Source organism: Papaver somniferum, chromosome 2 (assembly GCF_003573695.1).
Source record: "Papaver somniferum cultivar HN1 chromosome 2, ASM357369v1, whole genome shotgun sequence".
NCBI classification, from domain to species: domain Eukaryota; kingdom Viridiplantae; phylum Streptophyta; class Magnoliopsida; order Ranunculales; family Papaveraceae; genus Papaver; species Papaver somniferum.
The window spans coordinates 139,767,071-139,828,018 of NC_039359.1; the positions used below are offsets into that span (position 1 = coordinate 139,767,071).

General features: G+C 36.1%; 6 protein-coding genes across 7 annotated transcripts; 3 read left to right on the forward strand and 3 right to left on the reverse strand.

Annotated features, from left to right (window-relative positions):
- Window positions 1-83: 83 nt before the first annotated feature.
- On the forward strand, window positions 84-1,497 carry LOC113349274 (polyubiquitin-like). Its single transcript, XM_026593219.1, has one exon. The coding sequence runs from the start codon at window positions 84-86 to the stop codon at window positions 1,236-1,238; it is 1,155 nt and encodes a 384-aa protein (XP_026449004.1). The 3' UTR covers window positions 1,239-1,497.
- Window positions 1,498-1,698: 201 nt separating this feature from the next.
- On the reverse strand, window positions 1,699-3,170 carry LOC113354014 (putative 12-oxophytodienoate reductase 11). The gene is made up of 4 exons (XM_026597469.1): window positions 2,941-3,170; window positions 2,706-2,836; window positions 2,442-2,612; window positions 1,699-2,356 (listed from the first exon to the last, which is right to left on the reverse strand). Exons 1-4 carry the CDS (start codon window positions 3,168-3,170, stop codon window positions 1,761-1,763), a joined length of 1,128 nt encoding a protein of 375 aa, XP_026453254.1. The 3' UTR covers window positions 1,699-1,760.
- Window positions 3,171-13,909: 10,739 nt separating this feature from the next.
- Window positions 13,910-17,611, forward strand: LOC113349275 (glucan endo-1,3-beta-glucosidase 13-like). Of its 2 annotated transcripts, none has more exons than XM_026593220.1 (4): window positions 13,910-14,309; window positions 15,146-16,417; window positions 17,014-17,044; window positions 17,134-17,611. In XM_026593220.1, exons 1-4 carry the CDS (start codon window positions 14,261-14,263, stop codon window positions 17,252-17,254), a joined length of 1,473 nt encoding a protein of 490 aa, XP_026449005.1. In that variant the 5' UTR covers window positions 13,910-14,260; the 3' UTR covers window positions 17,255-17,611. The 2 variants fall into 2 exon arrangements, with proteins under 2 accessions (XP_026449005.1, XP_026449006.1); XM_026593221.1 differs by lacking the exon at window positions 13,910-14,309 and adding an exon at window positions 14,792-14,885.
- Window positions 17,612-19,213: 1,602 nt separating this feature from the next.
- Window positions 19,214-22,293, reverse strand: LOC113352074. The gene is made up of 7 exons (XM_026595944.1): window positions 22,169-22,293; window positions 21,833-21,886; window positions 21,447-21,524; window positions 21,243-21,339; window positions 20,551-20,820; window positions 19,872-20,464; window positions 19,214-19,765 (listed from the first exon to the last, which is right to left on the reverse strand). Exons 1-7 carry the CDS (start codon window positions 22,291-22,293, stop codon window positions 19,564-19,566), a joined length of 1,419 nt encoding a protein of 472 aa, XP_026451729.1. The 3' UTR covers window positions 19,214-19,563.
- A 27,487-nt stretch (window positions 22,294-49,780) lies between these two features.
- LOC113352075 (acyl-protein thioesterase 2-like) lies at window positions 49,781-51,509 on the reverse strand. Its single transcript, XM_026595945.1, has 9 exons — window positions 51,458-51,509; window positions 51,268-51,364; window positions 51,106-51,142; window positions 50,946-50,985; window positions 50,724-50,828; window positions 50,495-50,645; window positions 50,295-50,377; window positions 49,949-50,042; window positions 49,781-49,865 (listed from the first exon to the last, which is right to left on the reverse strand). Exons 1-9 carry the CDS (start codon window positions 51,507-51,509, stop codon window positions 49,781-49,783), a joined length of 744 nt encoding a protein of 247 aa, XP_026451730.1.
- Window positions 51,510-56,047: 4,538 nt separating this feature from the next.
- Window positions 56,048-58,812, forward strand: LOC113354015 (probable beta-D-xylosidase 5). The gene is made up of 3 exons (XM_026597470.1): window positions 56,048-56,945; window positions 57,028-57,890; window positions 57,974-58,812. The coding sequence occupies exons 1-3, from the start codon at window positions 56,083-56,085 to the stop codon at window positions 58,660-58,662; spliced, it is 2,415 nt and encodes an 804-aa protein (XP_026453255.1). The 5' UTR covers window positions 56,048-56,082; the 3' UTR covers window positions 58,663-58,812.
- The last annotated feature ends 2,136 nt before the right edge of the window (window positions 58,813-60,948 follow it).

Consider the following 60,948-nt stretch of genomic DNA (forward strand, 5'->3'; position numbering starts at 1 on the left):
ACTAATTCTCTGTATGGATTATGTTGTGTGGTTTTGGATTAAAAATTTCTTATGGATTACTTAGATTGAATGGTTATTGTTTAATGCAGATGCAGATATTCGTGAAAACTCTAACTGGGAAGACCATTACTCTTGAGGTCGAAAGTTCTGACACCATCGACAATGTTAAAGCCAAGATTCAGGATAAGGAAGGAATTCCTCCTGATCAACAGAGACTGATCTTTGCTGGTAAACAGCTCGAAGATGGAAGAACTCTTGCTGATTACAACATTCAGAAAGAATCTACTCTCCATCTCGTGCTACGTCTTCGTGGTGGTATGCAGATCTTTGTTAAGACTTTAACTGGGAAGACCATTACTCTTGAGGTCGAAAGTTCTGACACTATTGACAATGTAAAAGCAAAGATTCAGGACAAGGAGGGAATTCCCCCAGACCAACAGAGATTGATTTTTGCTGGTAAACAGCTCGAAGATGGTAGGACTTTAGCTGATTACAACATCCAGAAAGAGTCCACTCTCCATCTTGTCCTTCGACTCCGTGGTGGTATGCAGATATTTGTGAAGACCCTTACTGGTAAAACCATTACCCTTGAAGTAGAAAGCTCTGATACAATTGATAATGTGAAGGCGAAAATTCAGGATAAGGAAGGAATTCCTCCGGATCAGCAGAGATTGATTTTTGCGGGCAAGCAACTTGAAGATGGCCGTACGCTCGCTGATTACAATATCCAGAAGGAGTCTACACTTCACTTGGTGTTGCGTCTTAGGGGAGGAATGCAGATTTTTGTTAAGACATTGACAGGAAAGACGATCACTTTAGAGGTGGAGTGTTCTGACACAATCGATAATGTGAAGGCTAAGATTCAGGATAAGGAAGGGATTCCTCCAGACCAGCAGAGATTGATTTTTGCAGGGAAGCAATTGGAAGACGGAAGAACCTTGGCAGATTACAATATCCAGAAGGAATCAACACTTCACTTGGTTCTTCGTCTACGTGGTGGTATGCAGATTTTCGTTAAGACCCTTACTGGGAAGACAATCACATTGGAGGTTGAGAGTTCTGATACCATTGACAATGTGAAAGCAAAGATTCAAGATAAGGAAGGGATTCCACCTGATCAGCAGAGGTTGATTTTTGCTGGAAAGCAGTTGGAAGATGGAAGAACTCTTGCTGATTACAACATTCAGAAAGAATCCACTCTTCACCTTGTCCTGCGTCTTCGTGGTGGGGATTATTGAAATGTTGTTGGTGCTTGCAGGTGGTCGTCGAGTATGCCAAGGAAATGTGTTTTTTACTTTGTCGTCTCACTGTTCAGTCTTCTATTCTAGTTCTTTTATTTGTCGTCTTGAAACTATGAAATGTTAGCTGCTTTTTTTATCTTCTGTCAATACTAGAGTTTGGTTTAAAGTTTCGTCGAAAAAATTTGCGAGTTCTAGTATGTACTTTTCGTTGTGCTTTTCTTGAATGAACAGACAGTTGCTTGGATCGTTTTTTTTCTTTCTTGTTTTCCTTTTTGCTCAGAGCACTGTCACCCTGTCAGCCAGGCAAGGGTACATTTGTTGGGGCAGTCTTTCCTGCAGTTGCTCAAGAAAACAAGCATCTGGACTAGTCATGCCAGGGTGACCATAGATCCATTTTTCCTGGGCAGCAGGTTTGGCTTCCAATTCTCAATACTAAACCTCATTCAAAACATAAAAGTAATGATGATACAAATTAGAGAATTACATTTGGCTTCTGAAAATTAATTAGGAACAAAGTAGTTAAAGAACAGCTTGATCTAGGAACGGGTAATCAGTATAGCCAACAACTGGATCAGGTATTGCAAATGTAGCCCTGTTGTACTTGTTAAGAGGTGCATCAAGCTCAAACCGTCTAGGTAAATCAGGATTTGCTAAGAACAAGCGTCCAAAAGCAACAAGATCAGTATGGTTTTCTTTGATTGCCTTGTTACCTTCTTTCCTGTCATAAGCTCCAGCAACAATGAAAGATCTCTTAAAAGCCTGTCTCATGGGTAGAAGACTGTAAGGAGTTTTTGAATTATCTTCAATGGTAATCATCCTTGGCTCAACCACGTGAAGATATGCAATTTCATACTTGTTCAATGATTCAGCCATGTAAATGCCAAGGGAATTCGGGTTTGAATCTGCTGAGTCCATGTAATTAGCAAATGGAGAAAGTCTCATGCCAACTCTATCTGCTCCGATTTCTTTGACAACAGCTTCGACGACTTCTAGAGCGAAACGACAACGCTTTTCTATGCTCCCACCGTATTCATCTGTCCGGTCATTGACTTGGTCCTTCATGAATTGATCAATAAGGTATCCATGTGCACCATGAATCTCAACTCCATCAAAACCTACATATATTGAGCATGTTCCATTATCAGTTAGTGTACATTTTTCTCGTTCATACCCCATTTAAAAAGCAACAGGTTACATTACCAGCTTCAATTGCATTCGTTGCAGCAAGTCTATAATCATTGATAACTTGTGGGATTTCATCGACACTTCGTCTCCGAGGAGGCATACAATCCCCTGATTCCGCTCGAGCATTTCCAGCTTTTACTCCCTTGTCAGTAGAAGAAATTGGAGCTTGTCCATTTGGCTGATAATCTAGTCACGTAAAGAAATGAAAATGTTATCTTCATTGGAACCCTCCTTTTCTGTTTCACGAGTTAACAAGAAGTAATAAATACTATACAGTACCATTGGACGAAACCCTCCCCACATGCCATAGCTGGCAGAAAAATATTCCACCCTTTTCATGGACAGCATTCACAATTGGTTTCCATGCTTCCACTTGTTCCTTGGTCCAAATTCCAGGCGTTCTAGGATACCTGCACAAAATAGTGATAAATTTTTGAAAAGGCCACATCAAACTAAATCAGTAGAGCTTTCTATAGATGAAAACTAGTTAGATTGACGATTTTGTAGAAATTACCCGAGGGAAGTTTCGGATATTGCAGTGGCTTCTGAAATGAGAAATCCACCATCTGCGGTTCTCTGAGAGTAGTACAAGATGGCATGTGGTTGCGGAAGGTAATCGTAAGATCTTAACCTTCCTAACGGTGCCAATACAACTCTGTGAGAAAGCTGAAACTTTCCCATCTTGTATGGATTCATTAGAGGTATTCTCTCCATCGCATTATCTTGCCTTTCTTTTGCTTCCATTTTTCTCTTAACACCTTCTGGACTTGTGTTGCTTCTCTCATTCAGCTCCACTAGCAACTATTTATAGTCCAGTTATCTGGTCAATTTTCACCCTTTAGTCAATCATAACTAAACTTGCTGCCCAAACTTCCCAAATTTTCACCCTTTAGTCACTCATATGAATTATCTGGTCCAGTAGCTTCAACTAGGGACTTCAATGCTATCTCCAACTATTATGAAAAAAGAGGTGGACTTACTCCTCCTTATATATAGTCATCTTGCTGATTTCAATTCTATGATCTCCAGTCGTGGTCTCATCGATATTGAAGCTACTGGACCTCGTTACACATGGACAAATAAACAACTTAATCACCGAAACATTCAGGAACGCCAACTTAATCACCGAAACATTCAGGAACGCCTGGATAAGGCTTTGGTCAACGAAAAATGACGACTTCAGTTTCATGATACGAAGGTAATTCATATGAGTCATTTTAATTTTGATCATCGTGTGCTTATTATGGACTTGAATCCTGTTAGAAAATTTAGGAAGAGGCCATGGACATTGGAAGCCATGTGGTTAGAAGATGATCGTTTTAGACAATTAGTTAATCAGGTGTGGAGTCATTCTCATTCTCCTTGCCTTTACTCAAGTAATAATCTTAGTCAAAAATTTGACAATTTAGCTCAACAAGCCAATATTTACAAAATCGATATCCAAGAATCCATCATATCGTTATCCAACAAATAATGATGGATGTATCTACTTTAATTGATTTACGTACAACATGTGGTATTTGAATTATAAATATAAACAATATAATGCGGAAAAAGAAAGAACGCAGACACCAGAAATTTTGTTAACGATGAGGAAACCGCAAATGCAGAAAAACCCTGGGACCTAGTCCAGATTGAACACCAAACTATATTAAGACGTTACAGACACTAGCCTACTACCAATTAACTTCAGACTGGAATGTAGTTGAGACCGAATTAAACCCTCACATCAATTCAGTTACAGTCGCGTTCCTTACGCCTCTTGAGTCCCAGCAAGACTCACACAGATAATTCTCTTAGTTGATGTCCTTTACAACTTAAGAGTTTTTTCAACTCAATTGAAGAATTTAAACCAATCTTCCTCCCACAGATAACCTTATTGTATGTGTGATTTCCTTTTTGATCGTAGATCAAGGTGAGACTGGAAATTGATAGCAATAGACAAAGTCTAGCTAACCTCAAAATCCGGACTTATGCTTCCCGAAGAGCATCCTAGATTATTATTCACCTCACAAGTATTAAACTTATAGAATCAACAAAGCCTGATGATGTAGTACATCTCTTTGTGTATCAACTATGACAGTTGACTCATGAACATGGTGTCTCATATTCGGAAGGTACCAGTTTTAGGAAACTGGTTTATAGTGTGAACACAGTTTTTCTTATATACGGAGGTGCCAGTTTTAGGAAACTCCTTTACAGTGTGAACATAGTTTTTCTTATATACGGAAGGGTGCCAGTTTTAGGAAACTCCTTTACTGTGTGAACAGAGTTTTTCCTTTGCAAGTATTTTTCTTTGCTAGTTTGTTTATCTTTCCTTTTCTTTTTTGTTAGTCGGTTCTTGAGAACCTATTTAAAGGCTATGCCTTCTTGTTTTGATAACACATCTTATTATCAATATTATTATCAATTCAATTATCAATTTTACAACCTTTAGAATCTTGATCCTTGCATCAGATTTTAGCTAAGTTTCTGACGAAACTTAATTATCTTCAAAACCCAAGCAACTTGCTTGTTATATCCTGTTCTGTGCTACACTAGTTGGTATCAGATACAGTGTTTTTAGTTTTTACCTAGAAACAAATCCTTCACAGCTTCCGCACAACTTCAAACCCTACTTTTTATTTTCCAATGGCAGAAAAACCTCCTACCCTAACTGAAATTGCAGAACTCTTGAAACCTCTTCAAACTTCTATTGCAAATATTGAAACTAAGCTTGCAACCAATGAAACAAGCACCAAGGCTCTCACGGAAAAGCTTGAAACTATGGAAAAGAGGTTAGTTTTCCAAGGAGATTATGTGAACAAGTTATTGAAACACACTGGTTTAGAAAAAGAAGACATACCTGAGTTAGTCGATGAATGGAGAGAAGAAGACAAGAGAAACTGAGGATGTTACAAAGGAAGGAGAAAAGAACTCTGAATACAGAGTAGCTGATGAAACAAAAAAAGTAAAACCACATACTTTTTATCGGCATACTTATATTCCTGAAAACGTCTCACATCATCTTTCCCACAATGAGCCGTTAGAAGGTTTTCTTGACAAAAAACCTACTCCTGTAAATATCAACAGTGATGAGGAAGGACAAATCGAAGAAGGTGAAAGACAAAAGTGGATAAACGAAAGACGATTAACGTCTAGTATGATTCATTATGGAAGTATACCAGAATATAAACTTATAGCTGATATTCCTAGTTTTCACGGTGGTTTACACATCGAAGAATTACTAGATTGGTTTTATGAAGTGGAATCCTTTTTCAAGTTTATGGATGTTCCAGACTCTTCTAAAGTGAAGTTGGTAGCATATAAACTAAAAGGTGGAGCTGCAGCGTGGTGGGAAACACTCTCTGAAGATCGAGCTAAGTATCACAAACCTCCTATATGCACTTGGAATCGAATGAGACGTTTATTAAGAGCTAAGTTTTTACCAAAAGATTATAAACAACAGTTGTTTCTTAAACTTCAAAACTGTAGACAAGGAGCTAGACTTGTTGAAGTATATATAGTTGAGTTTTATGCTTTAGTTGCTCGTAACCAATTGAATGAAATTGAAGAGCAATTGGTGCACGTTTTATAGATGGTTTGAACAATTTAATTCAACAAGGAATGACACAATCAACTTTTACAATGGTTGAAGCGATACATCAAGCTCTTAAAGTTGAAAGGCTTGTACTCAGTACTTCTCAACAAGCTAATCCAAGACAAGCTCGTTATCAACATTTTTATAAAGATGCAAAACCATATAACTCTTATGGTTACCAGGGTGAAAAAGGAGCAACAACTGTTATTGATACATATTCCCAGGGATCAACTGTCTTTGTTGATCCACATGAGAGAAGTGCAAACCAACCTTTTCAGCAACAACAAACTACTTTTGTTCATTCAGAACCTGCTCCTACAATGCATATATCATCTGCTAAACCATTTCAGGCTCCTTCTCAACGAAATTTTGCTCGTAATACTAGAGGTAATAAATTTACACAAGAATTTACTCCTTTATCTAAACCCTCTAATCCTTATTCAAAGTTTCGAGGAGATAAGTGTAACAAGTGCAACCAAACTGGCCATACTTCTAGTGATTGTCGCAAATTCCATGCTTGCATTAATGAAACTCCAGAAGAAACACAAGAAGAAGAAGCATTAGGAGATGATGAGTTATTTTATCTCCAGGAACATGAAACTTATGATGCAGATTTCCTTGGAATGATTCGACCGGTTTTAATCACTGAACCATGTCCTACTCAGAGACATAATATTTTCAGATCTCATTGTTTCATTGAAGAGAAGCATTGAACCATGATCATTGACAGTGGAAGTACGGAAAACTATGTTTCTGCAAAGTTGGTTGAGAAACTTGGTTTACCTGTTACTCTTTATCCAAAGCCGTATTCAGTTGGATGGATAAACAACTCTTCCACTCAGCAAATTAATCATCAATGTTTGGTGAAGTTTTCTTTCCCTGGGTATTCAGATTATGCTTTGTGTGATGTTATTAACATGACTGCAGCAAGTTTATTATTGGGAAGACCATGGGAGTATGATGTTCGTTCTGTTCATAACTGCTATGAGAATACTTATACCTTTGTTCATGAAGGGTTTACTAAAGTTTTATGGCCTTTATAATCTTCTACTTCAGTCAAGGAACCAACAGATAAGAAGACACTAGTTGCTACCGTTGTTCATTCTTTACAACCAAATCATTCTTTGAGTTCTCATGAAGCTGATAAACCAATGGTGGAGATTCCAGACAAGGTACAACCTTTATTGTCTCCTTTTAGTGACTTATTTCCTACTGAATTACCCAATGTTTTGCCTCCATTAAGAGATCTACAACATTAGACTTTATACCTGGAACTTCTATTCCTAATCAACCTCATTATAGGCTAAGTCCTAAAGAACATGAGATTTTACAAGGTCAGGTTGATTATTTGTTACAAAAAGGTTTGATAAGACTTAGAAAAAGTCCTTGTGCTAGTCCATCCTTTTTAGTAGACAAAAAGGATGGTGGTCATCGTATGTGTATAGACTGTAGAGAATTAAACAGAGTTACTATACCATATAGGTTTCCCATACCAAGAATTGATGACATGATTGATATACTTTCTGGTTCTAAAGTGTTTACAAAGCTTGATTTGCGTAGTGGTATCATCTAATACGAATCCGTGAAAATGATGAGTGGAAGACAGCTTTCAAGACAAAAGAAGGCTTATATGAATGGTTGGTAATGCCTTTTTGTTTAAATGCTCCTAGCACTTTTATGCGTCTCATGAATCAAGTTTTGCAACCTTTTCTTGAAAAATTTGTCATTGTTTATTTTGATGACGTATTAATCTTTAGCAACAGTGAAGAAGAACATCTTACACATTTATCTCAAGTTTTTAAGGCACTTCAAGAGAATTTTTTGTATGTGAACTTAAAGAAGTGCACATTCTTTACAAACAAAGTCACTTTCTTGGGCTATGTTGTGTCAGATACTGGTATTTATGTGGATGATTCTAAAGTTAAGGAAATTGTGGATTGGCCTACTCCAACATCTATACGTGAAGTAAGAAGTTTTCATGGGTTAGCTTCGTTCTATAGAAGATTTGTGAGAAACTTTAGTATTATTGCAACTGGTTTGACAGATTGTTTGAAGTGTGATACTTTTGAATGGACTGAAGAAGCAGATAAGAGCTTTAATCTTCTTAAGGAAAAATTGTGTAGTGCACCTGTTCTTGCCATGCCAAATTTTTATAAACCTTTTGAGATTCATTGTGATGCTTCTGTTGTTGGAATTGGTGTTGTGTTATCTCAGGAAGGACATCCAGTTGCATACTATAGTGAAGAGAATTCAGATACAAGTAAAAAGTGGTCTTATGAGTTAGAGTTAATTTCTCTTGTTCAAGCTCTTAAGAATTGACATCCTTATCTTATTCACAGTGAGTTTGTTGTTAACACTGATAATCAAGCTCTCAAGTTTTTAAAAACTTCAACAAAGGTCAATAGGATGCATGATAGGTGGTTATCAACTATCAATCGATATACATTTTCCATTAAACATCAAAGTGGAAAACTTAATCAAGTTGTTGATGCTTTGAGTAGAAGGGCTCATCTTCTAGTTACTCTTAAACATGAGAGTTTAGCTTTTGATTTCTTGAAAGATCTGTATGATGAAGATAAAGATTTTAAGAATCTATGGGAAAAGTGTGGTTCTTCAACAGGCAGTGTTGATGATTATCTCATTCAAGATGGTTTTCTTTTTAAAGGAAATCGTTTATGTATACCACAATGTTCTTTACGTCTTCATTTGATCCAAGAATTACATGGAAGTGGCCTAGGAGGACATTTTGGATGTGATAAAACCATTGCTTTGGTTGAGGAACATTATTTTTGGCCTTCAATTAAGCGAGACATTCAAAAGTACGTACAAAAATGCATGGTTTGTCAGCAGTCTAAAGGTAATATTCAAAACACTGGATTATATACTCCACTTCCAATTCCTAATGAACCTTGGGTAGATATTAGCATGTACTTTGTGCTTGGTTTACCACGTACTGCCAGGAGGAATGATTCTAATATGGTGGTTGTTGATCGTTACTCAAAAATGGCTCACTTCATATCATGTAAGAAAACTACAGATGCTTCCAATGTTGCTTATTTATTTTTCAAAGAAGTAGTACGTCTGCATGGAATTCCCAAGACAATTACTTCTGATCGAGACACTAAGTTTTTGAGCTACTTTTGGAAGTCTTTATGGATGCGTTTGGGAACTAAACTTCAGTTTAGTACAATTGCTCACCCTCAAACAGATGGACAAACTGAAGTGGTCAATCGATCTTTAGGCAATCTGATTAGAGCCAAAGTTATTGGATAAAAAGAGAAGCAATGGGATAATCTCCTTCCAAACATGGAATTTGCTTATAATACTTCAGTCAATAGATCCACAGGTAAGACACCTTTTGAGATTGTTTACTCTAAATTTCTTAATCATATTTTGGATTTGGTAGTACTTCCCAAGTTGCGTAAATCAAAGGCTAAGGCACATAACTTTATTGAGAAAGCTTCACTCATACATCAAGAAGTAAAGTCAAAGCTTGCAGATTCTAACAACAAATACAAGGAAGATGCAAATCAGCATAGAAGACTTAAGACTTTTGATGAAGGAGAATTGGTTATGATTCATCTCAGAAAAGAAAGATTTCCTACCGGGACTTACAACAAGACCAAGATGAAGAAATATGGACCATTCAAAATTTTGAAGAAAATCAGTGATAATGCTTATGTTATTGATCTTCCATCAACTTGGAACATCTCTAATATATTCAATGTGCAAGAAATTTCACTTTTCATGGAGAGAATGAAGTTCTTTATATTCATTAACTCGAGGACGAGTTTCTTTCAAGAAGGGGGACTGATGTAGTACATTTCTTTGTGTATCAACTATGACAGTTGACTCATGAACAGGGTGCCTCATATTCGGAAGGTACCAATTTTAGGAAACTGGTTTACAGTGTGAACACAGTTTTTCTTATATACGGAAGGTGCCAGTTTTAGGAAACTCCTTTACAGTGTGAACAAAGTTTTTCTTATATACGGAAGGGTGCCAGTTTTGGGAAACTCCTTTACTGTATGAACATAGTTTTTCTTTTGCAAGTATTTTTCTTTCCTAGTTTGTTTAGCTTTCCTTTTCTTTGCTGTTAGTCGGTTCTTGAGAACTTATTTAAAGGCTATGCCTTCTTGTTTTGAAAACACATCTTATTATCAATATTATTATCAATTCAATTATCAATTTTACAACCTTTAGAATCTTGATCCTTGCATCAGATTTTAGCTAAGTTTCTGACGAAACTTAATTATCTTCAAAACCCAAGTAACTTGCTTGCTATATCCTGTTCTGTGCTACACTACCTGAGACGAAGATAACTTTGATGATTTCTATCTATCTTGATTGATGGAGCAAGCTCAACAATCAACCAAGATCAGGATACTCGAGCTATCAAAATAAAAGATAGTTTGACCTGGCTTCACGAATCCTTATGAAGTCTTTTTAGTCGCTAAAACCTAAAAGGGTTTTAGGAAGATGACAACTCTAGTTTACACCTAGGACACACAAGAAGTAGTGTCGGGATTCAAAGATCCCAGTTGTTTGAGGTTCCCCTTTTATAGACTTTCAAAGCATGTGTTGCTTTAGGTTTAAGCTAAGATAGCTTTGGAACCAAGCAAACAATATCCACTGTTAGATGAATCTTTGAATCTAATTAACATAACAAGATATACACTCTGGTTAGGATGAACCGTAACCGAACTGTGTACAAAGACAACGTTCATGAATGATTAGCCGAAACTAGCCAACTGGACTATAAGCTTAATCATTTTCATAAACATTTAAGACTTTTGAGTTTGAATCACAATCATAATTTATAATGTGATCAATCATGTCTATATAGTGTTCTTAGAGATTTATTCAAATGCTAATTATCTCACAGAAATAATTTTATGTGCATCTGAAAATATTCGACAGGGCAAGTATTGTACAGATAAGTGTACTCAGCCTTGTTCGCGAATATATTTGTCGTGGTACATGTACCCTTAAGACAAGTTAGAGTTGCGGAACATACATAACTTTTCGGTTTGGATACCGGGTATGGATACCACACCGGTTACAGAACCAGCAGTTCTTTTTTAGTAGACATACTGGTTTGCATACTGTTTCAGGTTCACAGACTATTTATGGTATGGATACCGGGTATGCATATCACTAAGTCGCTGCCAAACTATAGCTACACCGGTACGTGTATTGGGTACATGTACTACGGCTCCGGGACTATAACAGTTTTCCCAGTTTGTGAAACTGATATGCATACTATCTTGTATCCAGATTTTCATTAGTTCTATATTTCTCTCTAGATCAATTCAAAACATTCCCAAATAACATCAATGACACATATCATTGTTCCAGGCTATTTTCGAATGATAATCTTGAATCATAATTTTAGTTGCGAACAATAAATTGTTCTTAACCGAAATTCATCAAGTATGAACAAATGTTCATTAAGCTTAGTCATATATATTTCGAGAATTTCCTTAACTTGGTAAGTAGTTTTCGAAATTCTTGATATGCTTACGATAGTCTAATTAGTTATGCGACAACGTCTCATAGATAGAAAGGTGAATATAACTTGAGAAATAGGTGGTTCAGTCTTCACTTACCTTTTGTTGAGGAAGTTCTCCAAAAGCTTCAGTTGATCTTCGCCTTCAAACAGTATAACGCAATGATGACTTCCATGATGTCCGTTTCTCAACTACACTTCTACCCTAAACCGAGACTTAACTAATTGTAGACTAGAAATCAAGATATAGTTTGGACAACTAAATTTGCCAACAAGCTTGAGGTAGCAACACTTGTGAGTTTGACCGAGCAATGCTCTAACACATGATGCACATACAAAAGGTGTTTTGGCTATCAATGATGTCTTAGAGGTGTTTATGAGAGTAATTGCAATGCTAAACAAGTTTGTAAAATTTGTCTTTGCGCATCTGCTAATATTTACTGATACAGTTGGTGAAACGGTTCGTGAAACGTTAAGCTTTTCATGAATCCCGAGCGCTACGGTTCGTGAACTATTCAGCGACTTGTGAACTCAGATGTCAATGGTTCGAGAACTGAGTTTGCCAACCATTGTTCTTTCACCAATTTCATATCACCACAATTCGTGAACCGGGTTAGTGAACCTTCCTATACTGAACTTTACGGTTTGCGAACTGGTTTACCGACCTTCTTGTATTCCGAAAACTCAGATATATATGGTTTGCAAGATGGTTCTCCAACCTACCTGAGTCCAAATTACAGTAGTTCTGAATTTCTCTCTTTGATGTTGGAAACCTTCCCAATGCCATAGATATAAATATCATTGCTTGGGCAATTTTCAAACAATCCATATGACACAAAAATAGTTCTTTGAACAATAAATTGTTTCGAACTAAGATTCCTAAGGACCAATGAACATCCATTGCTTAAAACATATTTCAAGATATTTAATAAGGAAAGCTTGACTCAAAATTTATTCTCTGCGATATTAAATCTACTAGAAGTCATACGACATAGTCTCGTAAAGATAGATTTGTGATGCATGTGACTAAATAGAATGGTTCAGTCTTCACATACCTCTTGTGTTGATGAAATTCTCCAAATGTCTTAGGGGATCTTCAGTCTTCGAGGGTTATTCTGTGATATATGATACTCAACGACCAACTTCTATATGTAGTCCAAGACTTGACTTAGTAGACTTGAAATCAAGATATAGTTTTGTTCATCTAACATTGACAATAAGCTTGAGATAACACAACTTGTGAGCTCGACCGAGCAGTGCTGGCTCTAACAACATATCATAATATCTTGCATATGGAAGAGCTTTTCTAGAAGAAAAAAATCTAGGATCAATGACTTACGAGGAGAACCTACCCCGATATGTTAGGCTCTGATTTTTATTTTGCTGATTTTGCAACCTATAAAAGAAAAAAAAAAGAAAAAAAAGGATTCCTGCATAAACTGCAAAACCAACGCGTGGATACTGGGATACCACTTCATCACCAACTTTGAAAGGTCTAAAACATTTCAAATCAGTATATTTTTACCATGTATAGTTTCGCCAAATGCAAAATAGTATAGTAAAAGGATGAAGAAAATCTTGCAGAGAAAACGAGCTGAACTAACTCCAAATGCAAAAAACAAGGTAGAAGGATTCTTTTTCACTTTTCTGAAACTCCCACAGAACAACTGCAGTGGTGCGAGTATAACCAAAGATCAAAGACCAAAAAAAACGACCAAATTTGAGTTTAGTTTGGTGTGTGACGCTACGGGTAGAAGACTAAATTTGGTCGAGCGTGCACTATACGTTCGCCTGGTGTGGGGCGTAAACTATACGTTCGCCCCGATAAGATTCCAAAAAACAAAAAAAAAAAAAAATGGGGCGGAGGTATAAAGCCCGCCCCATATAAAGTGAACAAAAATAAAGAGTGGGACGTAGGTATAAACCCCGCCCCACCCAAAAGAAAAAAAAAGAAAGAAAAATATATGGGGCGGAGGTATAAAGCACGTCTGGTGTGAGGCGGAGACTTTATGCACGCCTGGTGTGGGGCGTTAACTATACACCCGTCTGGTGGTGGGGCGTTAACTATACGTTCGCTCGATTATATTTGGTTTTGGTCTTGGACCAAATATAGTCTGGAATTTGGTCTTTGGTCCAGATTTTAATCGATAGTATGTCCGTTGTGTCTCGTTTTTTGACCAAATATTTTGTTATACTCGCCCACTGTGGTTGCTCTCAAGCCCCTCAAACTTTTTTGTTTCTTCCTTGTTGTATTTTACCGTTGGTGATAGTGTACTGACCTCGACAATTACTATACACTCTACACATTGAATACTCTTTTGTATAGTACCAGACTTTGTACTCTACTCTCTAGAAAAAGATAAAATTTTGGAATTTGTTCATAAAAATGAATAAATAAAAGAGCTACATTGATCAAGATTTGAGACAGACATACATGCCTAGCAGAGTTGGAATCGAGACAAAATATTTTATTAAATTCTCAGTTTGATTAATAAACTCATTTCAAGTCCGTTTCCTGTCTGTCACCAACAGAAGCAAGCAGCTACTAGCATCCGTACAAACATTGTTACTTATTTTCTCACTCTCATCACTCCACTCTAGTCACTCTCACTCTCTCTCACTCTTGAGAGCTCCGAGAGAGAAACACTCAGAGATTCTTCTCTTCTCAGTCAAAAAAAAGAAAAAGAAAAGGGTTTTCAAAATTCAAGTTCAATCAGTAGTAGTGAAGCTGCTGGCGGAGTAATCATGGTCTCTCATTTCTTCATACTTGCTTTGTTCTTCTTCTCTGCAGCAGGTATTTTCTTCTTCCTTCCTGCATTTTACAGATTCTTCTCTCATTTGATCTTACTGTTCAAGTTTTTTGTCGGCAGATTTTGAGTTTTTCTGTTTTTAGATTTGTGGGTTCTTCTTAAAACTAACAAATCTTCCAAATTTCTATGATTTCTTGTTCATTCTGCTGAAATAAGAGATGGGTTTTTGTAATTAGATGGAGATGTTTAGTCTTTAGCTGAGTTCTTCAGTGAGATTGTTCTTCTACACTGTTGTTTCAACAGTAGCCTTTTTGGAATAGAAGAATAAAATAAAGTGATTGATTTGTGCCCACAAATTTTTTAACTTGTTTGGAAATCAAGTAAAGTAGTGATTCTCCAAAAAGTGAGAAGAAGATAAAATAATTACTTGGAATTATTTCAATAAAAATATCTGCTTTACTCTTTGTATGTATGGTGAGTTGGTGACCCTAAATCTTATGGCACAATATGTAGATAATGTGGGGTTTGGGACAATTTTTTATGAAATTTATTCACTAAATCTTTACATTTATGATCTAACCTGATCACTGTCCCTGCAAATGACATTGAACATGAAATTTGTGAGTCTACTTGATAGCTGAGTTCCATGGAAATTGTACATTCGTATGTAATTGTTTCGTTATTATCGAGTTTCGGGTTTTCAAGTGGTTTAAGAGATGTTTTCCTGTGACAGTTTTTGTTGTTCATTTCAGTAATTTGAGTTCAATCATCCTCTATCTTTTATTTACTTTGATTTACATTGTGGTGTTGTTATTTTTTAATCAAATTTCGCTAGACTTTGGCGTAGATATCGTAATGGTGTACCTCATTGTTTTTTCAGAACTCTGTAGAGCAAGCACAATTGGAATTTGCTATGGGAGAAATGCTGATGATCTTCCTACGCCAGATAAAGTAGCCGATCTGGTTAAAAATCAAAACATCAAGTATCTTAGAATTTATGATGCCAATATTCAGGTGCTCAGAGCTTTTGCAAACTCAGGAGTAGAACTCATGATTGGAATTCCCAATTCAGATTTGCTTCCATTCTCCCAGTTTCAGTCCAATGCAGATACCTGGCTAAAGAACCAAATCTTACCTTACTACCCAGCTACAAAAATCACTTACATAACTGTGGGTGCCGAAGTAACCGAAATGCCTGGCAATATATCAGCCTTGGTTGTACCTGCAATGAAAAATGTTCAGGCAGCTTTAAAGAAAGCTGGACTTCACAGAAAGATCAAAATATCAACTACCCATTCGCTAGGAGTCTTATCTCGATCGTTCCCTCCCTCAGCTGGAGCTTTTAATAGCAGCCATGCCTTCTTCCTGAAACCCTTGTTGGAATTTCTCGCAGAAAATCAATCCCCTTTCATGATCGACATTTATCCTTACTATGCTTATAGAGATTCGACTACTAATGTTTCTCTGGACTATGCATTGTTCGAGTCTTCCTCGGAAGTTATTGATCCAAATACTGGTTTGATCTACACAAACATGCTTGATGCACAGGTCGATGCTCTCTACTTTGCACTATCGGCTTTAAGTTTTCGGACCATAAAAATCATGATTACCGAGACAGGGTGGCCTTCAAAAGGAGCTGCTAAGGAAACAGCTGCTACTCCTGATAATGCTCAGACCTACAACACCAATTTGATTCGTCATGTCATCAATAACACAGGAACTCCTGCAAAACCTGGACAAGAAATGGATGTGTATATCTTTTCTTTGTTTAACGAGAACAGAAAACCAGGAATGGAATCCGAGAGAAATTGGGGATTATATTATCCTGATCAGACTAGTATTTATACTCTAGATTTGACTGGAAAAGGTCCGGTAGACACGGACGCTGGAGCAAATGCAACGAGTACAAATGGAACATGGTGTATAGCTTCGACAACAGCTTCAGAGTTAGACTTGCAGAGTGCTTTGGACTGGGCATGTAGTTCTGGAAATGTGGATTGTTCGGCTATTCAGCCTAGTCAACCTTGTTTTCAGCCAGACTCTACAATCTCTCATGCATCCTTTGCATTCAACAGTTATTATCAGCAGAATGGAGCTAGTGATATTGCTTGCGGCTTTGGAGGTGCAGGGGTAAAAACTACCAAAAACCCAAGTATGGCCATCTCATCTCATCTCATCTCAATATGTCTTATATAAATGATATCTTCTCTGCGTAAATATTATTTTATGTTTGCACCTACTATATTGCATGACAATGACAATACAAGTCTCCTGGATCCGATGATCCCACTAACTTTAGTATGTTAGAAACACCGTATGTACCTTGAGCCACCAAATTTTGAAGTTTTGTGTCATTTCAGCTAGACTAAACTGTTCTGTGAATGTTCCGCTACAGTTTACTTTTGGTTCACTACTTTAAACTCTAATACTTGTTACAATATTAGCTCCATCTTTGACTGCTTGGTTTTAACTAGCGACCAATGAAGATGTTCTTAGATTTCCTATTCTGCTGCAAGGCTGTGTTTCTTCACCACATGGATTGTACCATATTTTGGGTCCTGAATAGTTCAAATGGTTTTTGTTCAGTGAACAACCTAGATCTGATCATTAGCCATCGACAGGTTGTTAATGTAACATGCAATTTTTTTCAATCTCAATGCTCTATATCTTGCATTTGCATTTGCATTTGAGTTCTTTATGCTTTTGTGATTGTTTGGATGTTAATTCCTCTATATCTTGTCTCTCCAGGTTATGATAACTGCTTATATCTCACAGCTGGGTATGTTCCAATCCGATTTTGACATTCATGCTGCACTCCATTTTTATCCGTAGTCCTATCTCATTTCGGATGTTGTTTATTATACGCAGGAACATGAAAGTGGGTGCTAACAACGTCACAGCTATCAAGCCAACATCAGCATCAGCGGAGAGTGCTATTTCTCTGCTGTTTTCTGGGGCATCACTTGTCATTTCTCTGTTACTCTTTTGATAGTTGGTGTTACCTTAAAGGCTTAAAGTGATGATATATAAACAGACTCAATTTTCCAGCTTTTGCTACTGTTTAGCCTACCCGACTAGGAGACTTAAGACGTGCCCCCATAATCTTGTATGAGACTACTGAGCTAGTTCTAAAATAACTACTAACATTATCTTTGATTTCCTTTTCTTTTGTCACAAATCTGAAGGGTTAATGGGATTAAGGATTAGAGAGAAATCAGTTAATTTTCTTTCATTCTGAAATTTAGAGTTTATTTATATATTTTTTTGTTCTTGGGTTAGCAACTTATTATTTAGAAAATTGTTTAATCTATTTATCAATGATATATGTAAAATTGTTACAGACCTACTAGTAGGTTAGTTTATTCTGCAGAAAGTTTGAATTTTATTTTGGCTGGAAACTTTAAAATTTGGAATTCATCTGGTGACAATTGCAACTCGGCTTGAAAGATTACTTCTGGTAATGACCAGACACAAGAGAAGGAACAGAAGTACTAGTATAATGCAAAAGGAATAAAGCTGTTAGGATTTCCACACCAATCGATCCAACCCTTTCAAATGAAACCTGTTTTGAGGCACTCTTTTTTTTTTTTCGAGGCATACTCATCCATTATATTATCTAGGGTGGGTTTATAAGGGGTGTCTAAAGGTAGTGTAATTACCTATAAATCCCTAAATAATTTAATAAGTCATAGTTCCCTTATCCTCAAAAATCTAAAATTAAAAATCAAAATAAACTTTAAATTTAAACATCTAGGACTGTAATTCAATAAAGAAACTAATCAAACAAAGAAAACACGAATCGAAGTGAGCGATGTTGGAATGCAAAATCAAAATCTCAATTGCTATTTGATGTATTTTAGAATGTATGTGTAACAAACCCATCTTGTTTTTGATTGATTTTATTTTGTTTGATCGGTAGAATATGATTTCAAAGATGAAATTAGGGTTTTCAGAAGATCAGTTCGGCTGATCTTGCAGTATCAATTTTGAGCCGAACTTAGTGTATGATTTAGAGAAACACTATGTTCGGCTAATGCGACTTTACAATATTTTCAGCCGAACCTCAATTTTCCAGCCGAACCTCAATTTTTCAAGCCGAACCTAGTGGATGATTCAGTTTCTGAGTGAAGTTCGGCTGATAACTTTTGAGCCGAACTGTTCATCTGGTCAGCAGATCTGAGTTTTAAAAATTCAATTTTTTGGCAGATTCAACTTATAAAAGGAAATTAAACCTCGATAGAAGTTTACCTCTGATTTGAGTCACACATTTTGGTCACTTCTAATCACTAAAATCTCAAAAGTCAAAACCCAAGCTTTTTTTCTTCACTTCTTCTTCTTCCTCTCAAAAATCCCAACTCTCTCACATAAATTTGATTTTTCTACTAATTCACCACTAATAATTTAATGTTTAATCAATCCTTAAAATTCATAATTAATCAATTCTAATCATAATCATTTACACTAATTATATAAGGGCAGTTATGCCATTATCAAAAATGGTGGATGAGGGGTGATGTTGTTTTTTATTTAGTGACCCTATTTTAGCATTATCTAGTATGCCTCAAAAATATCTAGTATGCCTCAAGATAGGTTTCTTTCAAATGAAGGCCAACATTCAAGACCCAAGAATAAGTAAGCAAACCAAATGCGTGAAAAGTATAATGCAAAAGGAATCAAAGCTATACGGCCCATTCTTTAGGCAAAATGACAAGAGTGTAATGGGTGAACAAAGGGGATAAATGTCTCAGTGGCAGGGTTCTGCTTTCAATAAAGCAAGAACCTGAACCTTCAGGATAAAGTTCTACTTGTTTCCGAGTTAGGACACAAGCTTCACATGCATAATAGTGGAAAGGTGACCCAAAATAAAACCCGCAGAAACACCATGCATAATTATGATTTTGTGTTCAACTACAAGATGGAGAATAATTAGGTCAGGTGGATTATTTTTTATGCAATTTCAAATGAAAAATAAGCAACAAATGATCTTACAGGCACAGCAGAAAGACATTCATCAAGTAAAGTTGGTAGAAATTGTGCAGTACTTCATCATAACACTAAAATTCATTTATCAACATAATCATCTCACAAGGATTTGAGAAACTGCTTGTTGAAGCCTTGAGCGGTACAATGAGTTTATCAGACATGTAGCAAGTGAAAGTAAATCTCTTCCTGCTATCCCGCCAGCACAGAACCAAGCAAACCACTCCAGACGAAACAGCAATACTGACATCCTCAACCTTCAGCTCTTGCGTAGTCTTCCATAACTGCTTGACACGATCAACTAACTTCCAGGATGACTCAATACCAGGGAATGAGGCGTTCATACCTCGAGGGTTCTAGTTTTAAACAGGGGAGGTGTAAAACCCAAATTTCCAGTTCAGCTGCAGCAACGACAAAGCATTTCCCAATCTGTTCCTCACACATGCCACACAAAAGATTATTCCCTAAACCATCCGGTGTTTGCTCAGTTTCATTAGTGTGTTGCACAATCACAGTTGTCCTGCAACAATAAGGCAGGTTCTTAGTATAAAACAAGAAGCGGCTGCAAAAAGAATAAAAGAGAATAATAATAATAATAATAAAAAGAATCTCAAACCATTACTTACAATGGAGGGTGGATGACCATCACTGATGGAATAGGAAGATCCTGGCCGAACAATTGTGCCATAAGAGAAATATTAGCTAATGAAGCAATCCGGAAGCCACAGTAGTTGCACTTATAAAATCGCTGGGAGTATATTGTGGTTCTTACTGAAATGTCGACCGGTGCAGTTCTACTAATGGATAAACTATTAGAAGGTGTCCCGCTTTCCCAATGTAGCCCAGCAGCCATTCCAACTGACCTCCTAAGATTTGAAACTGATATTCTATTCCATGGAGGTGTCCTGCCAGTATTAGGTAGTGGAATGGCAACTGAATCAGAAAAGTACATGTTACCAGGATGTGCCCTTCGATCAGGATTTTGCATTGAAAATTGCAAATAATCCACTGTAGCGCATGTGAAGTTAAAATCATAAATTGGCACGAGGCGCTCCTCCGGACGATTACGCATGAGTGATACAGGGATGAGCTTGGCAAGCATCAGAAAACCACACAATACTTCGAGCTTCATAGCATGATGATAAACGCCACCCAGGACTTTAGGCTCTTCATTTCTCAAAGAGTCGCTTAGCCAATTACACAATTTCTCAGTTGAGGCCTGAACAGAAAAGCCAGGAGTTTAATAAGCCAGTTATAGAACATAATCAATCACATGAAAACTCAAAATTCTAAAATTCAGCATACCTCGAATTCATCAGAGGAGTATCTATCAATCCTCTCACTGAATCGGTGAGGTTGTTCAATAGGACTGATAACTGGCTTAATAAGCTTAGCAAGTCTCGCAGAGAGCCACACGCCAAGAACAAAAGCAGCAATTTTAAATTTCTCAGCAGGGGTCTGAGTTTCAAGATGTCCAATATCTAGATGGCTTGACGCAGTAGCTAGCAAGAACTTAACATACTTGGCTGCCAAAGAGTGATGAGTGTTCTCTGCTGTTGGGTCTAAGTTACATTCCTGAAATTAAGAGGTTCTCTTCCCATTATTAAACACATATAACAGTAATTTATCTAAATGGAATATAATGCATTAACAGAATCTTAAGTGCTGCGCAAATAAGAATTGAAACCAGTCATCCCCTTAAACTCACATGATGCAGTTCATATATGTCACAAAAAAGTGCACAAAACTCCACAATTGATATACCTATATCACCCTAATTTTAAGCTAGACAGGAAGTCTTGGCATCCGACAAGAAGAATATGGTAAAGACTAACTTTACCCTGCATATCCCGGTGTTCATCTTAAGAAACGTGATAATAAGTATCTCTGTTCCTAGGAAACTAAATGGTACTTACAAAACACTCAAAGAAAACAATAAACTGAATTCTTGTTCATGATTCTTGCTTGCAACAAAACTGAATTCTTGATGAACTTACTTGGTTGGATGAAGCATGCCATTGGATTTCTTGTATTATCTTCTTCCTCCTTTCATCATCATGCTGACCCTCCAAAGATTCTAACACTAAATTATAACTGAAGAGAAATAGCAAAAACAAGACAGCATTAAAAATATTCACTTAAACAAGAACCTTAAAACATAAAATTCAGAGAAAAGCTAATATGATGATAAAGAAACTCACGCTTGTGGAAAGGCAATTAAGAAATGACCCCATTGATTGATATAGTGATTAAAGTCTCTCTTGTGTAAGTGTAATTCTCTAGAAGCCAAACAAACATTCAGAGGTGAGTACAAAGAACACACTGATTGTGAGAATGAATAATCCATTTATGTTTGTGATTCTATTCAATCACCAGACAAGAAGAAGAAGAAGAAGAAAGTAGGGTTTCTTCAACACTTTGGAGAAGTAATTTAAACAATGAGCGCAAGAATGTAACAAAGAAAGAGGAACACAGAGTTCTACTATTAACAGTTGGTTGAGTACGTTGTAGCTCACCGGGAATTTAACACGATATTTAAACTAAGACGGTTTTATCAAATCGGTAAACTCAGTAACACATTACTTACCTGAATTGAAGTTCCACCAAAAGCTGACCGCTGGTTGTTTGAAATTGTACATGGCTGGTTCAAACAAACCAACAAGGGTTAGCTGTGACAAGGTACAATCCCATTTCTGAGCAACGCAGCGTGCAAATCGTTACATCCGGTTTGCACCGTGGCATTGCTCGGAAATGGATTCCCACCGCCCAGCCACATAAGAAGAGACTAGGACTTATGCATTTCCCCATCCTTCTCCATTCCATACAAGTATGAAATGAAATGATTAGAGAGGAGAAATTAGGGGAAAAATTCATAGAGAGAATCTCAGACATGGGGAACTCGAAGAAATTACAGATACCTAACCAAACTAAATGAGACTCTCTCTTGAAACCCCTAGCTTTTGAAAGGAACGAGAAACAACAAGGGTAATCAATCCCCCAGTTAAAAGGAGATTTTGATTTTGTACGTTTTGACTTGATATCAGCCATCACAGTAATTTATCTGGGCAGATTCACAAACACCTGTGCATAGGGTCGTCAATCCCAATCCGAAGCCCGAGATCCGTTTCCGAAAGATCGGGATCCTATAAGATTTAGGCTGGGTTTGTGAAGCCCAAAAAAAAAAATTCTTACCGCCAGGCCCACAATTAATTTCTGATACAGTCGCACCCATAATTATTTAAAAATATTTAAAACATACTGAAAGACTCTATTACCCTTTATCGTTTTTGGGCATAATTTTTTTTCTTCTCCGCCGGTTTCTTTCCCTATTCCTCCATTAATCTCTGTAACGGATCTGCAAAGATTTTTTCTCCATCATTTAAAGAAATAAATCATTTAAAATCGATGATTCAAAGAAGTAAATCATTTTTGACTAAACCCTAGAATACATTTCAACAAAAATGGATGAAACAGACGAAGAAGAAAAAATCAAGTAGAAGAAACAGAAAAAAAGTTATGCAGCTAAATTTTCCCTTATATTGTCTTATGCACTAAACAAAATGATGCAGAAGACATTACGCACGTGCATAAAAATCCATAAATCAGAAAAGTGAAAAAAGTAATGCATAAGACATTATGCAGCTAAAACAAAAATAATGCATAATGTTTTATGCAGAAATAATAATGGCATAATGTCTTATGCATTAAACAAAATGATGCAAAAGACATTATGCACGTGCATAAAAATCCATAAATCAGAAAAGTGAAAAAAGTAATGCATAAGACAATATGTAGCTAAAACAAAATAATGCATAATGTCTTATGCATCTAAAAAAAAACTGATGCATAACCAGAAAAGTGAGAAAAGTAATGCATAAGACATTATGCAGCTAAAACAAAATAATGCATAATGTCTTATGCATCTAAAAAAAACTGATACATAACCAGAAAAGTGAAAAAAAGTAATGCATAAGACATTATGCAGCTAAAACAAAAATAATGCATAATGTATTATGCATCTAAAAAAAACTGATGCATAACCAGAAAAGTGAAAAAGTAATGCATAAGACATTATATAGCTAAAACAAAATAATGCGTAATGTCTTATGCATCTAAACAAAACTGATGCATAACCAGAAAAGTGAAAAAGTAATGCATAAGACATTATGCAGCTAAAACAAAATAATGCATAATGTTTTATGCATCTAAACAAAACTAATGTTATGCATAAGACATTAGGCATAACATCTTTAATTCAAATCTAATCATAAATTTCCGATTGAGATCAAAAACATGGAGACAAATAAGGTATGAAAATTTCCAATTCAGTTGATATCGAAATACTGCAACACACTTCTTACCCTTTTCAACTTCAATTTTAATTTCTTTTTACTTCTCGAATAATCAAAGACAACAGAAACCCAAAATCCCCAGATTTAAACCGCGGATTTTGAAACAGAAACTCTAGTTTTATTGAGAAGATTATTCAGAAAAAGATTTGGGAAAAGATTTGACAAAGGGAAAAATCCAAATGTTAAAAACGAAGAATCGGAGTTCACCATTGTTTTCTTCTCGCTTCTCTCTGTTCGTCGCTCGAAGAAAAGGGTAGTTTGGACTTTTAAAAACTGAGAAGCATAATTTCATAAATTATGGGTCTGCTACGAATTTTTGACGGGAAAACGGGTGCGCGCCTGAACTTTTCTGTCTGTGGGTTTGACAGTGGAAAAATCTGGGAGAATGGGTCTCCATGTAGTTTTCACTTTTCGAAAGCACTTTCAAACCTATATATGTCAATATTTTTTGAAATTGGTATTTGGTAAAAAATAATCAAAGTGCTTTTGACCCAAAGCACTTCCCAAATTCCTCAATTTTTAAAAGCAGGGGAGGAAGAGCTTTTAAAAGCTACAAAAGCATAAGTTTTGGTCCCACCAAATTTTAATGTTTGATTTATCTTTATTTTATTTTGTAAATGACAAAAATTACCCTTAAATATATATACAATCAATTTTTTATTTTTTATATTTTATTCACCAAATATTATTATATTTTATTTTCAAACTATTTTATGATACCATTTAATTTAATTTGTCAAAAATAAAAATGAAAACAAATATTAAATAATTATTTAATTTTAATTTGACTTTTTGTTTGAAAATTATATATATATATATATATATATATATATATATATATATATTAAAAAGTGTTAAGTAAAATAATTTTTTTAACAATTATAGTAACAATTAGTATTTTTTTTTTGAAAGAGCCTGACTTAGAGTGATGCTTTTCATTGTAATTTGAGTAGTACAACTTATTCAAAATAAAATAAAAAATTTGTAAATTTAAAAGAATTAATTCAAAAGAATCAATATTTTATATATTTATATTTAATTGTAAAAAAATTAGTTATTTTTTAACCCGATAAAATAGAATAAACCTATTTTCAGAGATATGTCTGTTTTTGTCATTTGCCACAACAATAGTGGTTGAATTTGATATTTAACCAAACACACTTTGATTGATTTTTTAATCAGCTTTAACTTTAATTAATATTTTACCAAACGTCTAACTGTTTTTTTCTCACAGCAGCGCACAACAGAAAAGTGTTTTTATAAAAGCCGCATCAATACCAAACTAAGTATTGATCCGATGTATCGGATTCAATGATTTATATGTGCCGATACCAACATTATTAGGGCTGATACCCTTTAGCCGATCCAACGGTCAGGATCGCTTAAGAATTCTTTTGTCCTATATGAAATGGTATCAGGCTATCAGCCCCTAGTAATCTGGTATCAGCCCATATAAATTGGCGGATTCGGATATCGAAACTGTACTTCTTAATGGATTTTACCTCCTTATCCTAACAGAATCCCATCCGTTTGATTATATTCCGCAATTCGATAACATCGCCTTGAATATTACTATACATCTCAGCTGCACTTAATTCATACAACTTCATTTCTAAGAGCCCTCGATTTGAGTGTCTGATTAGACCAATCTTGACTTCTTGGTAATAAGTCTTGACTTTACTAATTCTTTGAAACAAAACAAGCAAAAGAAAGAAAGGGTGGGGATTTTTGGGATTTTTGTTTTCCTTTTCTCTCTCGCTCAAATCCTGGTTCTGTGTAATTCATTCGTTAGACGGTGGAATCAGATGAAAAAGATTTAAGATTTTGTATTCTACGATACACTGATCCAAACAGAAGTAATAAATAGAATGAAAATTTGTAGATGAAACTCCTGGTCAGTTATGTGCCGTTGTCCCTTGGAAACAAGAGGTATTCTAGGTTCTTAATTTTAATACCTCTCTCTGTATTGTTTTTTGGTTTTTGATTTGAATGTGAACTTAGGTTAGAGATGAAGAAGGAAGAAGGAGATTTCATGGAGCTTTATTGGAGGTTATTCTGCCAGGTATGTTAATATTGTTGGTTCTAAAGAAGGATGGATACCTCAAACATTTACGTTAATGGAGAACAAGCAAGATGAATGTAATGCAGAGATTGCAGGGGATGAGAAAGGAAGAAAAGGATGAGAAATCTGAAGAACTTAATAAAAACAAGAAGAGAAAGACGTAAGAAGATAAATAATCTTTGGATTAATAATAATAATGTTCTACATCAGTCCCTTTTCTTGAAAAAACAACTTTCCCTCAAGTTGAATCATGAATCAAACGAGTTTATTCTCTCTATAGAAAGTAAAAATTTCTTGCACTTATTTTCTTCAAACTTAGTTATTGTAATATTCCAATTGGAAGGAAGATCCACAACATAAGCATCGTCACTTATTTTCTTCAAAACTTTGAAAGGTTTATACTTCTTCATTTTAGTTTTATTGTAAGTGCCAACTGGAAACCTTTCTTTTCTAAGGTGTATCACCACCAACTCTCCTTCTTCAAATGTTTTAAGTCGTTTGTGTTGATCAACATTTTCCTTGTATTTAGCATTAGAATTTACAACTTAGTTTTAACTTCTTAATGAAGCTGAGAAGCTTTGTCAACTAGTTGATCTGCCTTTGCATGAGACTTGGAAGGTTTAGGTAACACAACCAAATACATAATATGATTTGGTAATTTGGAATAAACAATAGCAAATGGTGATTTACCTATAGAACGGTTTACAAAGGTATAGAATGCAAAATCCATATGAGGAAGAAACGTTTCCCACTGCTTTTCTTGATATTCAGCAATCTTAGCACAAATTAAATTTCCCAATGATCTGTTGATAACCTCAGTCTGCCCATACGTTTGAGGATGTGCAGTCATACCATATTTTAGTTTAGTTCCCAACCTCATCCAAAGAGACTTCCAGAAATAACTGAGAAACTTGGTGTCACGATCTGACGAGATGGAGTTAGGTACTCCATCTGTAGTCTTCTTGTAGGATACAAAGTGTGCCATTTTAGAATATCTATCAACAATTACCATAACAGAATCATTGCCCTTAGCAGTACGGGGTAAACCAAGAATAAAATCCATACTTATATCTACCCAAGGAGCATCAGGAACTGGTAAAGGTGTATATACCTAGTGTTTTGAATAGTACCCTTGGAATGCTGACAAACCATGCACTTTTGAACAAATTTCTGCACATCTCTTTTTAAAGAAGGCCAATAGTATCTTTCTTCAACTAAAGTAATAGTTTTATCATGACCAAAATGGCCTCCAAGACCACTTCCATGCAGTTCATGGATTAGATAAAGACTCAAAGAACCTTTTGGAATACAAAGATGAATACCTTTGAAGAGAAATCCATCTTGGATAAGAAAATCGTTAACCCCAGAAGTCATATTTCCACATTGCTCCATATTGTCTTAAAACCTTCATCATCAACATATAAGTCTTTGATGTAATCAAAAGTTGCACTCTCATTGTAAAGAGTGATAAGAAAGTGAGCACGCCTACTCAGTGCATAAGCTACTTGATTCAATTTACCACTCTTATGTTTAATGGAGAAAGTATATTGATTTACGGTAAATAGCCATCTATCATGCAAACGATTTACTTTAGCTGATGTTCGTAAAAACTTCAAAGCTTGATTGTCAGTGTTGACAACAAACTCACTATGAACCAGATAAGGATGCCAGTGTTATAATGCTTGAACGAGAGCATATAATTCAAGCTCATAAGTGGACCATTTCTTCTTAGCTTCTGAGTTTTTTTCAATATGAAAAGCATCTGGGTGATCACTTTGAGATAATACAACTCCAATTCCCACAATGGATGCATCACAATAAACTTCAAAAGTTTTAGTGAAACCTGGAATTGCAAGTACTGGTGCGCTACACAATTTTTCCTTAAGAAGGTTAAAACTCTTATCTGCTTCTTCAACCCATAGAAATTTTTCTTGCTTCAAACAATCAATAACTCCAGCAGCTATAGAACTAAAATTACGAATAAAACGTATATAAAAAGATGCTAAGTCATGGAAAACTTCTAACATCTTTGATGCACGTTGGAATATGTCATTCAAATATAGCTTTAATATTTGAATCATTAACTAAAATTCCTTGGTCAGAAATAATGTACCCTAAAAAGGTGACGGACTTGGATAAAAAGTTACACTTCTTAAGATTCACGTAAAGGGCATTATTAGCAAGTGCTTGAAATACTTGAGAGAGATGAAAGAGAGATGTTCCTCTTCATTACGATTGTAAATCAAAATGTCATCAAAATACACAATGATAAATTTGCCAAGGAAAGGTTTTAGTACCTGATTCATCAATCTCATGAAAGTACTGGGTGCATTGGATAATCCAAATGGCATTCCTAACCACTCGTATAAGCCTTCGTGAGTTTTAAAAGTTGTTTTCCACTCGTAACCCATTCGAATTCGAATATGATAATACCTACTACGAAGATCAATTATAGAAAACACCTTAGAACCAACTAGCATATCAATCAAATTATCCAACCTTGGAATTGGAAATCTATATGGAATAGTGATCTTGTTTAAAGCTCGGAACTCTATACACATTCTCCAACCTCTATCCTTCTTATCGACAAGAAATACTGGACTAGCACAAGGACTCTTACTCAATATGATCAATCCTTTCTCCAATAAATCGTTCACTTGTCCTAGTAAAATCTCATGTTCCTTATGGCTTAATCTGTAATGTGCATGATTAGGAAGTGACACACCTGGAATGAAGTCTGTCTGATGCTGTAAATCCCTCAATGGTGGTAAATAATTTGGTGGTTCATCAGGAAATAAACCATGGAACTGATTGATCAAATGCTGCACTTTTTATGGAATGACTATCATTGGCTTAAAATCTTCATGTGAATTAAGAGTATGTGTTTGTTGTTTCATAATGATAGCTATTAATGTGCTTGTCTTGCCATCACTGTGTTCTTTATAAATGGCTGTAGATTTAGAAGGAAATAAAATTTTATTCTTGCCATTCTTGAAAAAGGTGTATGTATTCTCAAAACAATTGTGAACTGCACACATATCATACTTCCAAGGTCTTCCAAGTAGTAAATGTGTAGCAGTCATATTAATAATATCACATAAAACTGAATCTTCATAACCCTTTAGAGCAAATTCAACAAGACATTGGAGAGTAATTTTCTGAGAAGAAGAACTATTGACCCAACCTACTGAATAAGGATGAGGATGTGGAGTAACTGGTATAACCTCAGTTTCTAAACAACCTCAGCTGAAATATAGTTATCAATGCTTCCACTATCCATTATTAGATCACATGTAACTCCCTTAATTAAGCACCTAATTATGAAAATACTATTTCTTTATGAAAAAGAAGGTTGAAAGAGCAATAAAGGTCGAATCATACCCATAAAACTTTCATTGTACAAATCATGAACCTCTTGATAATCTTCATTATTTTCTTCATCATCCTCAGACTTCTTAAGTCATTAAATCGGCATTAATCAAACCACTATACTTATGTGTATTATATTTTCCTCCATTCACTAGCCCATTGACTCTACGGAACTCAGAAGAAGTATGTCCAGGCAGTCGACATTTGTTGCACTTTTCCCCTCTGAATTTGGCGTAAGGGTTTTGTGGTTTTTGTTGAGGTGGAAAAGGTGTTTGGGTTTTATTGGAAAAACGAGTATTTAAATTTTTGCTTGGATGAGAAGCAACAGTCTGAGGTTGTTGTACGAATTGAAGTTTAAGGAAGAATAGGTGAATAATTCTTTGGTATTGGAGAATTAATAAAGTTGTTTGTTCTAAACTGTTGTCGATTGGAAACATCATCTTGATAATAAGGATTTTCACCGTAACTATTGTATGAAGAAGAAGATTTGAAGTTACCTTGATATTTGGAACTCTGTCTTGATGAAAACCTTTGAGAACGAAACACATGTCGTTCTACCTTGATAACTTGTTGTATATCTTCAACCATGATAAATACTAATTGAGTCATTCTTTCTTGAATCAGTCGATTCAAACCTTCAATAAATATAGCTACAAGTTTTTCCTCAGTTTAGTTGAGTTCATTACGTGCAACTAAGTTGTAGAACTCAGATACATATTCTTCAACCAGGTTTTCCATAATTCCAGCGATCTTCACAAAGTTTTACCCACCAAGTAGCAACACCTCCTTTGAGCTTGTAAGCTACAAGCTTAACTTAGAACGTTCTGGTACCTCCATGAATTCAAAAAAGGCCTCAACTTCATAAAACCAATCTAGCAATTCCTCAATCTTAAACCTCCCGCTGAAATTTGGAATATCAACTTTAAGCTTGTATTCTGGTAAAGATCCATAAGGGTATTGATTCGATTGGAGACGCTTATTTTCTGTCCAATTCTTCTCTAGTTTATCTTCAATATCATCTTCCTCACTACTGCTAAATTTAGGACTTGCAAACTTCTTATAAGGGTGATTGATGTGTCCTTCATATTGTCTATTCTTGTTAAACTTTTTTTGAATCTCTCATGGAGTATGAGAATCATAGACAAAGTTATGTTTCTTTCTATCCTTCGAGATATACTTGGACCTTGATGTCTTTCCTTTTTTTTCTGATTTTTTTCACCTTCAGATTTATCTTCACTTTCAGATTTTCCTTCACCATCAGAATTTTCTTTAATCTTCATACTCTTCATATTCTTTTGTATATCTTGTAGAATACTTGTCATGTTTGCAAAATTTGTATCATGTTGATCCAACTTCTATGTAATTTTTGTAAACTCAGCTCTAGTAACGTGGTCCCCCATAGAAACAAAAACTAAAGAACTTTTTTTATTTTTTGAGTTGCTGAAACGGTTAAAGGATCGATTTTTATATAAGAATCTAAAAATGTTGGTTGTGGTACCAACTAATGGAGAACAAGCAAGATGAATGCAATGCAGAGATTGCAGGGGATGAGAAAGGAAGTAAAGGATGAGAAATCAGAAGAACTTAATAAGAACAGGAAGAGAAAGACGTAAGAAGATAAATAATCTTTAGATTGATAATAATAATGTGTCCTCTAAACAAAGTATGAGCCTGTTTATATAGGCATGAAGTAAAATTCTAAAAATATCAAAACTCTAAAAGAAGAAATAACAAAACTCTAAAACAAGTAAAGCTAGACTTGATAAACAAGTTAAAAAGAATCTAGATAAGAATGTAGAGATGTTCCACATCATCTAGGAAAAAAAGAGATGAAGTTAATTAAATCATTGGATATACTTAATTTTTGTCTCTTGAATCAACAATGGAAGCTGCATCCTCGCCAAATTTCTTAAGTAAAATCTATGTTGTTTGGAATTCAAGAGTTTCTTCACCTCCTCTTTCAATTTCGGAATAAAATTGATATCCGATAAGCTCCGATAGCTTATCGTAACAAAATCAGATTGAATTTTTGAGATTCCCTCAGATTTTATCAGATACCGGATTTTCGATAAAAGTTAAAAAATCGGAATTGGATCTCTCAAAATCCGTTGACAGTAGGAGACGACCCTAGTTAGCAGTTCGACGCATGAGGAAAATGCGAAACGTATGTAACTCGAATATTATTTGTTCCGACAAAGTATGGTCCGGTCAACTATTCGGTCAACCATTCGAGATTCAGAGATAATTTGGAAACATCATACGACGTGTATAAATCGTTTTAGAGATATAACGTTAACAAAAAAAATGATACACTAAATGAGTCGAAAACTATAATAAACTAAATTATTATTGCAGTATTACACGAAATAAATTGGGAGAAAAACATTTGGGAGAAAATAAAAATTATTACCATAAAAAGTTGGTGTGTCTTATAAAGATAATCAACTTCAATTTATAGGGAGGTCGTAAAGATTGCAATAATTTTAACGGAGTGCACGTCAATTGTTACTAAAGATATTAACCTACATGTTACATTAATTGTGCTCTTCCAGAATCTTCTAAATTTGCTAATTGTTTTTGTTGCATAACACACTTTTCAACATTTTGTTTGATTTGAAACAATTGAAGGTAAAATTTGATCGAACTCATTCGATTTGATGGAGTTGAGATATAATTAGGGACCACAAATCGTCGATTATCAAACCGATTTTGGAAAAGAACGATAAATTTTTATCCAATTTGGTTGAATTTAATTTAATTTAATTTAATTGAATGAAATTGTGGCAAATTAGATTAGGCCACGATTGTTTTCAAGTTTTTTAGGTCGAAATAATTGACGAGAAACTCGAGTTTTGTTCGATTTGATGGTGCTTATTAATAGTTGGGGATTATAACTCTTCAATTATCAAATCAACTTTGGGAAAAGACGGTCAATTCATATTCAATTAAATCAATAAAAAAAACGTTGCATATAATTGCATATTTATCCCCCATTGTAGAAGGACTCCCTTCGTTCTTTTAGTAAATAAGATGATGTAAATGTGGTGGGTAAGTGTGATGCACATCCACCATCACATCCACCGCAAACTTATTTTTTAATATTTCTCCTTAGAGGACACTATATTACTATTTACCGCCGTATTAAAACTTTGATATGGAAACCCAAAGGGACAAAACTTAGATAAAGAAAAAAGTGTACAAATAATCATAGGGGATTTTACCAAAATATCCCGCATTTGGTTGGTCTCTCTCACACTCCATATTTTCTCAATTTTTCATCTTTTATGTCCAATAATTTTTCTTAATGACTGGTTCAAATGAAGAAGACATGATTGTTATTAATTAACATGATGAATTAAAAGATCCAATCAGATGTAATCAAAGTTTAGGTTTTAAAGGAGAATTGATTTTACTTCCTAAATCAAATCTGCACCAAGTTGCTGCGAAGCTTTATAAAGATATGTTCGGTGCACAAGAAATTAGAGTTGTAAGAAATCTCCTGAAGATCTCATGAAGGTTAAGCTTAGAATACGTGGAAATGTATATGCCTTTACCAATGAACCTAGAAGCCTGGTTGAATATATTCATATGGAAAAGTGGGATTTGTAATTGAGACAGAGAACATCTAGGCTATTGCAGAAGCTGTTATAGAGGAGGGTGTTGTGTTGGATAAGACAGTAAATCCTTGCTATGATATGAGTCTAAATGGTTGCTTTGTGCGGGTAAAAACAAGACGATTCTAAACACTGCTGGTATGAATCCTCTTTATTCAATTGTTATTGGAAATTCGTATTAAAGATATAACCACAAGAGGCTTAGAGAAAGAATTGAACCCTCGGAGTGTATGTTTTTTCTGGGTGGCAGCAAATAAATGGAAGAAGAACTTATGAATCAGATTTTTTTATGAGAGTTTTCTTTTTTTGGTCACTGAATCATGAGCTGGTTTTATAAGTAGTTAAGTAAAATTTTTGGGGGTAGTAGTAGTGTTGGTCTATATTCTGTTTTTTGATAAAATGGTGACATATTTTCTTCACCTTTTATCCATTTCATTGATTTGGTTCAGTTATTGATTAGTTAAACACCTCCATTTTTGAATTTTTTTTTGAAAATATTAAAAGGGTTCTTCTATTTCAAACTTTATAAAATAGGCTTTGTTTAAATTTTTTCATCCTGTTATTCCCTAAAAGTAATGAAAATAAAAAGTCCTTGCCAAGGTTTGATATCGACACCTCTTGCAAACCAGAACTAACACCACCAACCACGAATTTTCGAGTCACGATTCAACGTACAATTCGATCCTCAAAATTGAAAAAGGAATGGTGAGTCACGTTTTTACAATATTGCTTATCTACGTCATGCATGAGTTTTAGAACAAGTGAAATGAAAGAATCTGCTTGGACTTCAACCACTGGTAGCACTACAAACATTTTAGCTAACTTAGAGACATGGATATGCAGTTGGTTTAATAATATCATGAATAGCCAGATTACAGAATATGATTTAGTTACAAAAGTTATAGTGGCTTGGTGCATGTGGACTGAAAGATGCAAAAGAGTCTTCAAACATAGTCCTACTACTACAGAGAAGATTATTTTTAGCTGTTGAAAATTCTTTGAAGAATAGAATAACTGACCCCTAGAAGAAATATCCATTGTTGCCTCCCCATGTGGGAAATTTTACTATTAATAATGATGGATCTTTTAATCTTATTTCAAAAACAGGTGGCACTATTCTAATTATTCGCAATTATGCATGGGCGTTTAGGGGAGCAAAATGCATTCACCTGAACCAAGCACGGAGTATAGGGCAAGTAGAATGCTTAGGGATGTGGGAGGCAGTTAGCTGCGCAAAGAATCAAGGATGAAAAAAGTGCAATTTGAAATTGATTCAAAAATGGTGGTTATGGCTGTGAACTGTGTGGAGTAATTCTTGATTGGAGACTTCACAATCTAGTTAATGATATGATACTAGTCTATATGCCAAACACTATGGTAAGCGATTATGCTTCACTATAGCTTAATTGTAGCGAAATCCAACCAATATGGTCTTCCATGTCGCTTAAGTATAGTGATATCCCTTAGCTACACTTTAAAGTTGATCAGATTTGATCCACCTTGTAGTTAAGAGAAATCACACGGAAACTAAGTTTTTGTGGAAAATCTACTTTACGGAAACTCAGTTTCCATGTGATTTTCATCGATACTTGGTTTCCGTTTGAAAATTTTCAATTTTACTCTTTATTTTTCACTTTTTAAGAGAACATATTAAAGGGCACACAAGCCGTGTGCAGGCGCATACAACAAAAGATGAGGACAAAGCCCACTTAAAACCAAAAAAGAACTAAGCAACGACAAAAGCTTAACAAATTCTTTGAACACAAAGAGGACTAGAAGATGGAGGTACATTTTATTTGTCTGAATTACAAAGTGCCAACCAAAGAGAAAAACACTACCATTATCAAGTTGAAGATTCCTCAACATCCCCTATGGTTAATCCACCATGATTTTTCACAAGAATGTTAAACATGTATTCACGATATACCTCCAAAAGGGGAAAGTCTAAACCCCAAAGAAAACCATATTCCGTAAGCTTAGTTTGATACCTCATTAGGAGCTCTAGATTTTGAGGAAGTTTCCTTAATTGTACTTAAAGAACCGGTGGGAAACTTACCTGTAACTCTTTATTTTTCACTTTTAACTCTTTTATTTTACCATAACTCCTTTATTCCTTTTTATATCTCCATTTTGTTCTTTTCAAATTCTTTTTACCCATAGATAATATTTATCTAAACCCATGCAGACAAAATTTGGAAGGAAGAAAAAACGGGACATGAGTTTTTGTTGGGTACTATTGAGTTTCCATATAATATAGCTAAGGGATGGCATAACGCCATAATTAGGTTGGCTTGAGACTCATTCAAATAAGCTATATCTAAGGAAAATCCTTCACCGTAATCAGCGACGGATCCAGAATTTTATGTTTGGGTGGGCTAAAAAAAAAAATTCTTCCATGGATGTTCAATTTTGTTCAGTTCAACTACGATAACGATAAATACAGTAAGCTACCTAAAGTCAGAAGGGTTCGCAACACGTTGTCTCTCCCGTGATTCGTGAAACACATGACCTTTGAATCAAATCTGTTCAGGTTATAACTAATATCCAGGAAACAAATTTGTGGATTGAAAGTAATAATCATGATCATTTTGTCGCAGAAGGCCGTCCAGTTTTTTTTCAGTTCTAAAAGTTATTTCTTGGTTGTTGTTAGCATAATAAGTAATGACATTTTTTTGATTTTTGTCCTCATAACCATACAGCATTTTAAGATTTTCAATGATATTGACATTTTTTTGTTTTTGATGGAATTGACATTGACATAAAAACAATGAAATTTAGTCCCGTAAATGAATACATATAAAGAGATATGCATAATTGCTAACAGTGGGTATGTACGTTTATGTTGATTCTACTGACGCTTTGTTTTGATAGCTAATAAGATGTGATCGGATATGAAATACAAGACAAGTGTATAAGTTTAGAAACGTGTAGTAATGAATGGTTTTTATTGCAGAAATGTGTCCACACTCTCCTATCATGTCACTAAATGTAAAGTGTAAAATGCAACTATACAGTATATCTATTATATGCCGTTAGATATTCTTTGATATCACATCAGGATTTGCCTTTCTTTCAGATAGTAATGGACTATACAAAGTTCTACTTGGGCTTTTCCTTTGTACATTTCGCTGCTTTTTCATTGAACGGCTTTTTTGGGACTACTCAAAAACGATGTGGGACTACTCTCCATTTTTTTGGATGGATATTAGAAGTAATAATGAGTCACCCCTTATCTAACTTTTCTTCTAATACCAAACTTGCTCTTGATAATTAAATTAGTGTAATGATTAGTGAGTTAATTAATGATGAGTGAGATTAAATTAATAATTTGATTTTTTTCAAAAAAAGAATTATAGAGAGGGAGAAGAAGAAGACGAGGGTTTTGCAAGAAATTTTTTTAGATCCTTTTCTTTAAGAGGCACAACAGGAGTATGATGTTTTGGGTACTCACGGATACTTCAAATTTAGTAAATGGTGCTTGCATTGGTCAAAACATTGCTAAAAATGAACAATTTACAAATTGATTTCGGTTTCGTTAACAAAGTTCGGTTACACCATTTGAAGAACAGGTAGCCGAACTCATTCTGCAAGTGTAGTTCGGTTAATGTTTCTAAAAACACAGGTAGCCGAACTCAGCTTTAATGGAGTTTTTTCTTTCAGAGAAAAGTTCAGTTAGGAGAAAAAAATTGCGACGTAACCGAACTAAAAGTTCGGCTGGGAAAATAAAATGAAAAAATTTGCGATGTAACCGAACTCAATATATAGGTTTTCAGAGAAAAGTTCGGTTAGGAGAAAAAAATTGCGACGTAACCGAACTAAAAGTTCGGTTAGGAAAAAAATTTGCGACGTAACCGAACTTTTCTCTGAAAGAAGAAACCTCCATTAAAGTTGAGTTCGGCTAGTTCGACAAAGTTTTTCAGATAATTCCTACCCGAACTTTTATCTGCAACTTCCATCTTCAACTCATTTTGATGATAACTTCTCATTTTTTCAAAGGAAAACGAATGAAAAGTAACGGGTTTGTTATAATTTTGATTTTGATTTTGTTTTGTTAATGATTTAAATTAAGCTATATATAGAGGTGGTGGTGGTGGTGATTTGAGGTGGTCGGTAGTGGTAGGTGGTGGTTGGCGGTGGTGAGCGGCGGTGGTGATGGGTAGAGGTGGTTATATATATAGGTGGTGTTGGTGTTGGGAGGAGGTGATTATATATAGGTGAAGGATAGGTTAGTCATTTCCATACTTTAGGACACCCCTTATAAGTATAGGGTACACATTCCTATCACAAAGTAGTCCCCCACCATTTTTGAGTAGTCCCAAAAAATGGTTCTTTTCATTTTCCTTCGGTCATTGAAGGACTAATCCAAGTTTGCTACCTGGCTATCTTATTTTTTGCTAACTATTACAACGGCCCAAAGATGATTTTGGGGTGGGCTACAGCCTAGGTAAGCCACCCCTCCTTCCGTCACTGGTCATAGTGCTTGGCCTTAGAGAGTTTAAATACATGTCATGTTATATACGAAATGAAAGAAATAAAGCAGTTGATTTACTTTCAAAATAGGCTAGAGCAGAGAGAATAAGTGAGGAATGGTTCAACACTATCCCCAGTAGTATCAGTTTGCAATTGACGGAGGACTCAACTCATGCCAAGAATTAATTTCATAAATGAATCATCTTTTCCTTTCAAAAAAAAAAAAAGTGAAATGAAAGAAGAAAGAGTTATTTACAAAAAAAAAAAAAAAGAGTTACCGAAAAAGTGATATATAAGTTCAAGTCTCCACATACCTTTTGTTGGTGAAGTTCCACAAGTTCCCTTGAGTAGTTATTCGTCTTCATTCGATGAGCGTCGTGGAGTCTAAAGTACAACTACACTTATTATCATAATCCGAGACTTAGCTATAAGTAGACTAGAAATCAAGACTTATAGTTTTGGCAACTAAACTTGACAAACAAGCTTGAGATAGCAACGGTTGCGAGTTCGACCGAGCAATGCTCTAACAGAGGTTAGTGAGTCAACCAAAGCATGGATGGCGACTCTTCAATACTGTCCTGAGGAAGAAGCCTGTGAATGTTCTCTCAACTACTTTGCTGATAATCACACTTGTCCCTCGAACAACTTCGATTGTTCCATGATAAACAATCTATCTTCCCCGGAAAAGAAAATTGATCTTTTAACCAAAGATTTGTACTCAATGAAGAGTGCTTCAACTGGAGAAGGAAACATGGATTAGAAGGATTGAAAACCTGGAGACTCAACTAAAAAAATTGAGACAAGAGAAAGCGACTTCTCGCAATCATGATTCCAAAAAGAAGAATCAATTAACTTCGATAAACTCTATCAAACTAAATCAACATACTAATCCTGAAAATATGTCATTCTCAAATCTCTCTTGTAATGAGAAAGACATAAAATACAATAGCACAAAAAATCAATTGTGTCTCTTGTATAAAAAGCAGGATCACCCAGAGATGGTGTGCACAAAGGTTCTTGAAAAAACTCCTTCCAATAATTCATGTTATCAGAAGGAGAAAATAAAATCTCATAATAAATCTACATCACTTTCGAAAGAGATTGTCAGAACCATTCATAGTTTACGAAAATCGATAAACAGGGCTTTCAGAACATTGCAGGAAAGGAAGACGTCTACTCGTGATCGTTTCCCTATAAAAAAATATCAGAAACAAGGATAACAAAATCGTCCTCTTCTCATAAGAATCCACCCGATCCTTTATTGGATGGGAGAAATTACTATCTGTAATAGGTTCTGAGATTGTTCTTGTTTTTCCCTTGAACAAGGACTATGATCTTCAAGAGGGTTGTGAAAATATTTTTATTACTTTTAATATCTTGTCTCTGTATTTTTATGGAATTGTATTTTCTGTGTCAAGATCCGTTCATGAGATTAAACGGTTTTCCTAATAAAGTCCTTTTCTTTTGGTTACCCAAAATTATGTTTGGGTTTTGGTCAAAGGTCTTTTTAGGAATTTGCTCCATATCTTCTTCTTTTTAAGTTGAAAGATTTCACTGCTTTAAGCAAACATTTCATTTTCTATATCATATCATGTCATCATCAAGTCTTTCAAGTAAAGAAGATGATGTCTGGACTGTCCTTTTTCCCTCTAAGAAGTTCGTTTTGGTTCCTCCGATAATGAGATGTGTCAAGACAAACGTGACTCCTCGTCCGATGTGAATCCTACCATCTCTCATTTTGAAAAACTCTCATTAACTATGAATCTTTTCTTGGAACAAGTTCGTGCGTTGAAGAGTGAACTCGAATCTTCAACCAAAAGACTTGAGGACAAGATGGATAATCTCGAATCCAAGATTGATCTAATCGAAGACGAGCTTGATGATTATAGGGAATATGAGAAGAGTCTTCAAAGTAAGTGAAATGTTTTTTGTTTCTTGCTTAGAGTATGTCTAGGAAACTTCTTATGATAATTTATTCTTGTATTTTAAGAAGGATAACTAGGGTTTGGAATAGCCTATATTGTGATTACACATTGCTATTGCCAACGATTTTCATCTTGCAATGTTTTTAGATTTATTTATTTAAATTCTAAATTTTATTTGGAAGATGATTTTGTAATATTAATCTTTATTGGTTTTATATATTGCAAATATTGTTATGAAAAATGTGTGTTTGATTCCGTGAACTATGATTGTCCCATATTTAGAAATCAAATTTAATGTTTGAATAATCTACCTCAGTCAGTCGCTATGCTATATATCCATGCTGTAATTACTCCTCGTGGAGAAGATCCCTGGATTTTATTTTCAGTCTATGCTAGCTCAATTCCTCATCATCGCAAGCAAACTTGGATGGAATGGAAAATGTTGCTTCTTTAGATTGTGCTTATGCAGCAACTAGGGACTTCAATTCTATCTCCAACTATTATGAAAAAAGAGGTGGACTTACTCCTTCTTATATATAGTCAGTCATCTTGCTGATTTCAATTCTATGATCTCCAGCTGTGGTCTCATCGATATTGAAGCTACTGGACCTCGTTACACATGGACAAATAAACAACCTAATCACCGAAACATTCAGGAACGCCTGGATAAGGCTTTGGTCAACGAAAAATGATGACTTCAGTTTCATGATGCGAAGGTAATTCATATGAGTCATTTTAATTTTGATCATCGTGTGCTTATTATGGACTTGAATCCTGTTAGAAAATTTAGGAAGAGGCCATGGACATTGGAAGCCATGTGGTTAGAAGATGATCGTTTTAGACAATTAGTTAATCAGGTGTGGAATCATTCTCATACTCCTTGCCTTTCCTCAAGTAATAATCTTAGTCAAAAATTTGACAATTTAGCTCAACAAGCCGATATTTACAAAATCGATATCCAAGAATCCATCATATCGTTATCCAACAAATAATGATGGATATATCTACTTTAATTGATTTATGTACAACATGTGGTATTTGAATTATAAATATAAACAATATAATGCGGAAAAAGAAAGAACGCAGACACCAGAAATTTTTTTAATGACGAGGAAACCGCAAATGCAGGAAAAACCCTGGGACCTAGTCCAGATTGAACACCAAACTATATTAAGACGCTACAGACACTAGCCTACTACCAATTAACTTCAGACTGGAATGTAGTTGAGACCGAATTAAACCCTCACATCAATTCAGTTACAGTCGCGTTCCTTACGCCTCTTGAGTCCCAGCAAGACTCCACACAGATAATTCTCTTAGTTGATGTCCTTTACAACTTAAGATTTTGTTCAACTCAATTGAAGAATTTAAACCGATCATGTAGAATCAGAATCTCGCAGCAATAATGTCTCAGCGAAATTATTAACAACACAACACGACAGTGTCGCAGAACAACTTCAGAAACGACATAATAAACGACATCAGCCAAATCATGAGAAAAGTGTGACGATCCTGCGAAAATAAGGAAGTTTGCGAGATTGGTATTTGTAAGGTTGCGAGAATGTCACAAACCATATCCGAAAATAAAGGACAGATTAGCTGTCATCCACTATGTAATTTCCTATAAATAGCCATTCAGTTGTAAAGGAAAAGAGAGAGATCTTTTCTGAGTGAGAAGAAAGTAAATAGGAGAGAGAAAATCTAGAGTAGTGGTTATTCTTGATTCCTTTATGTTTTCTTGTAAGATTGTTCAAAGATTCATCAATAAAATTAAGATTGTTAATCCAAAAATGAGCTGAATGTTAATGAAATCGTGTGAGGGGTGTAGTGTAGGATTTCCTGCAACTACATAATGGCGCTAGAAACAGGGACGAAGATTGAAAATCACCCTAGAAAAGGTTGAAGATTAATATTCTGATTTGTGGGAAATTAGAATAACTGGTGAAGAGTTTTACGAAATCTCTTACAATTCATTAGTATTGAAGAAATGGCTAGAAGGAGGAATATATCCGAACAACCAACAACAGCTAGAAGAAGAAGTAAAAGACTTGCTGGAAGGGAGAGCAGTGAAACAGGAGAATATACTAGAATAAGAAATGATGGAGAAAATCAAATTCAACAACCAGTTCAACAAACACCGGTACAAAATAGAACTATGGATTATGATAGAGTGAGCATACATACTTGGAGATCAATTCAGCAGATCAAGAAGAAGAACGACAAACGAGAAATAATAAACAAACAGAGGGAGGACAAGAAATAGTTGAAGGAATAATTAGTGAAGATGAGGAAATTTGAGCAGTAGAGATGTTCAGACGAAGAATGCATGAAGAAAGAAGAGCTGAGACAGAAGAGCGTACAAATCTAACAACGCAAAATCACGAATTGAGGATGGAAAATATGAGACTACAGAGTAGAAGATCAAGAAGTACTACAAGATCGTATTCAAGATCTACTAGAAGAGAGATGAGGCGAAACTCATCCACGGTTAATGCTGGAAATAATATTCGAGAAGAAATACGAAATCCGAATGAAGAACATCGCGAAGGTATAGAAAGGACTGATGATCATTACGTTCCACAAAATGAAACTTTTGATGATAGGCAAAATAATAGAAATCAGGAAAATGGACAACGTCAGGGACGAAATAATCAAGATGGCGAAGGGAATCGAGAGGAAGGAAGGAGAATTTTACATGAGAGAGAACTCAAAGAAATCAACAAACGATTGAAGAAGAAATTGAAAGACACTATGCTGAACAAGCACGTTTAACTTGCGAACGTGAAAGATTGAGAGCGGAAATGGAAGAACAAGAGCTTCAGGAGGCAATTCGCCAGAACAATCATGACAATCGAGAAAGAAGGCGTACACAAAACCGGAATAACGGTAATCTCAATGAAGAGTATGATAGAGTACAGAGGAGGGCTGAAAGACAACGAATGGAATTGATAAGAAATGAACAAAATCATGGAGGGGAAAATGAGAGACATCATCATATGAATTCAAGATAGAGATGAGGAAGAGAACGCAGGAGAAGACGAGATGAGGATGATGAAGAAGAAATGCAAAATTTCGCGAGAGAAGAAAGACATGAACGCAGAAGAAGGGAGGAAATTAAAAAGACCAATGGATCAAAATTCAGGCGTAAATGAACAAATCTTAAAAGAATTGGAAGAAATGAGAGGAATGCTAAATAATAGAGGAGAAGTAGGCAGAAGACAATTAGATGAAGCTATAGAAGAAGCTGCGAAAACTCCATTTACAAGAGAAGTACAACTAGGAGGAATACCTCCGAAATGCAATTTGCCCGCATTAACCAACATTTTTGATGGAACAACTTGTGCAATTCAACACATTAAAGCCTACGTGAGGGCATGTTGCAGTGAAAATCATGATGCCGTATTGTGCAAGTATTTTGCATCCAGTCTAACAGGAGAGGCGTTAAAATGGTTCGAAGGTCTACCAAAAAATACAATAACATCTTTCAATCTTGCAGACCACATTCTTGGGGGCATATATAAGTAACAATTCTTCGCGACCTGGTATTGAAGATGTGTTTGGATTAAAACAAAGGATTGGCGAAAGTTTGAAGCACTAACTAAAAGGTGGAGACTATGTGTAGTGAATGGCTGGCCGTGTGGATGAGAGATATCTTATCTTATCATTTATCAATGCTATGTTCGCAACCAATCTATTGTATATCCAAATTTTCAGAGTCAAGAATACAATCACAATGACTGAACTGCGAGAACTTCAGGAAGAGTATATTGCTCTAGAGGAAAGGCAAAATGAAATGGAATCATACCCAGTTGCGAACACCAATTCACAAGCAGCGAATGCAAGCTTATTACCTAAACTAATAAACACAGTGGCGAGCACTTCGCAAGTACAACAAGAAAAGGTTACGGGCAACAATCAACATAAACTGGTGGCTATGGGAAGCCGAGATCAAGAGGAGTATGAAAGAGAAAGAAATTTCTACAATCGTGGTGGAAATAATAAGATTCAAAGACTTGATCAGCCGCAAGAAACTTATGGAGGTCAAAGACAAAATTATAATAGAGGACAAGGAGGTCACAAGGTAGTATGGGAAGAAATCAAGATGCCACCTCTGAATGCAAGTGTGGAGAAAATATGGGAAGCTATAATTTTGATGGAGAATATACCAACACCATGGAACATGGGAACGAAACCACCTCAAAGCCGCAGAAGTCATGAGTTCTGTTCTTATCATCATTTCATGGACATACTACAAATGATTGCAGAAATATAAAGAGAATTATTCTGAGAATGATAGATCAAGGAAACTAAACCACTTTCTGGTAGGCATCACAATCTCAACCATTACTACCACCACCACAGAGCATCACAGAGTAAACACGGTAGAAAGAGAAGGAAACGTTCTTCGTAGAAGTTGGTGCAAAAGCAAAGAATCTATTCTGTCACTCTATCGTACATTCATACAAGACAATTGAAGATTTTCATGACAATTTTGAGTAGAGTGTTCGCAAGAGACATGATGGAAGAGAAATTATGAACATTGCGAAAATCTCGCCACTAGAGGAATGGCAGAAGCAGACTATTTCTTTTACCGCAGAAGAAGTCCCGAAGGTGGAGAGTACATGACAATCCATTGGTGGTAAAATTAGAAATTAATCCAAAACCGAAAGAAGATGAAGATGATGAAGCTGAAGACTCATGGGCAATTATAGGATTCTAATCGATACGGAAGCTCTGTGAACATCTTATTCTATCATACTTATAAAACCATGGGAGGGAGAGATGATGATCTTATACCATCAACATATAAGATATATGGTTTTAATGGTACTGCCAACAAGCCTAAAGGGGAGGTTACTATGCGAATTCCATTGAAGGGAATATCTTCTGAAATCCTGTTTTGTTGTTGACGTAGAGTCACCCTACAATGCATTAATTGGTCGACCTTGGCTACATGGGATTCTAGGTGTAGCTTCAACTTTCCACCAGTGCATCAAATTCCCTCACCCCAGCGGTGTAGGAATCATAAAAGGAGATTGGGTTGAAGGAAAGAAATGTTACGAAACTGAGGTAGAATCCTGCGAAGGAAGAGCAAAAAGAAGGAAAGTTGGCGACAAAATCAAAGAGACACAAAGAAGTGAGAGATTGATGGTGGATGCAATCGAACGAAAAGAAGAAGAAATGTTGCGAAACTAATGCTAGCTCAGAATAAGAAATGGTGAACATACCACTACCAAGGAAGCAGTAGCAGAAAATAACAAAGAAGCAGAGAATGGCAAAGGTAATAAAAATAAGAAGTGTATGAATGATTGATTTGTTGCGACACTCTCGCAACAAATAAAATTCTCAAAATACATTTTACTGATGATGAAAAAATGAGATTGAGAAGTGCAAATACGATATGATGATGTGCGAGAATCTCGCAGAGATAATGAATTCTACAAAAGACAATCAGAGAACAATGACAAAAGAGAAAGGGGCGAACCTTTATGGCGTACACCCTAGTTCGCGAATACAATTTCGCAAGAGGCAAATGTAAGACCTAAAGTACGTCATATAAGGGGGTACCTGTTGCATGGCTCAGGGAAAGGCTACACCGCCCCGGAACCTGAGTCATGGAGATTTGGGGTCAATAAAGCCCATCCGGGAGAGGCACCTTGGATTCTCAGCTTAAGCATATGACTTAGGTTGGGCGACTAAGGTAATAAGGGCTCTCCCAAGGAGTGCATAATCTGACCAAGGCGCCGAGGTACACGGTTGAGTCAAGAGTGCCAGGGGCATCTGGAGCGTACCTTGCCATTCTTGACAAGTCTTGGCTTATACTGCACTCGGCCCGAAGAAAACCCCACTTAGGGTGCAGTCTCGTAACCATAAACCCTATAGGTAAAAGGGATAAGAGGCTGCGAAAAAAACTGGCTGTTGTTAAGACCGTATGGGAGGAGCCAACCTTGTATGGTAGAGGTATGCCTCCTTGAAGGGGCAACCAGGGGGAGATAAGGGCGGCACCCTCCATTAGGGAGCTGATAAGTGTCTTAAGACGCAAATGTCATGAGGCTTTTTACTCGCAAGAGTATTAAGGCTTGTCATATTTGTGCGACAATCCTGAAGAGGCAATAATACTAAAGAAAAAGATAAGACGAGATCAATGGGTTTTCGCATGAAAGTACGAAGACATCCTGCGATTTCGTCGCAAGACGACAATGTCATGGGGGTTTATTTTTGCAAGAATATTTAGGCCTGTCATATTGTCGCAACAAACCTGAAGAGGAGATAATACAAAAGAAAAAGTTAAGACAAGATCAATGGGTTTTTGCATGAAAATGAAAGGACGTCCTGCGATTTTGTCGCAATGACAAGAGGTGGCATAATAATACCTTTAACTAGGAAGGCAAAATAAGACCACACGGGAATGAGATTTTGAAAAGAATCAAAATTCACTTTGCATATGATTGCGAAATTATACATAAACAACTGCGAAGTTGAGGCACAAAATAAGAAAAATCTGCAAAATCTCTCACTTGGATACAAATAAAAGAGGCAAGTATGGGAATGAATGAAATTAGAAAATGTTATTTGTCTCAACATGATAGATTTACGCAAAAATTCAAAAATTAATGATTATGTTGATTAACCGTATTGCAAGGAAGAATTGTTTTAATGAATGCAGGTCGAAATGAAAGAAACTCATATATTAAGGAATATGGGGAACCAAAAGAATTCGCAAATATACAAAAAGAAGGAATAAATGTACAAGTATTACAGAAGATCAAAGAAAGAAACAAAGACTACTTCTTAGTTGATCCTTCATCATCTTCATCAAACTTGTTCTCTTCTTCTTCTGCATCAGAACCTTTAATTATCTCCATCAGAACCTTCATCACCATCAGATTCTTCATCATCAGCTTCGCTATCAGAGATGGTCAGACTAGGAATGTTCTTTGGGATCTTCTCCAAGAGACAAGGATAATCAGAGTGAGGAATACTATGATCATCACAAACCATTTGAATAGTTTGATTGCGAAAATGCAGAGCGTCGTTCTTAAAGTTCGCAACAGTGATCTTGGTTTGATTCTTTAATCTAGAATATTTGTCGTTGCGAGAAGAAAGATTCTTTGCGAGTTCCTCTTTTTCAGCTTCAAGTTCCTCAACTCTTTGGCGATATCTACTTTCAGATCATGCGAAGCATATAACAATTAAATCAGTAACTTGATAAAAACTCGTGAAAAACCAAAGATTAATAAAGCAAAACAGTTGATGACTTTCTCTCTCAGAAATCATATCTCTAATCAAGGCTGTATGCTCAACTTGGAGACTATCATTTACACCTAAATCTTTTCTGTCGTTATCCAAGATTGTCGCGGCCCAAGCGAACTCATTATCACTATTTATGAGAAGACGAGAACGAACTTGGTTTTCTCTCTCGCTAAGCACAACATTTTGACGATTGGCTTCATCTCGTTCAAGTTGAACCTCAAGAAGAGTCTCTTGGAATTTCGCCAAAGCCTTAACACCTTGATCATAGATACGATCTTTATCATCTATAAGTTTGCTAATCTTGGTTCTTAATTCATTGATCTTCTCTTTAGAATTGAGATAAAAACTTTTAAATTGGTTGGCTAAACCTAAACTAGATCTATGATCAATCTCTAAGGGGCGAAATTTGGATTTAAGTTCATTCAAAGGAAGAGATGAAATTTTATCATTAGAGAAACTATTCAAAGAATTATTAAGATGTTCAAGAAGAGTGTCATTATCTAGGGCATCAGGAAATGAACGAAGAAGAATGGCTTCATCAGAAAGACCATAAATGTGAGCAAAAAGGATTAATCAAATAAGATAAGACAATGAGATGAATGAATGAAAGGAAAGGAGAAAAATTGCATACCATAGAGATGATCATTAGCTTTTTGAAGAGTAGAAATTTTGTTCATTTGCGAAGAAGTGTCGATTTCCAGTTGTTTTTTCTTCTCGCAAAGACCTTTAACTTCAGCTTCTAATTGTTCGTTCTTATCACGAAGACCTTTAGCTTCAGTTTCCAGTTTTTCATTCTTCGTACGAAATTGAAGATTCTTCTTTTCAAGAATTTCGCGTCTCCTCTCCAAATCCGAGGCAATAGCGAAAGAAGCTTTTCCATCCTGCGAAGAAAATACAAAAAACAATTAAAATAAAAAGAAATTTTGAGTCACAATAATGAAGAAGTAAAAACACGATGGCATACCAAATTATTGAGGGAATATAGGAAGCTATGAGTCACTGATCTGGAGACTCCACGAAGAGAACTATCACCATCCAACAAAGGAGTATCGCAAATAGTTGCGAGAGCTTTGCATATATTGGCAAGGCAATTATCTCCCATCCCTTGCCAAGAATCATAGAAAATACCAGATAACTGTGCCATAAAGGATTCAGGTGGAGAATCTTTATTCGCAGCAGAGTCATCATCATCATCTTTATTGTCTTCATCATCTTCAGAACCATCAGGGAAATGAACATCTGAAGGAGGAGGAGAATTCCCTCTCTTTCTTTTCTTTGAAGAGGATGCAAATGATTTTCCTTTGCGAAGAATATCTTTACCCTTATCACCAGCCGTCGCACCTTTGGTGGGTTCTTCTACTTCAGCAATAACCTTTACACATAAATGAAGATAATAAATAGAGGCAACAATATATTGTTTAAAATCATGAAAGAATATTTTTTACCTCATCTGTGTATGAGCGAAGAGCTAGTAAGGTATTGGCTTTCCCAGTCCTGCGGTAGCTATCTTTCAATTTCTGGATCTGTAGAATGTCGTAAGAATCAGCGAACACAAGAGTAAAGATAAATAGAGAAACATAAAGTGGGCGAAATTGGAAGAAATATACCTCTTTCACTTTATCAGGCCAAGAGAATACCCAGGGTCGATAAGCGGTGAGATTCGCAGGAATGACATTAGAACCAGCAATATAGGGTCCTTTTAGCATCAAGGGGAAGGCACACCATTTATTATCTTTCGATTGGCGAGGGGTTTTATTTATTCCAGAGTGCCAATCAATGTCATGCATGAGCATTTTATCTTCAACAATAACATCCTTCTTTTTCAAGTGAACACCCCAACGAGTATTCTCCTTCTTCATAGATATTAGTTCATAATTTTCGAAGAAATTCGCTACTGTGTACTTCTCAGCGACTATCTCCAAATCTGCAAATTTAGGATCCCTAAGCTCTTCAGGATAAAGAGATCCTTTACCAGCACCGCGGTTAGCAAACTCCAATATCAGACGGATTCCCCACTCAATTGGAAGATAGCTCGCGAAAATCCCGAGTGGGCGAGAATCTCATAAAACAGAGGAATATCTGGGTCATAAAGAGGAATGGGGAGACCTGCGAGAATTTGACCCAGTGAAACTATGATTGATTGATCATCACAATGTTGTTCATAGAAAAGTTTGATAGAAATAATTGACTTGGCACTTTCACCAGGAATGGTAGAAAGTGTGAAACCTTTCTCGGCAAGATCTTTTTGAACATCCTTTAAGGTTTTCTCATGTTTTTGACCACTTGGAGGCATATCTAAATATAAAGTATGGGAATGGACGAAGAATTAAGAAGATTGAAGAAGGAAAATAGAACAAAAATTACATCAGAGGAATTTACGGAGAAAATGATGAAGTAGTAGAGAAGATGAAAAAGAGAGTAAAAAAGAAGAAAATGGAGAGTACGAAGAGTATATATAGAGGATATTTTCGAGAAGATAAACACAATTAATGCGAAAAGACGTGAGCGGTCGAAAAGCAGCGGTTACAGAAGACGTGTCAAGAATCAGATGGGAGAAATGATACGTGTGATAAATGCAGAATATGAAGTGATGGATAGCTGCGACATTTCTCACATCGTTCTCTACTTCGCAGAGAAGATATGAGAAGAGGAAAGATGTAGGATCAGAATCTCGCAACAATAATGTCTCAGCGAAATTATTAACAACACAACACGACAGTGTCGCAGAACAACTTCAGAACGACATAATAAACGACCTCAGCCAAATCATGAGAAAAGTGTGACGATCCTGCGAAAATAAGGAAGTTTGCGAGATTGGTATTTGTAAGGTTGCGAGAATGTCGCAAACCATATCCGAAAATAAAGGACATATTAGCTGTCATCCACTATGTAATTTCCTATAAATAGCCATTCAGTTGTAAAGAAAAAGGGAGAGATCTTTTCTGAGTGAGAAGAAAGTAAATAGGAGAGAGAAAATCTAGAGCAGTGGTTATTCTTGATTCCTTTATCTTTTCTTGTAAGATTGTTCAAAGATTCATCAATAAAATTAAGATTGTTAATCCAAAAATGATTAAATATCCACTATGTAATTTCCTATAAATAGTCATTCAGTTGTAAAGGAAAAGGGAGAGATCTTTTCTGGGTGAGAAGAAAGTAAATAGGAGAGAGAAAATCTAGAGCAGTGGTTATTCTTGATTCCTTTATCTTTTCTTGTAAGATTGTTCAAAGATTCATCAATAAAATTAAGATTGTTAATTCAAAAATGAGTTGAATGTTAATCAAATCGTATGAGGGGTGTAGTGTAGGATTTCCTGCAACTACACCCCCACTGCGAGTGGTCATATGGTATTAATTCTACTCTTCTTGACACCGGCAGTGCATCAACCAACAATAAAAACGTAGCTTAAAATTTTATACACATCCGTGTAGAATTGCCTTGACCGCTGAATTTTAATTATGGAACTCCATGGAGCAAGGAACAAGTTTTTATCAATCAGATCCGTCGAGCGCTAAATTTGTAGTTAACCAATTGCAAACTTCGTTCATTTCTTCATGAATGGTTCCGTGTCCAAGTCTACAAGAAAATCACAATGATCTTAAGATGTTTCCATGAATTACTCATCAAATGTAACCGGGGGAAGAAACCAAATGTCATACCTGTCATATGATCTGGAAGTGAGTTTTTGGAATAGTGGATAACTTAAGACCTTTGAGCAATTCGCACCGTCCTTATAAAAGACGGTACCATCAACTAAAACAGGAAAAGAAAAAGATGCGTCATCCACCCCATGCATAAACTTATCGATGTCACCATAATATAATAGTAAAGTCATTGGATGATAATAGCTAAGTTCAAAACTGGTCAGCACCAAAAAATTTTACTGATCCAAAAAAAAAAAAAAACAAAAAAACAAACAAACTTGCAGATAGGTATGAGTTCGTTTTGTCTTAGTTTTCTTCTATGAAGATTTCTATGCAATGTCATAAATATATGATGTTATACCTTTACCGTGGCAGAGCAAAAGCGGCAAGGATGCTGCACGGGCAACAGCCTCCTGAGACCCTATTATTTTGCTCATCAAAAACCTGAAAACAATACATTGAAATGAAAAAAATTTACATATAACATAGTAATATGGCAGCGGCCTAAAGAAAATAATTATATGCATCTGAACGAGTCTGCATCAATTAATGAAGCTATACCTGGCCATTGGAAGCCACCCACTTAGACCAACAACAGCAGATACATTAGCAGGGTATGGTCTTCCATTTGCAAGTCTTCCTTCAACAGCACAAGCGGCAGAGTAGAGGGCAAGGGCAGAACCCATGCCAAAGCCCCCCAAACCAAGTTTGACTGTAAATTGCACGACTTATGTTACAAACTCTTCATGGAAATAAAAGATAAAGAAAATTTAATGGAAATAAGACCTACTGTCACTGGGCTCGGTTGATAACAGTTTTGCAACATATGCTGCTGAAGTATCTAAGCGTTCCATATTACTAAGAGCATCCTCTGAATACTTCGGCGTATCAAACCCTACACACAAATTTAGTTCCATATCACTAGATGTTTCAACGTTAATTTTGAACTAAAATAATTGTGACAGTTTTACCATCAGAAAATTAAATCTGGAAACATTCAGGCCTTACACACAGTGGTGCTGAGTGGGTGCCGTTGGGCAGATCCACTTGATCTGAACCAAAAGAAATCCAATAATCAAAAAAAGTAAATCAAACCTTAAAAAGCAAACATGAGTTTCTCCACGCATACTTGCTGGGGATCCTTTCCAAATGAGGGAATAGCACAATCTTACATTTCGAATTGGCAAGGCTTCCAACAGTTGGTACCAACTACAAAATCCAGAAAATGAAATCACAAAAAATCCTTTCTTTTGGTTTTGATAATAATTCGCAATTATTCGAAGGAACATGAAAATCCAATGCAAGATTTATCTTTTGAATTTCAGAGAGAATACCTGAAACCATTCTCGCTGACCTCGTGTAGCCAAACTACAGTAGCCTGGTGTTTTCCTTTTGGCCTAACCACATAAGTTCGTCCGAACTCTAAGCTACCTGCAATTATGCACAATTACTATACATCACTCTAAGCTAGTGATAGATCATCATTAAAACCCTCAATGTCATAATCAAAACATTGTTTCATACCTGCGAGTATGTTGTATGAATTTTTATTCCTTACAAACTCGGGTTTCCCCATTATAGATATCATAGCGAACCCAATGAAGATCGAGCACACTCTTAATATGAAAGGATCTAGCTCCTCCTCCGTCGGCTGATTCTCAAGCGCACGCGGGTAACAGTTAGTATGATCTTCCAAGTGAGACCACTCCAACCCACAATGGTAGCAAAATTCGTTCCGGCATCTAAAAAAAAAAAAGAAGCCTTTAGGTGTCTAATCAAGAAGACAGATACGAAGCCAGAAAATAAACGTAGTCAGAATTTAAACAACCTGCATTTAATATAATTACAACCATAAGTGCGCTCTACAGGTTGTTTGCAAGATGGACATCTAGTCCACCCTTTTCGTGCAAGGGTATCCAGGAAGAGAAGGTCGTTTCTGTCGCAGCAAGTATGAATCTTTTGGTCCGTTAGAGGAATCATGCAACGATAACAGAAGAGTTTCTTGCAACTTGGACATGTTGTTCTTGTAATAATACCATTACCACCACATTCATTCAGAATAACCTCAAAGCAACCAGGGCAGTAAACTCGTTTACCGTGACGACCAAACTTCGCTAGAATTTCAGATTCACAAAGCAAGTCGCACCATCTAAGGAAAACTTTTGATGAGATAATGGAACGACAAGATAGAATCCCAAAATCGACGTCGCAGCTGATATTTGGGCATCGTATTACGGATCTACCATAGTCGTTGACTGTTATTTCTACGTACTGTGCGATACAGTTGACGCAAAAGTGATGTTCTGATGCACATTCTTTAGTTTTCTTGTTGTTGTTGGAGTTATTATTGAATTTCTTATAGGCTGGAAGGCGTGTGATTCCAAACAAATTTCACAGGTAAAATATGGTTCTCCTGCTTTGAAACTCAGTATATTACCCATTCGTAAAACAGTATCTGTTTTATTGGTTTACGACAGATTTAAAGGGTGAGTCAATTTAAACAAATTCCTAATCGAGGTCACGATACCTCCGAGGCCATATTTCCAAAGCGCTTTAGGTTTGGGATAATCCACTGCCCCCATTACTCATCCGAATATGAAAACCTCATTATTCATAGTGAAAACTAGGGCTGTCAATGGGTACCCATTACCCGGATCCGGAACCGGATCCGGTATATTAGGTTCCGGTTCCGGGTCCTAAAGTTGGACCCATTAGCTACTTAGGACCCGGCGGGTAATTACCCGATTGGACCCGAATTTAAACGGGTCCAAACGGGTAATATCCATTGGGTACCCGCGGGTATCGGGTACCCGCGGGTATCGGGTACCCGTTTATTCATTCTTTTATTCATGTTTTTAGCAAAATTATAAGTATTTATTCTAGTTTTAGCTTTGATATTTTACTCATTTAAATTTTTTCTCTTACATTTAATCTTTATTTAGTACATTCATAAGAAATAATAATATTTTTTTATACAAATTACTTAAATCCAAGCTAAAAAGAGAAATATATTAAGTTTTTGAGATTTTTTAAATAGTTTTCTTTAGACCCAATGGGTATCCGGAACCGACGGGTACCCGGGTATTTAAACGGGTCCGGTTCTAAGTCCACAACTTTAGGAACCGGACCCGGAACCGTTAGGAACCGGACCCGGACCCGTTGACACCCCTAGTGAAAACTATTACCACACCCATTTTTCAGATTTTTTTACACTAAAAAACCCGTGCCTAGAAAAGTTCAGGCGCGCACCCAGTTTCTGGGTTAAAATTTCCGTGACACCCATAATTTCTTAAATTGTTTTTCTTGTTCTTCTCTTATTCTCCAGTGCCAATCGTGAGTTGTTGCATTTTTTTCCTAGCCGCCGACCATGGATTCGATGGGTATTCACCATGGATCAAGACTTCTCCCTGAAGCGGAGAAGAAGAAGGAAGAACGGAGTGAATTGCTGACTTTCTTGGCCTGAAATTCCGTTGAAATTGGTTTGCTGTTGTTGTTAGATGAGTAACGAATGGAAGAGATACAGATACAAAAGCTTTAATGGGGGTTAGACTGAGGTTCTGGTGTCGATACTTCTTATTGCTGAGACCAATTTGTCGCAGACCTAGCACTGATTTTAGAAGGTGTTTACAAAGGGATTTGTTGCAGTGATTTTAATGGGTTCTGTTGGTTCGATTTGGAGGAGATGTAGCTTGTTCTTGAGCTGAACTTCAGCTGGAAACAAGTCGTTACTGTGACTGATTTTATAGACGCATTGAATGGGTTTTGTGTTGTTGAATTAATGGCTGTGGTGTTTGTTTTTCGAAGGGGCTACACATTTCAGAAGTACAACGAGATGAAACTGTAATGTTAATTCAAGAGAATGAATCTGGGTGAGTTTGGAAGCTGTAGAAGGTTGAAGCTACAACAAGATGAGTATGGCATACAACCTGTTCGAGTAAATTCCTGCACCACTTTTGCCTAAGTTGTTTGCAGCTGCTAGCAATGGTTTGATGGTTGTGCAAGGGGGATGTTTAGCACTGGCTAGTTTGAGAAGAGAGGATAGTACAAGTTGTATGAGTAGTTTGAGAAGAAAGATGAAGTTGTTGCTATAAATGAAGTGGTGAGAACTGTTGCTAGGGAAATCTGAACTTGATTGAAGAGTCGTGACTCAATTTAGAAGATGTAGACAAGCACGGGAACAAACAAGGTGTTGTAAGAGTTTGGCTGTTGCAATATACATAGGTTTATCAATTACAAAAGATTAGTTAGTATGTCATTTCATGATTCTTCTACTAGTTAACTAGTTAAACTTCATCTGGGGTATAGATTACGTGTGGTTTTCTGGCCTAAACAGATGCTCCATACTTGGTCGCGGTGCTTCGAAATGTTTATCATTATCAAATGGGACTAATGCTATATGTTGTGTTTATAAGTAACCAGAACTCATAGTGTTGGAATGGTTTTCATGTCAAATGTTCAATTTAATGTCGACTCCACAAGGATTTCAACTATGCGTACGAAGATTGGAAAATCTGATTACAGGTTGTGTAGGGGAACGACAAGTCACAAGTGTACTAAGGCTATTAGGTGCTTGCAGGCTTTGCTGCGATCTTTTTATTTATTTTTATTAGACTTCTCAAAAATGAAGAGATTGTTGCTTGCGTGTGTTGTTACATATTGCATCATCAAATAATTAAATATTAATTTATTGCGATCCATTGTCATGTCAAAATTGATTTTATATATCTCGAGTACTTATTTCTATCATATGCATATACACGTGTTGGTGTTGGTAATATTGGTTGAATAATTTGTTATGCAACTATGAAAATGGATGCATAACCTGCTATGCATCTACAAAATTTGTTGCATAACTCGTTATGCGGTCCAGAAAACGGTTGCATAACACGTTATGCAACAACTATTTTTTTAGTATTGAAACCAACAAAAACAAAGACTGCATAACTTGTCATTCACTTACAATAATATTTGCATAACATGTTATGCAGTCGTGAAAATTGATGCATAACCTGTTATGCATCCGAAAATATGGCTGCATAATGCATTATGCATCGAGAAATTGTTGCATAATCTTTTATGCATTGAGAAAATAGATGCATAACCTGATATGCATCCGTAAATATGGACGCATACTGCATTATGCATCAATATTTTTTATGTACGCACTAAAATCAACCAAAACAATGGTTACATAACTTGTTATAGATGCACAACTTTGTTATCCAAATGCATAATTTGTTATGCAGTGTAGAAAATGGTTGCATAATTCGTTATGCGTCTGCAGAATGTGTTATGCATCTTTTTTGGTGGCTGCATAATGGTTATGTATCAAGTTTTCGAAAATTTTGCCTAAAATGATGATCACCTCCGATTTTTTCGTGAAAAACAAAAATTTGATATTCTTGTTTGTACTCGTTGCGTAGCTCTCTTAAAAAGATTTCCAACGATATAAAATTTGTAAAATTCCAAAGCGCGGATTTTTAGATATGTTATATCCAAGTTGTGTTGCCAATTATACCTCTGATGCATAACCCGCCATGCGGATACATAATCCGTCATACAACATTTTTAATAATTTCATATAATTATCGCTGTCACGAAAATAATAATGGGTGTGACGGTACCTAAAATTAATTGTGGACCTGACAATGAGAATATTATTTTTTTTGGACCTGCGTCTAAGTTAAGAAAATTTCTAGAGTAATACTTAAGAAAATTTCCGTGTCGAATAGATGAATGATCAAAAAACATGTTCAATGTACTCAAATTCTCTTTTGAAACACACTTCTTGAATGGGTATATATCATCTACCTCTGTCACCAAAAGAGGAAAGCTTGGCGACATTAGGACTCCTCCAGGTTAGGTTCAGTTTTTAAGAGTTGGAAGTGATCATGCATCAAGTGTGGGCAGTGAGATAAACAACATTAGCTCACAAAAAAGCTAGAAAGTAATTAACCACCACATGTCATGGACGTCCTTCATTTCCACTGATCAATATTAATGTCCTCGCTCACTCGTCTTTGTTTAGCCATGCGCAACAAGGATAGTGTTGTTGAATCTCAAGTATAAAGTACGAACTCATTTCAGTTTCTCTCTATAAACTCTCAACAGATTTCTTTAAACCTTGTTTATGATCAAGAAATCCGATTATGTTAGCCATGAACAAAAACTTTCTAAGATATTTTTTATTTTTTGCGGTTCTCTTGCTAAGTTTTTCCAATGTCACTCACCAATATGCTTGCACCAATGAAGCTGCAATAAGCTTACCATTTTGTAATACATCTATGTCTTACAAAGACAGAGCCACTGACCTAGTTGCACGCCTTACACTTCAAGAGAAGGTTCACCAGCTTGTAAATAAGGCTACCGGTGTACCAAGGCTTAATGTTCCTGCATACCAGTGGTGGAATGAAGCACTTCACGGTGTCGGAAAATGTTGGGGAGTGTCTTTCAATTCAACTGTTCGAGGTGCAACAAGTTTCCCGGCAGTAATTTTATCTGCTGCAAGTTTCAACTCCACACTATGGTATGAAATGGGGAGTGTGGTTTCCACTGAAGCAAGGGCAATGTATAATCTACGTCTTGCGGGGTTAACATACTGGAGTCCTAATGTTAACGTCTTTAGAGATCCTAGATGGGGTAGAGGGCAAGAGACTGCAGGCGAGGACCCGTTCGTTGTGTCAAAGTACGGAGTGAATTATGTTCGTGGACTTCAAGAGATAGGTGCAAACGGGGGAAATGTCACAAGTAATGCACTTAAGGTCTCCAGTTGTTGCAAGCACTACACTGCTTATGATGTTGATAACTGGAAAGGAGCAGATCGCTATTACTTTGATGCGAAGGTGACTTTGCAAGATATGGAGGATACGTATCAGCCGCCATTCAAGAGTTGTGTCATTGAAGGACATGTTAGCAGTGTGATGTGTTCATACAATAAGGTGAATGGTGTTCCTACTTGTGCCAATGCAGATCTTCTTAAAGGAGTCATAAGAGATCAATGGGGCCTTGATGGGTAAGTTCTCTAATTTTCTTTTCTTGAGATTTTTCAAAAGAATTTGGACTAGATGAAAAACACAATCCATTTCATTTTGCAGGTATATTGTTTCTGACTGCGACTCGGTTAAAGTCTACAACAACTTGACACATTACACTGCAACTCCTGAAGATGCTGTCGCTTTGGCTCTAAAAGCAGGTTTAGACATGAATTGTGGTGATTTTTTAAGTAACTTCACAGAAAATACAGTTAAACAAGGAAAAGTTTCAGAATCTGTTGTAGACCAAGCTCTGGTAAACAATTATGCAGTCTTAATGAGATTAGGCTTCTTTAACGGCGACCCTGCTAAGCTCCCTTTTGGTGAACTAGGAGCGGCGGACGTATGTTCCGAGGATCATCAAAATTTAGCTCTTGAAGCAGCTAAACAAGGGATGGTTTTGTTTCACAATCATAATGGAAGCCTTCCTTTGAATCCTAAAACTACAAAAACTCTAGCAGTTATAGGACCAAATGCTAATGCTACTGAAGTTATGATAAGTAATTACGCGGGCGTCCCTTGTAAGTACATTAGTCCTCTTCAAGGGCTTCAAAAGTATGCGACGGTGACTTACGAGCCAGGGTGTGCCAATGTTAGTTGTAGTAATGGAAGTCTGATAGAAAATGCTGCAAATGCTGCATCAGAAAGTGATGCAGTTGTGATAGTAGTGGGACTTGATCAGTCTATTGAAGCTGAAGAGCTGGATAGAGTGAACCTGACATTGCCTGGATTACAAGAGAAACTTGTTATGGATGTGGCTAATTCAGCGTGCGGTCCGGTGGTTCTTGTTATTATGTCAGGGGGTCCAATTGATGTCTCATTTGTGAAAAATGTGAGTAAAATAGTAGGAATTTTGTGGGTTGGTTATCCTGGTCAATCTGGAGGAGAGGCCATTGCTCAAGTCATATTTGGTGACTACAATCCAGGTTGTTCTCTTTCTTTCAGGTGGTGTTACTGCATAATAGCGTCGGTTATGAGTTCAGATAACAAGGTACGAATTTTTTTTCAGGTGGAAGGTCGCCATTTACGTGGTACCCGCAAGAATACGTTGATCAAGTACCAATGACAGATATGAACATGAGAGCAAACACAACCCGGAGCTTCCCTGGACGAACCTACCGGTTTTACACTGGTCCAACCTTGTACAACTTTGGGCATGGACTAAGTTACTCTATTTTCTCCAGTATTGTCAAATCAGCTCCTAAGGCAATACAGATACCACTGCAGAAATCTCAAAGCATTCTTGCACCCAACAGTACTAATCTATCTGAATTCAGCTCAGGAGAAGCTATTGACATCTCAAAAGTGAATTGCCAGGCTCTACAGTTCGATATCGAGGTTTTTGTGAAGAATCGCGGCCAAAGGAACGGAAGCCATGTAGTGTTAATCTTTTGGAAACCACCATCGTCAGAAAAGGTGGTTGGGCTTCCTAAAATGGGGTTGATAGGTTTTGAAAGGGTGGAAGTAGTGACAGGCAAAAAAGAAAGTGTGAAGATCAAAGTTGATGTATGCAAGGATTTGAGTGTTGCTGATGCAGATGGGAAACGGAAAATGATATTAGGTAAACACACATTACTTGTTGGGTCTTCAAGTGATAAACAAGTTGGGCATAATTTTTATGTCAGAGTGAGCAAATGCGAAGGGGAAAATTTCATATTTCAGCAACACTTGAGTGCTAGTAAGAGTTTGATTTGTTAAGCTAAATAAATTGACAGGACAGGAGTTATGTTTTGTACTGATGTATTTAGTAGTGTCTAATAGAGCTAAGTTTGGTTTTATCAGTAGTGTAAGTGTAGTGGCAGGAAATCCCACAACTACACCCTAATGATAAACTATGAAGTAATCTGAGAAACCATGATGAAATATTCAAGATCTTTATTAAAAACTTAGAACAAATACAAAGGAGATATGATGAAACCCTAACTTGGAAACAAATAACTCTCTCTCTTAAAGTTCTATCCTTAGCTCACCAAAAAGATCTCTCCCTTTTACAATGGTGGTTGGTCCTTTATTTAGGAGTTTACATAGTGGATGACAGCTAATAAAGCCCATATTTTCGGATCTGATGTGCGTGAAAGTCGCTGGGACATTTATATTGCTGCACGGATCCTTTGCAGACGCATAAATCTTCACACTACAACAAAACACACGTTTAGTGACAAAATTTTATGTGACCAATAAAATTTTGTCTACAAATCTAGTGTTTAGGGAGGAATATTTTTTTGGTCACCATATATATTTTTTACGCGACAAAAGGTAAATTTTGTCTTAAAAGTGGTCACTGAAAATTTTTGTGACAACTTGCTGGTGACCAATTTTATCTCTGTCTCTAAATATTTCTTTTGTGACCAAATATAGTGACCAATTCTGTCTCCGTCTCTAAATACTTCTTTGTGACGAATTATTTCGGTCAAGAAATTGGTTTCTAGCGACGAAGAAAAATTATAGTCTCCAAACATATTATTGCTAACAATCCAAGACTTTTATCTCTGAATGTATCTTACACCGACAAAATTAGTTTTTTGTCGAAATGAATGCCCGTCAAATAAGGATTTTTCCGTTAGAACTATTAGTATCGAAACAAATTGTTGTCACAAATGGAATGTTTTATACTGACAGAAAAATGTTGGTCTCCAAAAAAAGTATTGATGACAACGTGTAACTTTTATCCCTATATCTATTTTTGCGAACAAAATTTAATTCGTCCGAAAAACTATTGCTGGCGACGTGTGACTTTTCTTCCTATACCTATTTATGCAGATAAAAATTAATTCATCATCTAAATCAATACGAAGCAAATATGAAATTTTTCCGTTAAAACTTTGTTAGTGGCAAGACAAATTGTGGTCTGCAAATCCGAATATTCCGCGACTCAAACTATGACCCTTTACAGAATAATCGCTGACTGCTAGTGACGCAAATCTGATGATTGTATCTGATCATTGCTCCCTACTGGATTTTAAGCCTTTTAAGTCTCTGATAAGAGAAAATAAAGATTTTTAAGCTATAGTTTAAAAGATAGATCCACAAAACCTGTAATCAAACCAGTTTTGTACATTACAGTTTAAAAGCCAGTTTTGAAACCATAAGTTATTACCAAGCTTAATTTCCTTAGAATCAGTTGCTATCAATGCTGCTTCACAGACCTGTAAGATTTAGCAACAGTCTGTAAACCTCATCGATAGTTCCATAATCATTTTCATTAACGGAAGCTTGAACTTCACGACTGCTGATGAGTGCCAAATATTGGTTATATTTATCCCTTTTTATTAGCATTTAACTCATCTTTTGTGCATTAATTCTACATTTTATCCCATATTCTGTATTTTCATTGTTTTCAAGAATAAATATTTTTATTAATTAATTTTGCATTTTTAGGTTGTAAATAAAGTTTGGATGAATCACGAAGCAAAAAGAAAAGAAAAGTGGTGGAAGCCAAGAGGAATCACACAAGGAAGCCGCGAAGAATGTTGTGCGCAAGACCAAAAGGCTAGAACTGGGCTTGAAGAGGAAGAATTGTTCTTAAAGAAGATCTGGGTTTGGCATACCCAAGGCCCAAAACCCTCACCCAAACCCATTTTCAATATCCATGCCCGCCTTCATCTTCAGCCGTCAGATTGAATCATCTCAGCATCCTACGGTGGCTTCATCATAGTGCATCAAAATCTGAAGCTCCTGTCAAACACTTTAGCACCTAACTCCATCTTGATCCGTCAGTTTCGTTGTACTTCCGCATCCAACGGTCGCTCCTCGCTTCCTTCTATCTCGTCGTTAGATCGATCCATCATCTCCACATCCCACGGCTCATCTCGCTGTGCATCCAATTTTCTGCAACCGCCCAACACCGAGCACTAAATATCTATACCCAAACCAAACAACCCCATTCTCTTTTCCATCGATCTCTACTCCCTCACCTCCGTCTGCAACTCCATCACCACCACGCCCTGCCACTGCCACAGCCACCTTCACCACTTCCTGACGCCA

Bases quoted from the DNA above. Each gene is read 5' to 3' on its own strand.
- LOC113352075 (XM_026595945.1), bottom strand. From the start codon at position 51,509: ATGGGGAAACCCGAGTTTGTAAGGAATAAAAATTCATACAACATACTC. The intron at 51,143-51,267 runs GTATTCTCTCTG...TGGATTTTGTAG, and splicing joins GTCAGCGAGAATGGTTTCAG to TTGGTACCAACTGTTGGAAG. The intron at 50,646-50,723 runs GTAGGTCTTATT...TGCAATTTACAG, and splicing joins ATCAACCGAGCCCAGTGACA to TCAAACTTGGTTTGGGGGGC.
- LOC113349274 (XM_026593219.1), top strand. From the start codon at position 84: ATGCAGATGCAGATATTCGTGAAAACTCTAACTGGGAAGACCATTACT.
- LOC113349275 (XM_026593220.1), top strand. From the start codon at position 14,261: ATGGTCTCTCATTTCTTCATACTTGCTTTGTTCTTCTTCTCTGCAGCA. The intron at 14,310-15,145 runs GTATTTTCTTCT...TTGTTTTTTCAG, and splicing joins GTTCTTCTTCTCTGCAGCAG to AACTCTGTAGAGCAAGCACA. The intron at 16,418-17,013 runs GTATGGCCATCT...TTGTCTCTCCAG, and splicing joins AAAAACTACCAAAAACCCAA to GTTATGATAACTGCTTATAT.
- LOC113354014 (XM_026597469.1), bottom strand. From the start codon at position 3,170: ATGGAAGCAAAAGAAAGGCAAGATAATGCGATGGAGAGAATACCTCTA. The intron at 2,613-2,705 runs GTACTGTATAGT...TTACGTGACTAG, and splicing joins GGGGAGGGTTTCGTCCAATG to ATTATCAGCCAAATGGACAA. The intron at 2,357-2,441 runs GTAATGTAACCT...CAATATATGTAG, and splicing joins AACGAATGCAATTGAAGCTG to GTTTTGATGGAGTTGAGATT.
- LOC113354015 (XM_026597470.1), top strand. From the start codon at position 56,083: ATGTTAGCCATGAACAAAAACTTTCTAAGATATTTTTTATTTTTTGCG. The intron at 56,946-57,027 runs GTAAGTTCTCTA...TTCATTTTGCAG, and splicing joins GATCAATGGGGCCTTGATGG to GTATATTGTTTCTGACTGCG. The intron at 57,891-57,973 runs GTTGTTCTCTTT...ATTTTTTTTCAG, and splicing joins ATTTGGTGACTACAATCCAG to GTGGAAGGTCGCCATTTACG.
- LOC113352074 (XM_026595944.1), bottom strand. From the start codon at position 22,293: ATGGCTGATATCAAGTCAAAACGTACAAAATCAAAATCTCCTTTTAAC. The intron at 21,525-21,832 runs GTAAGTAATGTG...TTTGGCTTCTAG, and splicing joins TTGGTGGAACTTCAATTCAG to AGAATTACACTTACACAAGA. The intron at 20,821-21,242 runs GTAAGTTCATCA...TCTTAATTTCAG, and splicing joins GGCATGCTTCATCCAACCAA to GAATGTAACTTAGACCCAAC.